Source organism: Benincasa hispida, chromosome 12, assembly GCF_027475165.1.
Source record: "Benincasa hispida cultivar pf3 chromosome 12, pf3_genome.v1.1, whole genome shotgun sequence".
Taxonomy (NCBI): Eukaryota; Viridiplantae; Streptophyta; class Magnoliopsida; order Cucurbitales; family Cucurbitaceae; genus Benincasa; species Benincasa hispida.
The window spans coordinates 31,270,150-31,342,238 of NC_143489.1; the positions used below are offsets into that span (position 1 = coordinate 31,270,150).

Sequence of the window (72,089 nt, forward strand, 5' to 3'; positions counted from 1 at the left end):
AATTTCAAATATATATCGTAATTATAATATTTTTTAAAAAAATAAACTTAAAAAAAACGAATGAAATATTTTTTTTTTAGTAAAAGTGGGAATAAAGGAATTTGAACCACAGACCTCGTCGCTTCTAACCCAATATCAATTGAGTTATGCTCAGTATACTCTTAAATGATTTTAAAATAAAGGAAAAACATTATTTTTTTTTTGTAGTGTGAATATATTAAATGAAGAAATAATAATAAATACTTCCATGGTTGCTTGTTGATAGTTTAGTGACCTAAAGTTAACATTTGGAAAGTGTACATAATAATTTTTTTAAAATATTTTTGTAAGATTTAAAAACTAAAATAAACTTGTGAAAATTTTATGAATCAAAATGAAATAAATATTAAATAACATTAATGTCAGTGATTAAATTAAAGAATTAGATGTCGAAAGAAGTATAGCTCATCTGACATTAAGTATATACTATTAATCTTGAGGTCAAATATCGATTTTCAAGTTCTACCCCACATATTAAAATAATAATAATAATAAATAAAGAGTTAGATATATCCACCCAAAAATTTTAAAAACAATCACAACTTCACGTGAGTTTTACTCATAAAAACTTAGTTAGAAATGAAATGTAGTTACAACAGAGTATTTTATTTTTTTTAATATTAAAGGTTAAATTACATTTTAGTCCATGAATTTTAAGAGTTTGTATTTTCTTTTCTAAACTTTTAAAATAATAAATTTAGTTATTGAACTTTTATTTATTTTTTTATTTTTAAATTCAAGTATCTACTAGACACAAAATTGAAAATTTAGGATCATGTCAAACCCTCTTAAAAGTTTAAAGAGCAAATAAACGCAAAATTCAATTTTTAAAAACTAATTGAGCTTATAATTTAATCATTTAACTCTAAGTGAATTTAATCCTAAACTTCATAGAATCTCATATTAAATGCTAATGGTAGACAATAACTTATGTACTTCTTCATACACTTCTTAATTTCTAGTTGAGTTATCCTAAAGTTGGTGTACTCTCCTAATAATGCATTTACTCCTCCCCATTACAAAATACATAACTAATTAATTTATTAGGTAGATATCCTACACTGTTCTTAAATGAAGAGTTCTAATCTAACTCATTGGGCATGCCACATGATGAACATTATTGATGCATGATTCTAGACTCTTAGTCAGATGGTTTTGCTTGGATTGAACATGATTAATAGTATGAATAAGATATTTCCTAATCATATTCACTTTGAGCTCACATGCATTAAAAAAATCTCACATCGGTATGGTGTTATGCCCAACATACTTCGATGCTTAAGTTAGCGTTAGGTAAAGTAGTGTCAAGCTAAGCGCGTATATATATTACTACTCTTTCCTATACCTTCTTAGTCCTCACATTTGAAGGCACTACAGGTGTTAGGAGGGCGGTCAAGGCAGGTTTAGTAATTTATTAGTTGGTTCGAGATTTTTGTATCATTTTAGTATAGATGTGGTCACCTCGGTTAGGTAGGTGCTCATTTCTCGTTTAAAAAAATGTAGATGTGATGGATCTTTTGAACTTTAATCCACAACTTCGTATTGGATTTGCCCTTTAACTAACCTAAACCCTAAAAATTAAATAGAGGAATAATAATATAAATTCAGAAATATAGTTGAAACATATTTCAAATAGATTGTCTGCCCTTTCTTGCAAGAAATTGATTGTCTCTTTCCTTAATTTCACGAGGAAGAGTAAGTGATAAGAAAATAATTCAAATGTACAATAAATTAGAAAATAGATATATAACTTAGAAAAATAAAGAAATTATATAAGAAAATAGAAATTCATTTGGCGCCGCATTTTAACATTTAATAATAGTAGAATAAAAGAGCAAAAAATAAATAAACAATAAATTGAAGACTAAGATTAAGTGCAATGCAAGCAATATTAAACTATAAATTTATTGGCCGTCATATTCGCCATGGCAGCAGGATGTTGATTATTGGGCAATAAATCATACGTCCGACATTCACATATGACATATACTGCTACACATATTTTTTTAGGGAAGAACACAAACTTTGGGTAGTTAATATTATTTAAATGTAAAATTTTATTAATTTAAGTCAAAGTCAACCTAACTCAATTAACATATAAATGTATTAACGACGATTTGAATCCCTTTATTCTTATTTTACTAAAATATTTATCAATTTAATTTAAATAGAATTCAATTAATTAAAAGTCGAGCTGAATTAATTAATATTTTATTTTTTTCAAAATTTATAATATTACTTCTTAATATTTCATAAACCATTCAAAACTATTCATGGAATAGAAATCATATAAAATTATATTTAGGATAAACATTGAGATCGAAAATATTTATGTTACTATCGCATCTTTTCAAATCATAATTTTCATTTGAAACTTTAAAATAGTTTTATTTAGGTCATAATTTTGAATGGTTATTAAATGTTACGTATAATAAACTCTTCATTTATTATATTTTAAACAAATTGAAGTGTCCAAAAGATAATTTTTTTTATATAATTTAATAATATTAAATTATTATTATTATTATTATTATGAATATTGTCAATATTTTGTTGGCATTTTAATTTCTTATTCGATATGTTTGAACACTTTTTTGGTACTCTACCGTGTTTAAGAACCATTATAATCGATCCTATACAGGCTTTTCTAAAAATTAAAAAAAAAAAAAAAAAAAAAATCTAACTCAATCCTTTTGAGTTTTTTATACATTTTTTTTAGTTAAATTGAGAGTAAGGGGGTTCAAACCATAAACCTTATTGTTACTAGCACACTTGTATGTCAATTAGATTATGTTTGCTTTAGCAGTTTTTAGGCAACCTTTACTACTTGCAATTATAAATAATCAATAGTAACATGAAAAGTGGGGCTTAATTAACTACAACGGTTGATGTTCACCAACATTATGTAATCACATGGTGGAACTTACCAAGAAATCTACAATCTCGGTTTCTAATCCCATTCCAGATGAGAGGATGACCAACTCTGATTACCATTATTCATTACGTGGTATCCATTCCTCTTTTGATGTAAATCTTTCAAAATTTTCCATATTTTGCTTTCATGTGTCATCCATCTCATTCAGTTATCATCCATTTAGTTTTTGTTGCACTTAAGATCAATATTAGTACATGTATATAAATAACTATATATTTGTATCAATCGATGAAAATCAATTATGGATGCCAATGATGTCGATGCTAATCTAAAATACGAACAAAATTGATACATTTTCTATTATTTTTAATCACGTAATGCCACTTTTCTTGGTCACACATTGATTATGAATACTAATACCAATATTGATATCTGTATTGAATAACAATATTGATACTTATATCATTCGAATACCATATTGTATACGATATACAAATGGAAAACTGATATATATCAATCAAGTATAAGCAAAATATCGATACTGACACAGACTATCTATATAAATACAGGTTAGGTAATCGGTATCTAAGAAGCATAGACACGGATATGATAGGATATGATAATACGTCAATTCCTAAAAAACTAAGACACGGATAGGTTGAAGACATGTTTTATACATACATACATACATACATACATACATACATACATATATATACATATACAGTATATACATATATATACATATATATATATATGTATATACTTATTATGATAATCTCAATTAATTGTTATAATACTCATTTTAGGTTACATAAAGTAGATTTAAGAAGAGTGAGAAAAAATCCAACAACGCAAAGTGGTAGTTGAGCGACTAGAGTAAACAACAAGAAAGAAGTAGGAGATGGAGATTGAAAAATGAAGCTGAAGGGGAAGGGTGTGAATCATGATCTAGATAGTGAGAAAGAAAAGAAGATCTAATAAAGATTTAATCACCGTTAGACTTTTTTTTTTAACTTTTTTGTTTTTATTATTTTATTTTTAATCTATTTTGTTTCAGATTGCTAGATTTAAGTGGACTTTTAAATGAAATAGGTTTTGGATGGGATTTTTTAAGTGGTTGGACTTAAATTTGAGGGAAAAAAAACCAGCATATCTCCGTCACGTATCTAGAAGGGGATACTGTATTTGAAAATTATTTTTTTTTTTTAAAAAAAAAATAGATACTTCAAATCACATATCGGATACGTATCTGCCATATATCTAAATGTATCTGTATTAAAAAAGTATCTAATACCGATTCTCTTTGCAATTAATGCTCATTATGATTGACACAGGAATGATTGAGCCAATTTTAATGATGACTGTGTGGCCTTACTGCAATTGTAAGAAAGTACCTATAATAGAATAGGAAAAAATAGCGAGTTGTACTATTTGCTCTAATCTCGATCCTAATTACTATTTTCATTCTTATTTGGATATATTTATAATTAAAACACACGGTTCATTTGAAAAACTAGATCTACCGATGAATATATATTAACTCGTTAGATATATATTTTAAGTAATAAATGAGAAAATAGTTTCAAGTTGTTAGATAATATTCAGTTATATTTGTTTAGAAAAAAAAAAAGGGGGGGTTCTATTGTTAGATAGTCATGGTCTTAATTTCTAAGGAAAACATGATGGGGATGTGATTAGAATTTATATTATTTTGCCATAAATCGACTTTAATTACTATTCGTATCGTTATATGAATAGTTTTGATCCATCTATATAAAGCTAGACTGATTGATAACTAAGAAAATATTAATTATGAAGCTTCATTTTCTTATTATTCTTTAATAAATAAATAGAAAAATAATTTTGAGACGTTTGATGGTCATAATATCTTGGAAGACGTTCAAAGGAGAGTGATAAATAATTGAGTTTGAACCTCTAACCTCATGAGAATTAAATACATTTCGAACTATATGTTAATGTCTATAATGATAAAGAAATAATAGTTATATTATATATTTATATAATGTAATCTATCAAGTCTTAATACCAATTTAAATATTGAATGTTATAACAATGTTATGACATTTTGATTTCGGTGACCAACATATCATTAATATTAATACCATATAATGTTGAAAGGTTATTTTAATAAATGAGCTAATTAAGTACCTACTTCTATGGACCTCGATTAGATTGAGAGATGTTCATTTTTATTGTAAGGACCACCCTCTAATGGGATGGAGAATGTGAAGGGAGTGGGGGAAAAGAATTATCCACCTCTTCCTGTGTATGTGTCTCTGTCTTTGCTCTTATTTTTTAATTTATTATAATAATTATTGTTATGTTGTTGTTATTATACTTAAATTTCAAATTTTATTATTTAATAATCAAAATAATGGATATGTTTGAATTGAATACTTAAATTTTAGATTATATATATGAATAATTAGATAGGTAATTACTTCATGCTATAAGAAAATTTGAGTAATTTCTAGCTAAATTCTTGTCCATGTGAAATTAATTATATAAAAAAATAAAAATTAACTTTTTAATTAAAACTTTTAAATAGTGGTTATTTAAGTTAATTGACTTTAATTTTTTTTTAAAAAAAGCACACATTAAAAAAAATTCCTTACAAAGAACTCGATCTGATGAATTTTCATGGAGGATTCTCGCAAAATTAAATGAGAAATTTACCTGACTCCACCCGTAAATATCTCTAATTAGATTTGAGTTGTGAACTATTTGGAATATTAGGACTAGACCATTGTTAAACAACCCATTGGACATAAAAGAAAAATGAATTCCAACAACTAGATGAATGCTTTGACTAAAACCAACTCTCAAACTTACCAAAGCCAACAGATTAATTTTACATTTTATGAAGCCAATTTGACAATATTCATTGACTAAACCAATTGAATAAACTCAATTTGGTTGATTTGATCAAATTTTACCTTGTTTTTTTTCCTTTTCTTTTCCTTTTGAACAAACTTTCCTAAAACAAGAATAGCATCACCAACCGTCCTCTTTGAGGGCAGAGGACAACCAACTAGAAAACGAAATCCCAAAAAATACTACTCTCCCCCAAATAGGGAGAGAGGGATCAGAGTTCACCAAAATAGCGCCCTAGCAAGAGAATGGGCAACAAAATTGCACACACAGTGACATTTACTAAAAGAGCATATATGGAGCAGTTTGTGAATTTGTTTGTTCTCTAATAAGAATTAAAATTCTTCCAACATCATAACATATTAGCTTGATGTAAATATTTAGCCAAAATGACAGCCTAATTCAACCAACTATCAAGATATTTAGAAGTCTTAAAATAGGAGAATTTACAATTTAGTTCCTTCCCCTTACAACCCTTTATACATCCATTTGGGGATGGATATTTCTGTTGTAGTATACAGGTAGGTACTCACATTCTAAACAAAATAAATACTTCGTTGGTCAGATACGCCAACAGCTTAAACCTGAATCTCAATTCCAGTCAAGAATTCCCGACGCTCTCGTTCAAGCAAGAAGACAGTTAGCACCAGCAATGGTGTCAAAACTTGCTGGTACTTCCAACCTACCAAAAGATGATCTGCAATGGAGATTTTGCCTCTGCTTCTTTTCAGCAGTCATTCATGAAGCCTTTGATGGACTATGATTTTTTGAAAAACTTAGCAACTTCCTTGTATAGATTTTCTTCCTCAAAGGGTTTCGAGACGTAGCCGTCCATTCCACATTTCAGGCATTCGTCATACGTAGCATGAATCACGTCTGCAGTCATTGCTAATATCGGCATATGCCACTTGCCTTCCACTGCAGATGATCCTCCTTTGTTTGCCTTGTTCTCCATCATCCTGATTAGACGAGTCGCCTCAAACCTGCAGTTTCAACAAACTAGACTCAAAACTTTTGGACTAACTCGGTTTGAGTTAATGTTTCATGAAATGAAGAACTTTGCTATTCTAATTAACGACCTGCAAGATTCGTGGGGGAGGGGGGGGGGGGGGGGGGGGGATGGGTGGATAAAGGAAGCTAGTCAGAACATACCCATCCATTTCAGGCATTTGAATATCCATGAAGCAAGCATCGAAATTGTGTGGTAGCTGAAGCAACTTCAGGGCAGCTTTCCCGCTGTCTGCACACTCAACATCTGCACCAAATTTCTTCAGAGCGCCTGCAGCGACCCTACGGTTTACTCTGTTGTCATCAACAATCAAGATTCTCTTGCCACAGAGAAGGCTCTGGAGGAAAGCAGAACCATTTGGTAGGCCCCTTCCCCGTCTCTGATTCTTAACCCCGAGTACTTGTTGAAGACAGGCAGCCACCATACTCGCCCTCAATGGTTTCATGATCACAGTGTCTGCAAACCCTGCTGCTCTTGCCTTGTCTAGCTCTGCAGTGGTAATATTTGTAGCAAGAAGGATCAGCTTCGGTAACTTAAACGAACTCCCATTCAGTTTCCAGCTCAGTTGATGAATGATCCCACATTCCTCATCGGACTTTAATGTATCTTTTTCAACTAAGATCATGTCTGGAAGAATTGCGTTTCTGCAACATTGAGCAAAATAGTTACTCTAAGAAAGTTGCAACAGAAATCATCTGCAGAAAGGTCCACTAAACAAGCAGACTATAATACTTGGTGAATCTAAGGTTAAAAGAAATTTAATATATATATATATATATATATATATAACATTCAACAACACTTTGATGAAATATTTCCAAGACTTTGAGTTCTCATTTGATAACGGTTTCATTTTATTTTTTATTTATTAATCTTGGACAATGGAACCTTTACCTATTTACACAATGGTATGATATTAACCACTTTGAGCATAAACACTCATGACTTAACTTTTGGAATCATCCAAAAGGCCTCATACTTTTAAATCACTAATTAACCCAAAAGCTTAAACTAATGGATGAAGGTAAATTTAATTATATATCATCTAACACATACCATCGGAGATAATTGTCCATACTTATATACCATGGATCTCTCCCTTCTCTAACCAATGTGACACTTTGTTTGCACCTAACGACTGAAAATTAACTTATGAAAATGAGGTGTTTACTTATGTTCTCTTTGTTTAGCTCATCACTTTTTGAAAACACTGAGCTAAATTTTAAAACAAAAAATGGTTTTGTAAGAATGTTATAAGTGCACTTTATAAAGACAGAAAACTAATAAAATGATGATGATGATGATAAAAGGACCTCACAGTTTTTAAGTGTTCAAAGTTACAACTGAGCGAACTGAACTGAACTCCTCTCCCCCTTATGTTATCTAAAAATCTCAAATTCTTACGGGAAAAATATTAGCAAATGAAAATGTGAGCACAAAATATTATGGCTGACGTTAATCAAAGCAGCAATAATGAAGTAGCAGAGATACTCCTTGAAAATTAGGAAGTTCAAAATCACAATAAATGTTTAAATCCAATTTTCTTACTTTCATGCTTATTCTATTTTAGTTGTAGAACTTTCAAATAGTTTCTTTTAGTTCCTAAACTTTGCATAACCATATTGTCGATAATTTTCTTGAAAAAGAATTACTTGACATAAACTTTGGGCCTTTGGCATAGTCACATTTTTTGTTCTTCACTTGCTGAATAGATATGTAGTTAAAGCCGGATGTAGTAGGTTTAATATTGGGTTCTTGAACATATACAATTTTTGTTTTCAAAGTGATTTAATGGAAAATCAACAGAAAAGGCTAAAATATAACAAACAAAAATTTAAGGACTAAAAGAAAAAAGTATGAGAGTATCAAGGATGAAAATGACTTATTCAACAAAAGTAATTCCACTCTTTTCAAAATTTCTATCTCATGTTAAAACAAAAAAAGAATAAAAGAAAAGGCCTTACCCTGGTACTGTGGATCCATTTTCTCTGCATAAAGAAGCTGCCATGTTGATGCTACTGGTGACTTCAACTATAATACCAAGTCTCTTCAAATGATATCTGGTTACAGAAGCTCTAACATGTTTCCTGTCAACTATTATTGCTTTCATTCCTCTAAAACTGGGGGGAAGTTCTTCAGAGTTGGGTTTTTTCATATCATTGATTGAGTTTTTCTTACATTTTCCTAAAACAGCAGTGAAGGAAAACGTGCTTCCAATCTGAGGCCGGCTTATGAAGTTGATCTGACCACCCATTAGTTCAACTAAACATTTGCTGATACTCAAGCCAATACCAGTCCCCCCATAATTTCGGGAGGTTGAGCTATCTGCTTGCATGAAGGGCATGAAAACTCGATTTTGGGCATGTAAGAGGATCCCAATTCCAGTATCCTCCACGCTTACCATCAAAGTAACATGACCACAACCCTCGTTGGTAACTACCATGTTGTTTGGAGTGGCATTCAACTGGAAGTTCTCATCAGCAATTAGATGTTTAAAGTTATCCCAGCTGTTCTGATCATCAGCTGCCTCATATCCGCTCAAAGTTTGAAATTCACGACCACCCGATATGAATAAGTCACTGTCAGACATTCCATTGACATATTTTGAGTCAATGGAGCCTTTTGAGTGCTCAGCTAGGTGCACTTTAACAAATATATGTCCCCTTTCAGTGAACTGGAAAAAAGAATGGAAAGGCTCTTTTCATGCTGTCTCCAACCATTTAGACAATAATACACTTTTAAAACACACACACACACACTGCAATGGTCAAAAGAAAACTCAAACAATCCCAACTTGTCCATAGAAGATGCACTAAGATTAAGTGTTTATATTCGGGAAAACTCCCCTCACCTTAACAGAGTTACCCACAAGATTGGTTATAATTTGTCTGAATCTTCCAGGATCCCCAATAACAATTTCTGGAACTTTATCAGAAACAAAAACTGCCAGCTTCATTTCCAAACAGATGATCAATTGCGGTTGAGATAACCATGCCAAAAAACAAGGAAATTATCAATTAATGCGAAATGTATCGGATAGCCAGCATTAACCAAACGTGTTTATTTGAAAAACAAATTACGTTCATACAGCTTACCTCCAGGCCCTTTTGTCTGGACTTCTCGGAAAATAAAGATAGCACATCATCGAGTATTGATCGAATGTCGAATGGAACTGCTTCCAGTTCTAACTTTCCAGCTTCAATTTTTGCCCGGTCAAGAACCTCATTTATTAATGCTATCAGTGCCTTTCCACAAGCCTGAGCAGTTTGAGCATAATCCTTCTGAGTAGAACTTAAATCTGTATCCAGAAGCAGAGCAAGCATTCCTGAAATTGATTGATGCAAACAAAGGTATAGAAATCTGAGTATCGTTTGCATATATAAAACCAGCCAATTTGGTAAAAGCAAAGCTTGACAGGAATATACGCACCGAGGATGCCATTCATTGGTGTCCTAATTTCATGAGAAACAGTAGCAAGAAACTGAAACCAAAATAAAAGAGAGTTTAATCAAGAGAAGCAGCATCATATAGATGGGTCAACATGTTTAAAACATACAGAAAATTCAACGCAGAATACCATATGAACTAACAGATAATCTGAGTGTCTTCTGAGTTTTTTCTCACAGATAATCACGGGTGACTTCCAACTAACATGCAACTCAACCAATCTCACATGACATTGGCATCCGAAAACTATTTCCAAAAGGATTTTTATGAAAGAATTCAACTATTATCGGTAACATAGAAGTACATATCCAACGGAGACCGTGCTCTCCACATTCCAAGCTTGAATCAAAAGCCAAAAGATGCCACTCCTAAATAACTTCCATGTCTTTATACTCTCTAAGTATTACCCGTGCTAACATCATAGCTAACAAAATACATTAGTCACACACTTGAATTCACCATTGTAATTTAAATCCATTATCTTAAAGATAATTGAATTTACCATTTATCCTTTTGACTACTAAGTCAAAATGCAGTGATCTGGAAAAGAAATAACGGGTCCATAATCAACATATATATTTGTTTATGTTCCTGTATAATGTAGAGATTTAGTTTTGGCTATTCCATTCATTTAACCATCACTACAATATGCATACCTTGAACGTAAAGAATCTGATTCATTTTGAACTTTCATCCCAACTATCCTTTTCTATCCCCCTAATTCCATTCGTTTTCTTCTTTCTTCAAGTCTCTAATTTTTTAATTACTATAGGACCTAATTGATGGTACCTGGGATTTTGCTACATCAGCAGCCTCTGCCCGAACTTTCAGTACTTGCATCTCATGAAAATCATCTTCAACCTTCACAATGTGAGTTGCTGCACCATACAAAATATATCCGACTAACAACCCGATCACGAAGAATAAGAATGCAGTAGTAAGGGCAGTCCAGGATGTGGGAGCCCTCTGCTGATATCTGCTCCATATCCACATGAGGAAAGCCATAAGTGACCGAGGCAAACAATCCACATTAGAGAAGTAACTAAAATGGCAGAATCCTTTACCTACAAATCATCAAATGCTTCCTGAATGGATCTCCAAAATCAAGGCTACTCTCATGCAAAAGAGACAAGTCACCATCTTGATATTGATGACCATACATGACGAGGGGATCAGAAGAGTTTGTGACATCATATACATTTACTAAAATGGCCTGATTCCCTGCAAGCTGCCCAAGCAAGTTCTCCACGAGGGACTCAACATCAAAGGCTCCGCCAACGTAGCTGCTTTAAGATAAGAAACAATTTAAGATATCTAGGATATATAATTTCTCTCACATGATGCTAAAGCTCAAGAGATTTGAAAATTAAGGTATATGCCGATGAGAGCCAATGATAATACTTGACAGATAATTCTACATGTTCTATATTTAATGATAAACAAACTAATCACAGACGAATTTATTAAGAACCAAGGTAGTATGAGATGCCTTAGTTCCACATTGGTTAAAATAGGATGACCAATGTGGTACTCAAGTGACTTGGCTCTCTCACCCCAATAGCTAGCTTTTGGGGTGTGGTTCTCCAAGGTGCTGCCTAACAGAATTCACATTCCTAATTAAACTACATCACACCAAGACTGACCCTGCTGTTGCTTCAACCCGATCTTCTTCAGTTGGTTTAGATGGCAATTTGGATTTGTAAACGGGAAATGTCAAAACAACTCCAAGATGATGAGAACCCAGCAGCCTGAAGGGGCTTGTTAAAACAGCCTTTCCTGTTGCTCTAGCCCTCAAAATATTTTCACGGTCCTCCTGCATCACATCAGGCAGAAGAAATCTACCAAATGAGAAAGGAAACGACTTACCACTTTTATCCAGTGTATAAGCTAGAATGGCAAGCACGTTTTACTCTACCTCTCCTGACATCATATCCAGTGATTCAATATAAGAGACTGTTTCTTGAGAAAATATTACTGGTGCATATTCATCTCGAATTGGCGAGGGTTCTCTTTTCATTGTTTTTATCATCCACCCGTGTTGCTTTTCGAAGATATCCCTCTCTGAATGAATCACTCTTTGTGCATACGCCACACCACTGAGTAGAGGCCGTTCAAAAGCAGTTCTGGCTGTGTATTCTGCAAAAGTTTCCTGCATTGTTATGTTTCGGGCTCATTAAACAACCATGTCGTAGAAAGAAAAAACAGTAAAATGCCAGTTTCCTCAAGAAAATGCAAAGAATGAACTTGTGCATCTTGCAAGGTTCAGATTTCCCAGAACTATAAGAACAAACCAATGTACATAAATGAAGCACAAACCTGATCAATAGCAGAAGGGTTTTTGAAGTAATGAAAGGTGGAAACAAGGACAGCCAACGCATGAACATGGTTAACACTAACACTGAATTGATCCTGCAACATCCTTGCCCTCTGCTCACACATGCTCCCCAACACTTCATTCCTCCTTACTTTATTATCAGCATCCATGCCATTATAGATTAACATGCTGATAAACGCCATCCCCATAACCCAGAACAGAAGATACTTTCTAAGCCAAGCCCTGTTAGCTTGAACAAATGTGTAACCCTTCTTTGTTGTTCCCATTTGCTCATTCCACTTCATAGCCACAGAGTTGCCCAGCTGCATTTTCATACCCATCTTCCACAAATCTCTGCTTCGTCTTTCTCTTCCCCTTTCACTTCCTGTTCTTCATTCCCTTACCAAAACTAGGCCAACCTGAAGAAGACCCTGCAACATTCTTGAGCTCACTTTCTTTCTGAAATTTCCTCCGACAATTTCTTCTGCAATTGAACAGAAAAGCAAAATGTTGACAAGAGGAAGATTGTCACAACAGCATTTGAGCTGTTAGATTTAAAGTTCTGAAAGAAGAAAAAAAAAACCCAAAAAAACCCTCCCAAAAAAAAGAAAAAGAAAAAGAAAAAAACCCATTTCCTTTTATATAGCGCTCACCAAAACCCATTTCTAGAGTAGGAAGGAATGACGATGAGCTGAGCTGACTCAGTATCAATAAAGAGAGCCTTTCGATTCCCAGAGACAAGCCTGACTCTCAAAAGATGGGGTGTTTCTTTTTTTTTTTTTTTCTTTTATAAATAAAATAACATCAAAGGGAGAGAGAAAAGCCCACATTCCAAAGAATTCCTCGCTTCATATACTTTCTGGTCAAGAAGGTCTTTGCGTAACAAAAAAGGAAACAAACAATAAAAAATACAGAGCAGAAAGTTAATCATTCCCCTCCATTCCTCCTCCTCCAAGCGTGAAGTTCAGTGACCCGTTTCATTTCCATTAAACAATCAAATTCACTACTAAACCCAAGAAAAACCACACACGCGTAGCGAAGAACACAAGAAGAAACACAGAAACAAACACAAACTGAGACAGAGCAATAAGAAAACAAAAAGAAAAAAGAAAAGGGGAAAGTGGGTTATCGAAAGAAACAATGCTTTTGCAGTTTTTCTCACCTGGGAATTAAAAAAAAATGCAAAATGTAACCAATGATTTGCAGAGATAATGGAGGAAGAAGAAAACTCCTCCACAGGTTGATCTGAAGTGGCTTTTACTGTAGAAATTTCACATGGGGTTTCTTTAATTCTTCTCTTTCTTCTTTGTTCTTTGTAGCTCAAGAAATTGAAATCAAAATATTAAGGATTATGAAGGATTTTCTCAGATACTGTCCTGACTTTCCTGTCTCCCTAATCGCTCACCTTCTCTATACTCTTTCACTATTTCACACTCCCATTATGTCGTCTTCTTTCTCTCTGGCTTTGTCTCCCTTTTCCTTTTATATATATATTTTATTCTCTTCTTCTTCACCAAATTGTTGCAATTCTCTCTCTCCTCTGCTGTGAACTCGCTTTTTATACTGAATACAGGTATGGCCTCAGAGAAACTCCATTAACAAAACAAAAAAGAATGGAAATAGCTTCAACCTGAATGGACCCAGAACCAGAAAACTCAAAAGTTAACAAAATTTTTCTTTTGGGTTCTTAATTTTTATTATTTGCTTTTTCTGTTCACTGTGTGAGAGAGAATCGAATTGGTGGGAAGAGGAAGACGAAAATCTCCATCGCAAATCTGTGTGATAATGACATGGCGACATTGCTCGGATCTCATTCCCTTTGAATTTACCTCTAGCCCCCTCCATCATCTATCTTATGTTAAATTAATTTTAGCATATATTTCAATTATGTAAATCTTCTTACCATTTATTTCCGATAAAATTATTTTTCTAACTAAGATTTACTCATAAATGTTAATCTCAGTTTACATTAATGATATAATAAATGTGTCTCCTAATTTTTATACCGCAATTATTGTCTCAACGTAACTCAATTGACATACAAGTGTGTTAAAATATTTCCACTCAAGTGTATTAAACAAAATTACAGTGTTAAATTTTAATTTATTTTAACAAATAAATTCTATAAGGGTATTTAGGAACAAATTGTATAGTTTGAGAATAAAAATGAAATATTTCAAAAGTTGAGATATAAAGGATACATACGTATTCTTATTTTTTGACCAATTAAGTTAAATTTCAAATTTTAATCTATGAATTTTGTGGTGGTAGCTTTATAGTTTATAGATTTAAAGAGTTTTGATTTTGTTTTAGAATATTATGTCACGTGATTTAGAGAACTCGAATATATTCCTTTTAGGAGAAGTAGAAATGTGTGGACTAAACCTTGTATTGTTCTAAAAAAGTTTCAATGAAGATTTTATGAACTTTTGATTTTGGTTTTATCAATACTTTTCTATCGTACAAAATATAATTTGGAAATATATGACACACGAGAATAAGTTTACTTGATAAAAAACAAAGACATGTAGGCTAAAACATTTCATTTAAAATATCATTCATATTCTATGTTATATGTTATTAATTGAACCTTCGTCCATATGCCTTGTTTTTTAACGAATTATTCTACTTTGTTTTATTATGTTAAATTGTTGTTTATTAGTTTCATCGAGTATCAAGTAGATATTTAAAATAGTTGTCGTGATAATATTGAGATATGAACTTTTAAAGTTCATAAATTAAATAAAATGCATTGACTAGATCTGTTATTCTTTATTTCTTATAGATTAGATAGTCAAATCATTTCATCTGACTCTTTTAGAATATTTTTAAAAAAATAATAAACAAATTAATGAAAAGCTTACTCAAATAGTCAAAGATATAAGTTTTGTAAGGGAAAAAATTATTAAATTGGATTTTTTTCATCTTTTTGAGTTTGTTAGGATAACAAGTTTTCTTTTCCTCTTTAGTCTTTAATTTGTGATTTAGGTTAGTTTCATTTGAAAAAAAAAATTGGTCCTTTCACATCTTCATGTTGGGACCCACGTTTTGATTGTTCCAAATCATGACCGTCCAAAATCATCAATAGGCCACGTGTACAGCTGGAGATTATTCCATCAATTAAAGCATTAGAGTGTCCACATTTTTTAATTTATTGTTGATTAAAGTTATGGCAAAGTCAAGAATTGATTTTTCATTAATGGGAAAGAAATCTTCCTTTTTGTGCAAGAAAAAGAAAAATCAGAGAGGATCTTGACTAATTACATAAAAATTCTCTTAATTAGATGATTTTCCTTTTTTTTTTTCCATTTTCAAATGAATTGACTTAATCGAATCCCATTAAAATCAACTGCAATCTAATCAAATGAAGTGAAACTTGATTAATTCCAATTATTTGAACTCTAAAGAATCTAATGCTAAAAATTTGATAGATAACCAACATCAAAAGACAGTTTATACTCCACTAATTAGTTCTTTGGATAAATATTATTTTAACATATAATTTTCTTAATACTATTTAAAAAATTGGAATGGGCACTTTGAAAAACAGATATGACTTTGAAATTAATAATTATAAATATAAATATTAAATGAGGTTGTTGTATCTTGTAGATTTTTTTTTTTGTTGCCTACAATTACAAATCACCAATTAAAAATAAATAAATTATTGTTTTTTTCCCTTTCAAATCTAAACCAATATTACAGACACTCAATTATTTTATATATCGATTATTAATACATATTTTAGTTTATCTAAAATTTATCTTTTCTTTCCGTAAATCTTAAATTCATTCTTTTAAAGTTATTTTTTTTATCAAAATTGATTGAATAATTATTATTATCATACAAATAAAAACAGCACGTATGAATAATAAACTAATGGTACAAATTAAATTTAAGATTTATGGAAAGTCCAAACTTTTAATTTAGATATTTGAAAATATAAAAAGTAAAAAAAAAACACACACATAAAAATATATGAACCAAATACAATATTTTAACCTACAAATTTACAAGTTATTAGTGTAAACAAAAAATATGTACTTGTTTGGAATTTGCTTTAAAATACTTTTTTGTTTTCTTTTTCTTAGAATAAAATTCTACTGAAAATATACTCAAATAAATGGATTTCAAAGTAAAAATGAAGGACATGAATTGAAAATTAATTTTAGAATGTCATTTCAGTTTCCTAACTTGAAAACAGTAACTATTTTCATTTTCATTTTTATTTTTTTTACTTCTACGTGTGACATGTGTTCATTTCAATATATTTTTCATCAAACAACTTTTATGACTCCAATATAATACATATATTCACATCACACACATTTAATATATAAGTTAGGAGTTGGACTAAGATATCCATACATCAAATAATCGATCACAAAATATTGAAAATTTGAAAACTAAATTAGACATTTTAAAAGTTTACAAAATCAAAGTGTAAGCCTAAAATTTTAGAAATTAAAATAGACGAGTTGAAGTAGATAAAGATAGGGAATAATTTTCCGTATTAACCTTTATTTATGCTAGATTTTGCCTATAATCACAACACAAAAACAACCTAATAGGCTAAATTGGGTATGGTTGATTTAGGGGGCAAATCTTTGTAAAACATTGCATAAATGGTAGAGAGAGTTTGGTCTTATTTGAAAGAAAGAAAAAAAAAAGAGAATATCTTAGTGGAAGATTGCATGGGGCCATGAAATATTAATATTCATTTTCACTAATAAAGATACACAAAAAGATAGCCAACCACCACAAGAATAATTTTCTTGTGCTTTCTTCTTTTGTATACATATACATAAGTTTCAACTATTTACCACCATGCTCTTATAATTGAATATATTGGACAATATTCTTTCTTTCTTGTCCTTTTTCTTTTTTTTTCTCCCTTTTTGTTAAATTATAGGAGATACTCTTTAATTTTTTATTTTAATTTTAAAATTCAATCTATATTGTTTAATGTTTTTTTTTAAAAAAAAATATTAAATAAAAAGACGATCATAGTTAGTTTTTGGATAGAAATTGTTGGTACTTTGTCTAAAAAATTCAACATGAATTGTAACATCCTAAGTGTTTGTAAATTAGATTTAGTATTTTCGTAATATTTGAGGACATTTTTTTTGTTAATTTTGAAATTTAGTTTGTTTAAAGGAAAAATTTAGATTTTATGTCGCATTAATTTAATCTTAAGCTACTATTAAAAATTAAGTTTTTATTGGGAGAAGTAGTTTAATTTTGAAATTTGGTTTTAAAGAGAAAAGAAAAGAATCATATATATATGTATGGTTATTTGGGTTTGATAGAATAGAATAAAATAAAATAAAATTTAAAACTAATATTTTATTTTATTTTATTTATCATTATTATTTTGTTTAACTTTTCAGCTTGTTTAATTTGTTGTGCAAACCCCTCCCCCTCCTCCCCCTCAAAAAAAAAAAAATTGTCCTCTCTCGCTGTTGGACCCGCGCCATCCCCTCTCCCTTGTCGTCGAAGGCGCACGACGGCTGGAGGCTAAATGGCGGTGGTGGACTCATGCTCCAACGACGGTTGGCAAAATGCGGATGGCAAGTGGAATCCATGATTGAACTACTTGGACCAGTCATATGCTTCCACTCATGTTTTCAAGATTTTTCATATATTTTAGTTTCTTGTCTTGACATTTAAAACTCACAATTTTGTTATTTGTATTTTTTAGTTTTAAGGAAGTTTTCTAGTTTTTATTTATGGCTTTATGGGTACCTTGCTATTTGAATTTAAGTTATTTAGTTTTCAATGAAATTAATTATTTTTCATCATTTATTTGGTTTTTACCAAATTACTTGGATTCCATGCATGTATGCTTATAGTAACGACCTAACTTGACTTCTAGGGTGTCTGGTCGTTACATAAACTTTCACAAATTTCATTAACACTTTTAAACCTTAAAAAAAACTTTATTGCTAGTATATGAACGAAAATGATGAATGTCTTACTTAAAAAATATGTTTGAACTTTCATAATACTCTTAACCTTAAAAAAAAAAAAAAAAGTTAAAAATATGTTGTTCTTGTTAATATATAGACGATAAAGCGTTATGTACCTCACCACTTCCTCATTTATTTTCTCTCTCTTCTTTACATCAAATAGGGAATTACTTTCTAATTTTTAAGCATGCCCAAACATAAATATAATATTCTCATTTTTTCCAACTTATCCAATTCATATACTCATTTTTTTTTTCAGCAACCAAACATGACCAAAAACTGCAAGTTCAAGAATAAGATCCAACAAAATTTCACAAAATCTCAAAATCAAAATTTTCTCCCAAAACTTCGATAAATCACCAAATATATATAAAAAAAAGTTGACAAAAGAATATTATCTTTGAACACTGGATACTCTTCTTAACTAACCATTACAAATAAACTAATGTGAACAACAAAAGTATGATCAACAAATTAATCTTCATCACTACAAATTTGATAATGAATATTTTTTCCTTTCCACTTGCTGTCCTCAAAATTATGACCCATTTTTTAAACATGTTTCCCTTTTTTATTAATTAAATCTAAATGTATTAACTCATACTCAACTATGAATAATGTACAACAATATTGTTAAAATATTTAAGTCCTAAGGTTCATCGATGGTTCTATTTTTCCTTGTCTTTTTGCCATAACCTATTACCTTGATTGAAAATGGTAATTTTAGAGATTGAGGAATGAAAAAAAAAATTAATTGGGAGGGTATTGAAGAATATATGATAAAAAAATGAGAAAAATAAGAAAGTGTTAAACCACCGATTGAAGCGAATGAGAAAGAGGAAGTAGAAGAGGGAGATGTGATGAGGTATAAATAAACAATTTTCATCCATATACTAACAATAAAAATATTTCTTCAACTTTTATTTTGAAATGTTAAGGGTATCAATGAAACTCTTAAAAGTTCAAGGGTATTTTTTAAATAGGATAGCATTAACGGTTTTTCGTCTATAAAATGGGAAAGTTTTACATATAGAAAAATTGTCAAACTATTTACAGAAATAACAAAAAAATACTGATGGACACTGATAGATTTCTATAAGCTCTTCACATAGTATCAATGATAAACTTCTATTTGTTTCTATCATTAATAGACAATGATAGACTTCTATCGGCCTCTACCAAAGAAGATTAAATTTTGCTATTTTGTGTAAATAGTTTCTCTTATTATTTTATTTTTATTTTTTCAAAATCTTCCTATACTAATATAGCAAGGGTATATTTAATTTGGAACTTTTCTTTAAAAAGAAAAATTAAGAATATTAATAAAACTTTTGAAAGCTTATGGATATTTTTAAAATAAATTAGAAACAGTTCTTATCCAAAAACTAATAAAAATGGTATATTTCAAAACTTAAGAATATGTACTAATGAAACTCTTGAACGCTCAGGGGTATTTTTTTAAATAAAGTATAAAATTCAAGAATATTTTCTATAATTTAGCATTTTTTCACTTAACAAATTTTTCAATAAAGTAAGAAATAAATTTTAGGTTAAAATACCCCTAAATTTTGGAATATGTTTCAATTATGCCCCTAAACTTTACAAACTATTATTTTACTCTTGAACTTTGAAATTTTGTACTTGGTTAAAACTAATTTTATTACTTATAAAAATTAGAAGGCATGCAAACTATTATTTACAATTTCATTTACATAAATGGATCTTAAATCTTCTGCATAATATATCAAGTCAATTTTCATAATTTATTTTAATGAAATATATTCTTTTAGAACAATTACAAAGTTTTAAGGGTTCTTTGTTGGAACAAAGTTACTATCCTTACCTATCAAAAGTTGATGAATATTGTCTTAAAATGCCACAATCTACAAATAAAATTTTTGGATAAGTTGCTTCAAACAAAAAGTCATATTACTTGGGAAAAAAGAACACAAAACAAATAACAAACAAAACAAACAAAAAGTATATTGCACTTGGTAAGTTATTTTGTTCACTTGTCCCATTTTTTAGCCATTTCTTTGCTTCATTGTTCAAAACAAGTTTTGTGTCCACAATAGACATGCTTGTCATTGTTTAATTGTGCACCTTTCATAATCTTTTTATTTTTTGTTTGAATTTTTAGTCAAACTCAAAAAAAAAAAATGAATTTTTAAAAAACTACTTTTTTAGTTTTCAAATTTTTACTTGATTTTTTAAATAATTAGTAAAAAATAGATGATAAAAAAATAATTTGGAGGTGGAAGTAGTGTCTATAGGTTTATTTTAAAAAAAAAGTAAAAAAATAAAAAACTAAATGGTTACCAAATAGGTCAAATATTCATTACAAGAACCACATAGAATTATAATTTCAATTTAGGAACCTAAATAAACTTGTTTAATTATAGAGATTTAGAGTGCGTTTGGTTTAACTTTTCAAATATTTAATTTTGAAAAAAAATAAAATATTTGGCAACCACTCAAAACAATTTTATAATTATTTTCAAATTGCATTGTAAATAGTTTTTATCAAGAGAATTTAAATAAAAATGACTGTTTTAAAAACTTTTTTTTTTAAATCTAGGCGATCCAAAGATGCTTTAAATAAACACAATCCACAAAATCCATGCCTAAATTGAAATTTGATTAGAAAAATTAGGGAAAGATACATTTTTTGGTCTAGTTTATATTTAGTCCCTAAATTTCAAAATGCTACAATTTTACCTTTGACATTTGAATTTTGCTTCAATTTGGTTCTTATGACTTGAGATTTACACATTTAACCTCAATCTTTCATTAAATACTCACTTTCCATCTTTTGGAGTTAGTTTATGTTAATAAATTAAAAATAAATAAAAAATTATAATTAATTAAGTTTCACTATTTTAATCACTTTTAAAATTAAATTTAAGATTTTACTTCTAATTCTTTTTAATTAATTAATAAAAATTGATATCAATGATCGAATGTAAGTATTTAATAAAAAAAATTGAGGTTAAAAATGTAAAATCTTGAAATCTATGAACCAAATTGAAATAAAATTCAAATCTCAATAGTAAAATTGTTAGATTTTGAAATTTATGAACTAAATTGAAACAAAACTCAAAACTTAAATATTAAATATGTAATATTTTAAAATTTAGAGATCAAATAGAAATTGGAGCTAAAATCTAGGGATAAAAAAGATATTATTATAAAAAAAAAATTAAAATTAATATAGGTATCCACACAAATCTTTGTCCAGAGGTTTTTCGAAATGAGGGGATTGAAATTGATAATAAAAAGATAATTAACGATCAACAATTGTGATCAAATGGATATATAATTAATGCATGCACATAGGCTTCCTTTTTAGATGAAACCAATGCGCATAGGCTTCTTTAAATGCTCTAATTAATGTAATATTTCAGAGAAATGATAGAAATCAAAACAACTTTTTATTAAAGAAAATTATTTTAATGATAAAATCACTTAAAAATATTTAAAAATAATAGTAAATATTCTAATCTATTTGTGATAAATCATAATAAACTACTATCTTTATCTATCATTAGATATAAATAGTAGTGTATCGCAGTTTATCGTAGATAGACGGTGATATTTTGCTATATTTATAGATATTTTTTATTCATTTTCTTATATTTAAAAATAGTTGTTTTATTAATTTCTCCATAATTATGTGGTTATTTTTCTTGATACTCTTAAGAATTATTCCAGAAGAACAATAGAACAATTGTTATTGGGTGATTTTAAGTTGATCTTAAATGAAACTATAGTGAAAAATACTTACAAATAATCAACAAATTATTTAAAATAATTCATTTATAAAAGTTTAAGGGTGTGTTTGGGGCAATAATTATCTTAAGATTATAATAACTACCTTTTACTACAGTAGATACTATTTTGTATTTCTCAATTAACTATAATTAACGCCATTTCAAAATCTTTATTTGCTACCGTATTTATTATTTGCAACAATTGTTTACTATTTTACATTCATAATTTTTTTTATTCTTTACTAGAGTATTTATTTTTTCATCCTCAAATTAAAATAGTTTACACCCAAACATATATTATTATAACCCAAACTACAATAACCTACAACCCAAACCCAAACCCAAACTATTATAACTCAACTACAATAACCAATTCCTTGTCCAAACACCCTCAAAAATTTTAATTGATACAATCTAAGTGGGGCATTGAATGGTTATTCCCCCTCCCTGGATAATACTATATTACCTATCTCCTACATACTTAATATAATTATTTTAAAAAGAAAAATAATTAAGGGAGCGTTTAGAGCGTAGGCTCGAATAAAAAAATTTGAGAATCAAATATTTACGGTTTATTTTAAAGAGTTATGAAAATGTTGTAGTGCATTGTTTGAAAGCTTAGGTTTCTCAAGCCTGTGGTTGGTACGTAAGTTAATCTTGAATTTGTATAATATGTATTTTATTCCTATTTTTCTAGTGGTTGTTTTGTAAATTGAACAACTTCTCATATATCATTGGTCGATTTTTATGATTCAAAAAATGAAATTTATATTGGTAATGTTTTTTTACATCTAAATTAGTTTATTTGCTCTATTAATTTTCTTGAGAATAATGTAAGAATGATAATGATCTCTTTTTTATAACAAATTTATTTTTTGGTAACAGAGTAACAAAAGCTTTGAAATTTAATTTATAACACTTCATAACATATTCATTTTTATATAAAAATCTAAAAGTTGATAACAGAGTATAAAAGTTTGAAATTTAGTTTATTAACACATTTATAACAAATTTTGCTTTGAATTCTTAATCTCTCTCATTTTTTTGTTATAATGAAATGAATTTATTGAGATTTGTATTAATTAGCATTCTTAGTCCATTTATCAGTTTCTATTTCTTATTAAATTTCTTTTATGTGAAAATAAAAAAGAAGGAGAAAGCAAGGAGAAATTAAAGGGACGCGTGAGAAAGAAGGAGGAAGAAGGAAAAAAAATCAGAAGTTAGTGGACACCGAGCGGTGAAAAGATTCCAAATAATTTGTGCATTATAATAGTATGTTTCGAAGTGTAAACTATTTTAGTCTAGGTTATAATATTCTGTGTTTGGGACACAAATTAAAATAGTATGACTATAGTAGACTATGTTCGAGATGTAGAATATTATTGTATAAATTATAATAGTTTGTATTTGGGTGCAGGTTATTTTAGTTCGTGTCTACGTTTCATTTATACTATTTGTTTTATTTATTTGTAATTCGTTTATTTATAATTTAATTCAAGAAATTAATTTGATTACATTTTTTATGTTTCATTTTTTTATAACCATACTTACTAAAAAGAAAGTCAAAGTTTGAAACTTTTTCGATTGTTTTGTAATTACATTTCTTATACGGAATCTGAATACATTTCTTTCCTACTTCGTTTTTTATAGCTACACTAGGACTAAAAGAAAGTCAAAACTCAAAATTTTTCAATTTTTTGTAATTAAGTTTTTATACTTTAATTTAAGAAAACATTAATTTGTAATTTAGTGGTTCTATATATTTTATATTTAAGTGAAAATAGAACCACCATTCAAAATTATGTTAATATATTTCTATGTACGTGAATGTACAAAAACCAAACAAAAACTATACAAGTGATCATCATAGAAAAAATAATAATAATATATATTCACTCTAGCTAATCATAGGTTCAGTGTGTAGCTAAGTAGAGTCTTCAAATAGCATTTATTTTAGCTAAATAAAGTTCAAAATAGTTTTTACTGTAGCTAAATGTGGATTAAAACAATTTTAATCTTCAACTATATTAATAGAGGACCTCAAATGCTAAGTGCACTATAATAACAATTGTAATCTTCTCCTAATACACGTGTGAGTGTTTATATTATTTTAAAATGAGTAAGATACAAACCGTTTTAGCATAACTCAATCAACAAGACATCTAGATTACTACTCCAAATGTAAAAAATGATTGGATCTCTCACCTCACCGTCCATTTATCTTTCTTTTGCCAAAATTCATAAATTTTTACTTGAAAAACATAGAACATTTTTTCAAGATAAATTATGTTTTTGAAGAAAACTCAAAACCAAAATTCTCCTCCCAATAAAACCAAAAAGACATAGACATCACAATCTGAAATTGGAACCCACACATATATATATAACATAACATTGCATTTAAAAATCTTTAGAGAAAGAGAGAGAGAAGAATTAAGAGTGCGAAAGGAAGATAGCTAGAGAGAGTAGTATTTGTTGAACAATATTCTCTTTAGGGATGTTTGGTTTGTCGTTTATTGAGAGAAAATAAAAAAAAAAAAAAAAGAAAAAAAAAAGGAGAAAGAAATTTATGAGTGCCATTCAAAGTGTGAAGTGTTTTATTGTAAGAGATGTCGGCCATGTGCCTCTCTTCATTTCTTCCCAATATTCTTCCAAAATCAAATCTCTCTTCCCAATCAAATGGCCCCTATATGTTCTTTGTAGTAGTAATTCCTTTACTTTTGGGTCGTTGGTGGTTCAAATCTCAATCACTACTCTTACATGTAAGATTAGGATCGATACACTTTAATGTTTAAGCTAGTATTTAAATTGAAATGATGTCTGTTGAATCAAATTTTAAGGTAGTTTATATATCTCTATAGTGGGATAAGTTCATTCTTTCTCTATATATACCTTTTTCCAGATATGTATGTTAGAGTCATACGATGAGTCATCAACCCGATCGATTAATATTAAGTTAGGTAAGCATTGTTCGATCTTGTTTGTAATCACAAGGGGTCGGCCAAGGAGATTTTTCTTTCTCTTGGGTCTATGGCTCTAAGAGGAGGCCAAATGGTGCGGTTTATTGTTTTACCATACAAAAAGTATGGTATTGAGATTTAAATATGCATTTATGAATTTTTAAATTTATGTGAAATAGGTGTCTAATCTAAACTTCAAAAATACCTAATAAATTCTTTAACTTTTAGTTTTTTGTTCTTTAAGGGTGCGTTTGAAGCAAGGTCTATCATAAGACTATAATAACCACTTCTTGCTTCAGTAAATACTATTTTGTATTCTCTAATTAGCTACAGTCAACACTATATCAAAACTTTTATTTGCTATAATTTTTAATATTTTACATTCATAATTTTTTTTATTCTTTACTACAATGTTTACTCTTTTCTTCTCAAACTAAAATAATTTACACATCAAACACATATACTATTATAACCCAAACTAAAAAATCTACCCTCAAAACACAAACTATTATAATCCAACTATAATAATCTAGGACTGTAATAACTAATTTATTGTCCCAAACGTCCCGTAAGTTTCTAAACTTTTAAAAGTGTTTAATAGATTCTTAAATGTTCAATTTCAAGTATATAGTTCCCTCGAGTTTTCAATTATATTTCTAATAGGCGTTTGACCGATTTAACACACACACACACATATATATAATTTACGTAATCTACTAGACATAAAGTTGAAAATTGAGTCACCATTTGGTTTTTTTTTTTAAACTAAGCTTATAAACATTCTTCAACGTATAAGTTTATTTGTTTTGTTATCCATTTTCCACTGATGTTTTAAAAAATAAAGTTAAAATTTGAAAACTAAAAAAAATAGTTTAAAAAACCTTTTAAAAAAATTGACTAGTCTTCAAGAAATGTGAAAAAAAAAATCCCAATATAAAATTTAGGGAAAAACAAGCATAAAATAAAAAATAGCATTGTTTTATGGGCCTTAGTGTTTTATTAGATATAAAATTAGATTATATTATGATCTTGGTACATTATAAAAATTCAGAGATTAAACTTGTTATTTAACCCTAATTTAATTTATGTGCTCCATTGTAGATAACTTAATTGTTTGTTAAACTCATGCATCTCTTTTTTTAGGGTCATTGATTTTTTGGCCAAAATCTTTAGATGTCCAAAATTATAAATGTTCGAAATTACAAATCTCTAGTATCTTTAGATAACTGTGTTCATTTTGTAGTACTATTTTTGCATATATCTATAATACATGGATAATTGTGTTTGTTTGATAGCATTTCAACTTGAACATGTCTTAAATTTATATGTTGTTTCAAGAATGCTTTCATGATTATTTATTAATTTATAATTAATTTAATATAATTTGAACTTATATAACATACCTGTTTTTATCAATTTGAATTTCTTTTAAATTAATACAATTTATACTATTATTATATGTTATTTTTCTCGAACAAAATAACGTATAATTTAAGTTTTTTATAAAATAAATATTAATTTAGATTTAAATATAAATATCTTTTTTAGAAAAAATAATAATAACTACGATATAACCAAAAAAAGAGTGATACATACGGTTGGCAATATTTATTTTAATTATACAATGCAAATATATATATATATATAAGGAGGAAAAAAGAAGGAAAAAAAGTAAAATGAGGATGCTCTCAATATGAAAATTCGAAAAATCTATATTTCGGAGAGCATCCAAAACATACGAAATTCCTTTGTAAAAGCATCTTAGGATCTTCAGGAACCATCACATGTCAGGGATCTTATAATATTACAAAATTTGGTAATTCAAATGTCCATTATCTGAGAATCTAAGATGCTCGCATAACGTCACTTGATTTTTATTTTCTCAAAGTAATTTTTTTCCTTATAATATTTTCTTTAAATAAATTAATTCTAAAACAAACAAAAATGCAAATTTACCTTTTTCTTTTTCTCCCCTCCTTTCTAATATTCCTATCATAGCTTATATTCAATCTACCCTCATTGGCCACTTTTTTTCACTCTTTTATTGTCATTGTCCTCTTCTTTTCCTCTCCCTTGAAATGACATACAACAACTAAGGTTCCATATGCACTTCCTATCTTCCACTTAATAGAAATTTTTAACTTTCGAATTTTGAAAATTTATTGTTTAAAAGAAATTAAAATTTAAAATATAGCTTGAAAATTTTGAGATGTAATTGTAGTTTGCTTTTTTAAGTGCAATTTGGAGTAGGTGGTGAAGATTAAAGAGTCTTGGAAAAATCTTGAAAGAATCTTGGAATTGAAGTTTTTATTAATTAGTTAATTAAAATGAGGGATAAGTTCCCTTTAAATAGGCCCAAATGGGAAGGGCTTCCATACACTTAATAAACTAACCTAACCTAACCTCATTGTATAATTAAAATGAGGGATAACCTAACCTATTCTAAAATTAAAATTAAATTTAAAAAGAATACAATCTGTCATTTTAAAAGAAATACCCAAAATACCCTTTTTACAAGAAATGCCCAAAATACTCTTAATATCCCTACACAACTCGATCCCCTTAGAATTAATCTCGTCCTCGAATTTTAAGTTGAAAGCTTGAACTCATCCGGGGCTTGATAAGGGAAGATATCCGCAACATTGAAAGTACTACTTATGTTGAATGAAGATGGGAGGTCGATCTCATAAGCATTATCACTGAATTTCTCAAGGATAGCAAATGGTCCGAACTTTTTGTCATTAAGTTTGTTGTATGCTCCTTTTTGGCAAGCGGCCCTTCCAAAGATATATCATTACAAGGTCTCCTGGCTTGAATGAAACATGTCTTGTATGAATATCCGCTTGAGCTTTGCATGTGGAGATTGCTTTCTCTAGGTAGTCAATAACTTTCAAGTGTAGATCTTAAATACGTTTAGCAAGTTGTCCAACTTCTTCGCTAATATCTACATTAGAAGGAAGAGTTGTAAGATCAAAAGTCAAATAAGGGGGTCTAGTACATACAATCTCAAAAGGACACTTCCCTGTTGATTTATTTTGTATATTGTTGTAAGCAAACTCCACTTATGCAAGGTTAGTGTTCCGTTTTGGTTCATTTCCACTTAGACATCGAAGTATATTGCCCAATGTTCGATTTGTAACTTTTTTTCGACCATCTGTTTGTGGGTGGCTCGAAGAGCTAAATTTTGAGGTTAGTGCTAAAACGTTTTCACAAACTTTTTCAAAGAAAAAACTCATAAATTTGACATCTCTATTAGACAAAATTGTCTTTGAAATTCCATGAAACCTGACAATATCTCAAAAGAAATGATTGGCAATGTTCAAAGCACCATATGTTTTCTTATAAGGTACGAAATGAGCCATTTTGCTAAACTTATTCACGACAACAAATATAGAGTCAAACCCCCTTTATGTCCTTGGCAACCTTAATATAAAATCCATTGATAAGTCCTCCTAAATGTTAGTAGGGATTGGAAAAGGAGTATACAAACCGGTGTTTTGAGTGTGACCTTTAGAGATTTGGCAAGTAAAATACCTTTTGACTAAATTGTTAACATCTTTTTGAAGCTGAGGCCAGAAAAAACATGTGTCAAGGGTTTCTAGGTTTTGTCATGACCTAAATGAGCTGTTATGCCAATCGAATGGGCTTCCATGATGATAGCCTTGCATGGAGATCTTTGTGGGATGCATAACCTATTACCACAAAATAAGAAACCATCCAAAAGGTGGTAGTCCTTAGAATGAGAGTTAGAGAAACATGTTTGCAAAATATCATGGAAATCAGGGTCATTCTCATAACAAGTTGGTAGGTGATCAAAGACAATAATTTTACTCTAAAGCATGGTAAGAAATGATGACTTTCTACTAAAGGCATCAACCATTTTGTTAGTGATTATGGAGGTATGCTTGGTGATAAAATCAAATTTTTTGTATAAAAGAAATCCATTTAGCATGCATTGGGTTTATGTTTTTTTTTTTAGAATGAAGGAATTTTAAAGAATAATGATTGGTTATTAAAATAAATTCGTTGCCTATAAGATAATGTTCCCATTGATGGAGGGCTTTGACCAATGCATAAAGTTCTTATTCATAGGTGGACCACTTTTGTATAGCTTTGTTTAACTTTTCACTAAAAAACTCTAAAGGATGAGATTCTTGTGAGTAGAGATGTCTACGGGGCGGGGTAGGAACGGGGAAGACTTACCCGTCCCCATCCTTACCCCTTATTTCATTCTCCGTCGCCGCGAAATTCCCCACGGGGAACTCACGGGGATCGGGTTCCTCGGGGAAAAAATTCCACCCCCCCCCCTCTATTTTCTTTAATATATTCATTTTTAGCAATTTTGTTTATTCTCAACCAAATAAATTTATATATATTAAATGCGTTATTTCCAATAAATTTTTCATTCAAAGAAAGTAGTATAAAAATTCATTATAAAAATAATACTATTATATGCGTAAAAATATAATTTAATCCTATAAATTCTAAAAGTTAAAATTTAAACATTACAATATCATAGTCAAACTTTCCATTTAAATATTACAACATTTATGGCTTAAATTAGAAAGTCTTAAATGTTAAAACAATTTAGAAATATATTAAAGTAAGAAAGTGTTGAAATGAAAATTAGAAAATAATTAATTTTTTATACCACAATTTTTGTAAAAATTATATAGATAAAATAATAATAATTATTATTATAACTATTATAATAGCTATAATAATAATAGCTATTATTAACTCATATTCTGTTTATAATTATTATTATTATTTTATTATTATTATATAAATATAATTATATAATATATTCACCGGGGCGGAGACGGGGTCGGAAACAGCGACAGGGAATATAATCCCTGTCTCTAAACGGGGAAAAAATTATTCCCGCTCCCTCCCCCATTCTCCATTTAATCGGGGATTTCCCACCTCGTTTGGGGCGGGTCCCCGTGGGGTAAATGGACATCCCTACTTGTGAGCGGGCAACCCCTATGCTAATAGAACTTGCATCTATAGCTACTTGAAATACTTTAGTAAAAATCGAGAGGGCTAAAGCCAATGGGTTGACTAACTTTTCTTTTAAAGCATTAAAACTATCCAAAGTCTCTTTAGACCATGCAAATTTACCTTTCTTTAGACAATGAGTTAAAGAGGCAGCTATAGAGCTAAAATTCTTAATAAATTTGCAGCAAAATGATGCTAAACCAAGGAAAGACTACACCTCTTTGACCGATGTAGGTATTGACCATTCTTTGATGGTTGCAATTTTTTGAGGATTTGCTTGGACATTGATAGCTTGTAGAAATACAAGCTATTGTAGCCTTTTACTTAGAATTATGAGAATTGATGAGCAGAATATGCGTTAGTACTGCTAAGGATTCATGTGGAAAAATGAGCTTGTGTCGATTAGCGTTGAAAATCCCCGCTAACCCTATATCATGCGTTATTTTGTATCAAAATGTCTATTTTTGTAGCTGTAGCAGGAATCGATCGCTTGCGTTGATCCCAAATCATCGCAAAGTTAATCGCATACATTGATCTTCATGAAAACAAGTTGGTCGCATGCACTGCCGAACTACAGTGATAACCATGACAGAAGTATGATCGCAAATAGTGGGTGGAATGTGTTGATCCTTCATGAGAAACGAATTTGAACGCATGCCTCGGGATCTCTGAAATCGTACAACAGATATTCTGACTGTTGGGATTGGTGTCCTAATTCTCCCGGAGTCTCGTTGTTTTGTAAAGATACACATTGTTTAATGAATAAAATAAGTGTTATTTAATTCTGGCATTTACTCATATCCAATAAACAAAGCTCCTTGGTTATCCTATGTGAACTTAAGCATGTATATGTGATATACAACTAGATCGTGCCTTAAGTGATAACCTAAATAGGTTTGTAGTATAAGGATTAAGGTGGGATACCTGATCCTGGTGACACTACAGATACGACCTACTTTGTAGAGGTTTGCAAGTGTTATAAACTACTACAGATGGTAGATCTTGATCGTTCATGTGGAGATATGCGAGCGAGGGTGTCCTATACAAAGAGTTTGTATAAGACTTGGACCACGAGATGATTAGACTCTATATATAACGTCGTTGATACTATAGACTTACATCTCACCTAAACGACCATAGGAGACACACCTCAATCCTGAGTATTTTGGGAACTTCTGCCTCTGAGGGCGGTCCTTTGATTAGTATGGGTGAGAGTGGCCAGATTACCAACTCAACATGCCTACCTTTTGGGGGACTTGTTTGATCTGGGAGCTGGGAACTCAATTCACAAAATGAAATTCACTCATTTCCCGAAGCAGAGATAAGTAGAGAGATTGCTCCCTTAAAGGCTGATTCCAGGGCTTGAACATAGTGGCCACAACTTCTATTTGGAAGAGAAGACTCAGTCATAGTAGGTCATTTGAGGGATCAATGGTACTTAAGGATACAGATGTAACTACAAGGACATAACGATTATTGGCCCAACTATATTTACGAGCGATCTGTGAAGTGTTGTCGCACTACTGATTGGTTAAGATGAATACATAATATATTTGTGGTAAGGAAAGTTCAGTTTTCAGTCTTTAGTGGAGTGCCTGGCAGTTAACGGATGGTAGATCCCGTAGCTAAAAAGTTTAGTCAGTTATTCACGTACCGTTGGAGCTTCGAGCTACAGGTCCATAAGGTCCCCTTGGTAGCTCAATAGATTCAATTGAGGATCAGTTCTTGGTGTTGATTTGAAATGTTCAAATTGACAAAAGGTATTTTGATTATATATGATATAATCGGTATGATGTATGAGATACATCTAGTGGAGGATTAATGTAAATGAGATTTACATTAAGTACCATGGAATAGAAAAAGAACTATGATTTATATGTTTCATGAGATGAAATATTAAAACTATAGGTTATAAATATAGTATGATAAGTTGGTTATCATTTATATTTATAATAATATTAATTATTGGATAATTAATTCTTTTTCTTTAATAACCAATTGAGTGGGTTGTTATTGGATTTTTATGGTAACCGTGAGATAAAAGGAAAATAGTTTTCCTAATTTTAGTAAGTTTTTACAAACTGTTGAAAAGTTTTTCAAAAAAAGTTTTTTGAGATTTCTCTCGGTAAAAAAAAAAGGATCTCATGGAGTCGTCAAGTGTATATAGATTTACTAAACGAGAGCTTGGGCTAGCTAAACAATCGTGCAGTGGCGAGCTAAACGATCATACAGTATTTTCCAAACGATCGCATAGCTTTTGCTAGACGATTACTTGCCCTAAGTAAACGATAGTGTAGTGTTTGTAGGCGACAGACCGAGCTAAATGATCTCATAGCTTTTACTAGACGATCGCTTAGCTTTAGCTAAACGATTAGGCATCGACCTATGGATAGGTCTCCGCCATCTCCCACTGCCCAATGTGTACATGATCGATGTTTCCTCCTTCGTCTGCCTCATACCAAGTTCGAACAGAGTCCACCCTCTGGATTCTCACACTGAGAATACCAAGGTAGCCTTTTTGGTACTGTCATATTCAACTCGACACCGTCGAGGTTATGTGGAGGCTGTTCGTGTTGCTGAGGAGTTCGTGACCGAGGCGATCATTGAGGACGAGTGCGAAGAGTTCGTACTGTGTTGCGGTTGTGTAGATCAAGCGTTCGAGGTTGCTATTGTTCGAGTGGCCATGCACAAAGGAGCATGGAGACGCATTCTCAAATGTTCGTAAAGTTTGCTCTTTGTTCATTTGAGTTTTTTCATGTTGTAATTTCTCTAATGTATAACTGTTTGTTTTGAAGTCGACTGTAAATGTAATATTCCTTCATGATTGTGGTTCGGAATAATCTTATTTTCGCTGCTCATGGAAATCTCGAGTTCGATTTCCTTCACTGACGTGCTTCCTGATCGTTGACCATGATGCAACGCTAACATTCTCACCTACTGCATCAGTGATGGTGGCTAATCAGAGTGGGATTACTAATGCTATCGCCATTTGAGCTCTATAAATAGAGCTTCGGAGCCCAAATTCAAAGCGTCCAAGTCTCTGCCTTAGGCAGATTTTTATGATCACAGACGAGAGCATGAGTAGACAATTTTTTAGAGTTCTTCATTCCCACAACCCTTTCCGATTGACAACTAGAGCTTCGTCGGATATAGAGCTCAAGAGATATTACTCCACCACCCATCTATGGCACCATCGATAGTCTTGACATTCATCTGATGAAAGTAGGAGATTGCCTACAACTCGTCCTCCACCTCTCTTCTTACCACTGTATTGCATTACATTTTGGCTTAAGACATTAATACATTTTGTAATCAATACATTTTTTTTACTTCCTTCAACACCACTTTCATCATCTTCTTCTTCTACTTTATTATCTTTTACTTTCACTGCAATGAGTTAAGTGCAAATTGCAAGAGTTATTGCATACTTAATCATGCGGCATAGAGATATGACACATGTAGCAAACCACCGAGAGGTGTGCGTTGCACGAGTATAGTGAGTCAATCATCTTTGCTTAGTGCGAGGCTATCCCAATGCTTGTCTATCAGCTGAGTAGCTATAACCAACTGCCCGAGAGGGCAAGTAGTGGAACTCACTAAGCAAAGTAAACAATGTTTCTAGAGATAGGAATAATCTTATGCTTAACGCAACCATGCGTTATACAAATATAAGCATATGGCTGACCACCTAGAGATGTGCAATGCGTTAGTGTGGCAAGCTGGGATTACCCTTGCAATCAAGCTTAATGACTTGGTGAAATTTCCCCTCAACTCTACTTCTCCATGCATCTCATTACGCGTTAAACAGTTGCTACATCTCTATCAATTCTTATAGTCAAACTTCAATTGCTCAGTCTATTTAGCTAAGAGTAGGAGTAGCGCATAGTGATCAACTTCTTTCTTTTTATTTTTATTCACCACCTCAAACACATTATTTTACAAACATCATTTAGTTGCAAGTTCCTATGTTCGACCTCGGATCATCCTGAGAAACTTGCATTCTCGTTATACTTGGCGAGAGAGCAAGAAAACTTGTGACGGAAACGCATGATCAACAAAATAATTTTCCCTCAGCAATTTTTTGATATCATTGCTGGGGATTGGACATCTAATAGTTTGTTTAAGTTTTGTGTTTTTGCAGGAACCCTTTTGGTCTTAGGCGTATTGTGGCTTGTGCAACTAAGTTGTAAACGATATTTGAGTGAAGGTGATGCGCCAGAATTCAATGACCTTGAGATTGAAAGGTTATTTGTCGCATGAGCTGGAAGCGGTCTTAGAAGCATAGTAACAGTCATGTGGCCAACTGGAAGTTCTGGTGGTCGGGATAATGAGTCCCTTAACCTAAGCAGGCGAGTTCAATCCCCTACATGGAAGAGTCCTTACGTTGACTTCACTCCAATTTCTTCAGGGACGACTTCTTCTCTATCTTTACTTTGCTTTCCTAGTTAACTTCTTTAGTTTATTTATTTGATTATTGTCATTTTGGATTTGTGGCTGTTTTTCTTAGATGTGGTGTTTCGATTGCTCCTTTTTGGTGCGATAATAATTTCCTCTCGGTGTGTTGTTTTGAAAGAAGAATTCTCTCCCTCATTCAACGCATGACTATTTATTCCGCATGAATTCTAGTTATTGACACAATCGACATTCTGCTTGCATTTTTTTTTTTTGTTTTCTTTCATGCGTTATTCTTTTGAAATTCCCTTTTGCCTGCTTACCTTCTTTTGCGTTGATAAATTAGTATCCATGATGATATTTATGTAAATTCACTAAATCCACTAACTAAACGTCGCATGGCTCACCTTGCTTTAATAGTTTCTTCAAAGTTTGACAGTCGGTTTATTATGTGCAAACCTCTGCTCAAACCTCTTTTACCACATCTTGGAATAATTTTGTCTTTAGCTTTTTGCCAAGGACCTTGCCACTCTCCAAATTTGGGGGTGAGAGCGGTCCGAGCAAATGCGATCAATATAAACATTGCGATAATCCTTAAAAAAAAATACTCCAATATCAACGCAAGGGGAAAACCCAAGCCGACAAGATAAAATTGTGAAAGGTACTTACCTGTAGTTGGATATTTCACATGACACCCGTGTAGGTAAGTCGAAACGAAATAGGTGACCAGAATCAAGGCATAATAACAACTCATCTGTCGAATGAAAATTAAATTTAGCTAAGATAAGAGTTGAGTTGAATATGACATGTAACCGAAGTTGGATGCCCGCATGACACCCGTGGGGCAAGGCAAAACGAAGAGTGTAACCAGGTTCAACGCCTTATTCTAATAATGAATCACAAAGCTTTGAATCGTTTTGAACAATCGTGTTGTAAAAAGTTAAGAGCAAAGTTGTCTGTAATGAGTAAAAAGTTTTGAGCGGAGGCTTGCTAGAATTAAAACTTAGGAAATATTTCTAGGAAGAAATGTCTAAGATTAAGGGGAGTGTTGCTACCTAGGCTAGAAGTGCAAGTGACAGGAAATAGAAATTAGGTTCCTCTTGAAATAAGGAACTACATATACGTTATCTAATAACATATATTGTTTCTTGTCCAAAAATAACTTAAGCCTGCCAATAGCAATAGCTTAAACGACCTCACCAGTACTGACTCTAAGAGTCATCTCTCCAACTTCCAACTATTTTCAGGAACTAAATCTTTGATGGGAAGAACATACGTGGTTAGTAGCCCTGAATCAATTATCCAGGAAAAATCATCATTCTCTACTAAGTACGTCTCCAAGACAAATAAATAATATTTATCGTCTTTGAAGTTCTTCCTTTTCTGAAGAGTAGTGGGATCAGTACGAGAACCCATATCATAAACTCCAAGTTTCATTTCAGAGGACAATCCTCGTCGATGAACATCATCAGAGTTAGCAACAATTACTTTTCTATTAGTCCTTTGACATTCAATAAGGACTGGAGATTATCTTAGGAACTGACACTACTAGTTTCATTGTCATCAACCTCATTTTTCTTGAATAGTGAGAACTTTCGTTCAAATAATTCTCTCATTGATTCCATGATCTCATGTGCAATGATCATGTTCTTAAACTTTTTGGCCAATGCATCAGGTATACTTGCCAAAATGTGAACTCGGGCCCTCGAATTAGCCTTCATTCACACCTCATACGAACATTTCGTGGTGCATCAGGGGTTGAGACTTGAAAACAATCCTCATTCATGACAACTTTGAGGTCGTTTACCATGAAAAAAGTTTTAATGGATTCTTTCCACGTCATATAATTAAAGTCGGTCAAACTTAGAAAAGACAACTAACGGAAAATCACTATTTGACATTTTGCTGAAAAAAACAAACATATTGATCTACATTACATTTTTAGCATAACTCTTTTTAAAAAATCCAATCAATTTTAGCAAAATCTAAATGAACCCCATTTAATATCTAATTTTGCAATGACGCTTCAATGATTTAGGACAAAAGCCACCAAAGGGTAGTCAGTTTCTCCCTTCATTGAATTGAGACACTCTTAACTGATCATTAAACCAGAATAGCTCTTATTCCTATAATGATCAATCATTGTTTATTTGGTCAAGAAATCATTAACTTGCTTAATAATTTTTCGTAAGTGTGACCCTTCATTTTAGAACCTAGAGTTCCGCCCCAATAAGCCAACCGAAGGGAAAAATCGATTGGGGTAAAAATTAAAGCGACCCTATCCATTTATGGAGTTTGCCTTGATATTGATCAACTGTATAAACCATCTGATGGGGACGCTCCCAGGACACCTCGAGATCGTACAAGAAGGTCTCATGGTGCAAACCAATGAAAGAGACCGTAGGACATGTTGATACACATCCTTCTCCCACTTACTATAAATACTTTCTCCATTCACCTTGATATTGACCCATGTAAATACCATCCAAAGGGGGACGCTCCCAGGGCACCTCAAGGCGAAGGATGAGTCTCATGATGTGAATATTCAGGGAGAAACGTGAGTGGAAAAATGACATATCATATATATCTTTTCTTCCTAACAACCTAGGGTTTAATTTTCTTAGGGAAAAATACAGCTAATTATTTTTACTAAGTGAATGTTTAAGTTTGTCCAAAAGTAACACTTACTTTAGAAAGTTAAATAATTTTGATTAACATTCATTAAACACTTTAATAAATATTAATAAATAATTGCATGCTTGTAGCAAATCTATCTAATTCACCTTTCTAGGTAGGGGTGTTCTGTTTCCGTCAGCTTAAATACCTCAACTTAGCCAGAACCCGCCTTAGACAAAAGGTTCCTTATAGATATATTTACTACAAATTTAATCTTTTATTGAAATCAATTTAATCCTATTAAACCGATTTAAAAGATTCATCTAATTTCTAATCTTATTAGAAATTTGTGAACTTAGGTCTAACTCAATCATATTTTAAAACTATTTTAAAAAATGATGATACCTAAGTTTGCATGCAACTCTTGATCATTGATTTTAATTTCTAATTTCTTTTATTTATAACTCTTATAAGGTAAATGAAACAAATTAAAATTGACATTGAAAGCATTGACATACTTTATAAAATTATAATGTTTATAAGATTACCTAAAGTAATACCATGCATCATGCAATGTTCATTCATTACTAATATATAACATTTATATAACTAAGTAATGAACTATGCTATAACATACATTCCAACCAACCATTCAACCTTATATTATAACATTTATAATATAAATGATGCATGGATATGCTACAACACATGCATACATGTACTATAACACTTATATTATATGATGCATGAGCATGCTTTATGTAATTTAAATCATGCATTCTAGTATATTATTACACTTATAATATAAAATGATGCATGAAAATAAATGCATAATCTATGGTAGGTTTAAAGATATATGACATACATTATGGCATATAATATAACATACATCACATGTATATTAATATTAAAGTTGATGGGTCGGGATAGAAAATCTTTAAACAAGGAAATTAAAAGGCTAACTACTACAAAATTGAGTCTATCGGTTCGGAACAATTGAACCGGGTCTTGAACTGCTCGCCTCAAACTGCTCCACAAAGAACCCTTGCAGCTGATCGTGTAGCAAACGCTTGATCATCGAGCAACGAGGCGTCGAGTATAGACGATCGTTTATATGCGATCACATAGCGTAAGACTATGCAATGAGCATGAAAGTCTACGCGATTGTGTAGTAAACATCCATGCGTGAGTATCATATACTATGCGATTGTGTAACTAATGATTAGGCGATGAGCATGATAGTTTACATGATCGTGTAACAAAGATTCATACGTCGAATATCATATATTGCTTGATCATGTAGCTAATGACTGTGATGAGCATGATAGTTTACACGATCGTTTAGTACGCAAGGATGCATCGAGTATCCAATACTACACGATCGTCTAACAACCGAGTGCCTATGCGATCATGCAGCCAATGCAACACGATCAACGCATTAACTATGCGATTGTTTAGCAAAAGCTTCATGATATGTAGCAAACTCTACACGATCGCATAACAAAATCTAAATGATCGTTTAGCGCTTGCTACACGATGCGACATCCTCCGTTTCGTCTGCTTCATCAAAACGCACTGCAACCCTTCTTCTGAATCCTCACGAGCGACTAAAAAACTTAAACAAATATAGACTCGATTGCAAATTATTGCCAAAAAACGCAGGGATCCATACAAATTAACTTTGTAAAAAAAAAAAAAAATGAAAGCCATAAAACTGAGATTTCTATCCCGTAAACATCCATCAACAATACATCCACAAATATTTATCACATAAATGCAATGCAGGTCATAAAACCCACCAGTACTGTAAACGATTCAATACAAGAATGAAATTTAGAATCTGATACCAATTGAAGGAAACTCGACATGGGGAGATCCTTAAGCGGAAGCAGATCGTCTAAATTCCATTAATTATTGAATACAAAAATTTACAGTAAACAACAAGAGATATACATTCAAGGTTAAATTACAACATGTTTTTACAAAGAAAACAAGTTTCAAGAAACCTCACCTTTGAAGAACCTTTCTTCAAGTAATCCCTCGAACTAGCCACTAACAGAACTCATTCTTTATGGATCTCCTTCTTCACGCACGGACATTACCAACTGAGAACCTTCTGTATTCTCTTTTGGGATTCAAAGACTCAAACAGGAGTTGTGGGCTTTCTTGAGTCCTAGGAAAAGGGAAGGATCGAGAGGATGAGAGGGAAGAATTCTCAGAGAACTTTTTTCTATGTGAATTGTTTGAAGAAAATGATTCTCTCTCTCCTTTTTTTTTCCCACTTGAAACCCACGTTAGTTATTGAGAGTTTCCTTTTTCTTAATTTCAAATAAATTAGTAAAAAAGAATATATAATAACTACTTTACTATATGTTAAATCAAATATAAATATATATATTGCATCAAATACAACATAAATTATAGTTTTTATTCTCTCTCGACTATACATGACATTTAATATAAATCACATTTATATTAAATCCATTTATATGAATCTCATTCATATTAATGATATTTGGATCATATCCAAATATTTTATTCCTTTCAATATAAATCATATTTATATTTAATTACATGAATCGCATTCATATAATTGGTATTTGAATCATATTCAAATTCCTTTCATAATGTATCAAATATATTATAATTAATTATAGTATATATACTTAATTCCTTCAATTAATTTGAACACTTCAAATTAATCCAAAGATTAAATCCCTGTTGAGCTACAGTGGGGACCTTATGGATCTGTAAATTGAAGCTCCAACGGTATTCGGATAAATAATTAAACTCTTTAATTAAATTATCAAACATCCATTAACTATTGGTCACTCACTAAAGATCGACAGCTGTAATCTACAAACTATAGATAAATGTTTGTGTCCATTAGATATAACCAATCAACAGTACGATGACCCTTCACAAATTGCTCATAAGTACAGCTAGGCCAAAATACCGTTTTGCCCCTGTAGTTACATTTAACTCCTTAAGTATCACTGATTTCTCTAATGAACAATAAGTCATAGTCCCACTATGACTAAGTTCTCTCGGGCCAAGAAAGGGTGGCCACTATGTTCAAGACACGAAATCAGCCCTTAAGGGAGTAATATATCTACTTACCCCTGCATTGAGGAATGAGTGAATTCTGTCTTGTGTAGCTAAGTTTCCAGTTCCCCAATCAGACAAATCTCCAAAATGGTAGGCTTGTTGAGTTGGCAATCTGGCCACTCTCACCCATACAAATCAAATGACCGTCTTCATGAGCAGGAGTTCACAACTCACTCAGGATTCAAGTCATGTCACCTATGGCCATCCTAGTGAAATGTAAATCTCTATTATTAATGACGTTATATAAAGAGACTAATCATTTCGTGGTCCAGTCTTATACAAATTCTTTGTATAGGATACCCTCACTAGCATGGCTCCACATGAATGTTCAAGATTAGATCATTTGTAGCACTTTACAATACTTGTAACACCTACAAAGCGGGTCGTATCCGTAGTGTCACCATGATAAGGTACCTAACCTTATACATCTACTACAGACCATTTTGGTTATTATTTAAACAAGATCCACTTGTATGTCTCTATACACTTGTTTAAATTACATTTAATAACCTCAAATCTTAGTTTATTTGATTGAGTATATGCTTATAAAATAACATTTATTTTATTAACAATAATATGTTTATACAGAGTTTACAAACTACGAGATTATAAGGAGATCCAGGACACCATTCCCAATAGTTCCTAGCACTTAAACAATGAAATTCTTTTATATAGTCTCTAATTGATCGAGCTCTTTACTTGCAATGTTGAAATTGATTGTAGAGAAGCCTTTCATGGTTAGTCGGCAAGAAGCACTTCTTCATTAGTTTCAACATATGGGGCTAACTAGCTATATGCCTTTTACCACACAAATGTCGATTGTCCTAAATTTGATTGAATCCCAAACGAAAGCGTGTGACCGCCTTGCAATTTTGTTTTTGATTTTACAAAAATAAAATAAGGTATAAAAATAATAACATAATGGATAAACAATCAAGATTAGCATGCATTTAAGAGAAGAAAAGAGAGACGAGCTAAAACTTACCTTTGTAGATTCCCAAATTCTTCGTGATTTCTTCCACGTCTTCTTTGGAACGTCTCTTCAATGATCAAGGGACACCACCGTAAGTGAAACCTTGTTATTCTCTAGGATCCCAAGAATTGGATGTGTGGTCTCCAAAATTTGAAAGAGGATGAAGAAGTAGTAAAGAAAAGAAGAGAGATTTTTAGAGAAGTAGTAGGAGACTATGATTCCGAATTCCAATTCAATTGTGACACAAACATGACCTATGAAGACCTATTTATAGAGATGAGTGATGATCCCCTTCTCTTAGTATTTCCTATTCCTACTCGAAAATTTAATTAAATAACTTTTATTTAATTAATTAGTCAAATAATTAAATAACCATATATATTAAATTTAATTTAATATAATTAATTAATTAACTAATTAATAAACTTCACATGTTTATTTATCTCTACTTCTAAAAATTAATTAATCAATTAAACGACAATTTTAAATCATATTTAATATAGAATTAATCAACATATAATTATCACATATTTTTATGTATACATCTCTTTAATATTTGAATCTTATTCAAATATTTTTCTCTCTTAATTATAGATCACATCTATAATTAACTATATTATATTAATCTCATTAACATGCAATTGATTCGAACAATTCAAACAATCCCTCTTAAATATCCTTTAGTGAACTAACAAATAGACCTTATGGACCTATAAATTAGAAGTTTCAATGATATAAGATTAATTAATTATTTATTTCTGTGTCCACGGATATAACTAATCAATAGTGAGTTGACTCTTCACAAATCTAAAGAGTCTTGGAGAAATCTTGGAATAATCTTGGAGCTGAAGTTTTTATCAATGAATTAAAATGAGTAATAAGTTCCCTTTAGATAAGCCTAAAGGGAAAGAGTCTCTACAAACCTAATCAACTAACCTAACCTCCTTTAAATAGACCCAAAGCTAGAAAGGTTTGTCACAATTATTCTAAAATTAAAACCGAATTTAAAAAGAGAATACAATCTGTCATTTTACAAGAAATACCCAAAATTTCCTTAATATCCCTACATCAGTAAGAGATTCGAACCATAGACTTTGTGATTATTAATACACTCGTATACCAGCTATGCTCAGTTTGGCTCCAATTATGGTTTGCTTGTTTGGAGTATTTAGTTTAGTTTTTTTTAATTGTATTTAATAAAGTAGTTAATTCTCTAAAGGAAGCCTTATTGATTATATACATACCATTATTTATTTTTGGAATAAAAAATTATTTTGCACATCCCTAAAGTTAGAATATTAGTTACTCGTTAAAGTGAGTTTCGTGCAATGGTAATTGATATGATTTTTTACCTTGAAGTTACATGCTTGATCATCATCCCTTAATTGTTGTATTTAAAAAAAAAGGAAATTAGTATTTGATTGAAAAATGGAATATACTAAGATGCACTATAGAAATTTAATTATAGTAAAAATAGAAAGAGTAGAAAATAGGTAGAATAAGGGGGATTTTCAAAAATAGAAAAATAAGGAAAACTATTTATGTAAGATAACAAAATTTTAAGTCTGCTGGAAGTCTATCATGGATAGATATAGAAGTTTAGCACTGATAGATTTCTATCGATTTATATCACTGACAAACATTAACAGATTTCTATCCGTCTCTATCAAAGAATTAAAATTTTATTATTTTGTATAAATAAATTCACTTATTTTTTTATTTTTGAAAATCTCAGTAATTAAAATATTGTTATTAGTAGTAATAATGATACATATACACTTCCCTCCTACTCTCATTTCTTCCTCTCAATTTTGGAAGCACAGTTTTCTTTTATGGATCTCACATACATTTTTAGTGGAGCGGGGAATGAGGTGGCGACAAGAATATAATCCAAATTAGAATATAAGGTAATCTCTTCTAAACGTTGGTCATATATATTTTGATTATATTACATTTTTTTTGTCGTTCTTTCACTTACAATTTTACCTCTAGAGAAAAAAATGAGTGATATATATATATATATATATATTAGAATTTCATTTACAATTAATTAATTAATTACTTTGAAATCCAAATTATTTTAAAATTTCAACAAAATCTTAATCAAATCTTGAAAGCCATCTATGACTTATATATATATATTTTGAAAAACAAGGCTTCAATCTTAAAACAGGGTCAAACCCATGAATGCCCAAACTACCCCACATGTTTTTTTTTTCTTTTTTTAAAAAAAGAAAATTTCAAAATATGAGTGATATATTAATTAATCCTTCCAAATCCAATGGTTTTTATATAAAAAAGAATCTGATCATATTGGGTTCAATTTCTCCATTTTGCTTCAATCACCTTGGGCCACCCCCTTCAAGCAATTTCAACTATAAATCGAGTTCCATTAGGTGTCAATGTTGATAAAAATATAATTATGTGCCCTTTTGTTGTTGGACAAAAGGGAAAATGGAAATCTCATAAAGTTTCTTTTTCTTTTTTTAAATTGCAATCTTTAAATCAACTTAACTTTATCAGTTGACTCATATATACATAACATTTCTTCTTCTTCTTCTTCTTCTTCTTTTTTTCTAAGAGTGGAAATTGAAATTGAAAAATTAAAAATTATTTAAATGAATGGATAGATTATTAATAGTCAATTTTAGATTGCTTTGGTATCCTTCATCATCAACTAAATAAACATTTAATGTTAATTGTTGGCATCTAATTCTCTATCACGTAGATGGTGAAAAGGCTAGATAATATTTTGTTACACATATAGTGGAGAATTAAGATATAATTAAAAAAGCATTACTACTTTATAGATATAAAAGTAAAGTACACAATAAAAATCAAGATATTTTTATCGATAATTTTTTCTTTGTATAGTTTAATTTATTAAGATATATGCACTTCATTAAAAAAAAATTACAAAGTTAAATCCTTCTAAAAAATAAAAGAAAAGAAAAAACTTCCCCTTCAGTTCTCAATTTTCTTAATATTTTTAGTTTTTTCCCATTGTCTTCTTAGTTTTCTAAAAAATTTAATAAAAAATGTGGAGCTTTCATGAGCATTTTGCGATGATTTGTTTGAATTAAAAATATTTTAAGATATTTTTAAAATATTTGGTAACCATTTTATTTTTTATTTTTATTTTTAAAAATTAAACCTATATCATATACGATTTGTATCTTTTTTTTAAGTAGTTGAATTTTTAACCAAATTTAAAAAACAAAAATAGCTCCTTCAAAGTTACTTTTTTTTAGTTCTCAAAATTTGGTGAAGTAATGTCCATAGACTTAATTTTCAAAATCAAAATAGTTACCAAACGAGACCTAAATTATTGCTATATATTTGTTAAGATAAATAAATACATAAATATGATCAGATTGAAAATTATATAATAGAGAAATAGGTTTTTCATCCGGGAAATTCCTATAAATAAAAAAATCCCAAGAATATTTATACTCTATAGCAAAAAGTTTGAAAAGTGTTTTGTACTTTTGAAACTTTTTGTTATAAAGTATATATATATTTAAAAATGATCCTTTTCATAATTTTTTTTAAAGAATTAACAATAAAAAGGCTTTAACAATTCGTACAATTTTAACGCTTAACATTTGGTCTAGATTTAACACATATCTACTCTTTAAGTGGATATTCTTATTTTCTCTCGAGAAATAGTATTTTTTTTTTTTAATGAAATCATTTAGGGAAGTAAATGGGTTAGGTTAGGTTGGGGTTGGATTGAGTATTTTTTTTAACAAACTCGAAATTTCGGGTTGGTTAGGTTGGTAACCTAAAAGACCCGAATAAAGTTTCAAACTCAACTCAACCCAATCCAAGTCGGGTTATAATTTTTTTAAATTAAATATATGTAAATTTATTAATAATACATGACTAATAATTAAAACCTCATAAAATTCAAATGCTAAATACCAAATATATAATATTTATTACAAACTTTAAACAAAGAAAAACATCATAACAATTCTAAAATAAAAATATTAAAAATTCACAAATTAATTAATCCAAAGCAATCAAACTTTAAACAAATATAATTATATATGTATATATGTATGTAATTCGGGTTGAGTTAGGTCAACCCAAAATATTTGTTAGCTAACAGGTGACCAAATCCAACCCGAAAAAAATAGAAAAAGTTTACCCAATTGACTTTTACATTTTGGATAGGGTAGTCCGCATTGTTTGAATTATCGAATCATTTAAATACCCATAAAATCATTGAAATATTTATTTATGTATGTAATTCTGGTTGGGTTGAGTCAACTCAAAATATTTGTTAGTCACCCATGACCAAATCCAATCCGACAAAAATAAAAAAGGTTTAACCCAATCCAACCTAACTCAACACTAACATTTTGGATTGAATAGTCCGAATTATTTGAATTGTCGAGTCATTCGAACACCCTTAAAATCATCGAAGTACTTATTTTTTTTCTAAAATTTCTTTTCAATGTTTATTTTTCCGCAAGTCATTTTTTGTACTAGTAGGAGAGGAGGCCCTTCACACTTAAACTCAAATATTTACTCGTTTTGAAGTTAACTAGGGATCTGCTCAAGGACCTGCACATCTGTTTAGGTAAATATCTAATGCACTCCATGATGGGAGATTTTTTTTTTTTTTTTTCAAGAGAAACTATGTGCTTTTTAGAAATAGCCGGAAAAACAAGTTTCCAAATTAATTAAGGATCCATTTAGATTGACTTAAGAAAAAAATATTTTTCAAAAAACTCATTTTTATTTAAACACTTTTATAAAAACAGATTAGAATACACCTGAAAAGCTATTTTGAGTGGTTATCAAATACTCTAATTTTTTTTTCAAAATAACTTATTTTTTAAATTAAACACTTGAAAATATATTTCAAACACACCCTAATATTAATATATATTATCGGTTGGCTGGTTTTAATGAAAGTAAATAAATAAAATTTAGGAAATTTTCAGCTTGACCGAATAACGTATCATCACATCATAAAAGGTTTATATATTACTTGATAAAGAGAATTAGATTAGCTTGGTTTTAATTTATAGTAATGTCATTAATCAACCTTTGTGAATCATTAACGCCAGAAATATGCCTTTTTAAGTCTCATCATTGCTAATTTTATAATGGCTTGATTCCTTTAATTAGGGATAAAACACCATTAATTTAACATACAAAAGTCAAAATGGTATCCTTAGCTTTCCATTAAAAATACAAAAAGAGGCAATGCTGATGGATCTAATCTTTTGATTGGACTACTACTTTTTCTTTTCGAAAATGAAAGGGTTAATACTTCAAAGTCGCCAAAGAACATTTATTTATTGTCCGTTCTTTCTATTTAAAAGTATAACTCGACGTTATCAATACATTTGAGCATAGTGTGATTGCTTGTGAGATATTCTCGACTATTTTTAGATGTTGTTTAGCTCATATTAAATTAATAAGGTTATCGAATGTTAATTCTTTACTTAAAAGTGTAGATTTACATATTTTTCTATTATATGCTTAATCATTCTTTATTTATTAATCTACTTTTTAAATACATTCTTAAATTCTAGTTTTTTTTTTTTAATAATGTGAAAGTTTAAGTGGCCAAAGGTCATTTATTGTTTGTTTGTTTTTTAAAAATTAAAAATCGATTAAAGTAAACTTAACATTTAAAATAAATTCGAGAATTTGAGCCTAACTTAATTGTTTATTATATAATCTTAACCATTTAAAAAAGTTTAACTAATAAATAAATATATAAGGTTATGAGATGTTAGTGTCTCTACTTACAAGTGTAGATTCATATTTCTTTCTGTTATATACTTAACCAATTATTTTATTTTATCTACTATTTTTAAACACCATTTTAAATTCTAATTAACTTTTTAAAAGTGGAGTAAGTAAAAGAATATATAATCCTTAGTTAAGCTTGTCTAGTATTTGAAAAAATATTTTTACAAATTAGACTAAAGGTAAGACACAAGTAGCTTTTAGTGTCTTCCTTAGGAAATGGTAGGCCTGCCAATCAAGAAAATATTAACAGAAATGTTTACTATGAGAAAAGAATTTAAATCCTAATTTAGTTTGTATGATGTTAGTTTTAGTCGTTTTTTTTTTTTTTTTTTTTAATTTTTTTTTAAATTTTTCATAAATATGATTTCTAGATGAATGTTTGAGTCTCTTATATATATTTTAAAGGTGATTGCAATGAGTAACATTTTTAGGGATAATCAAGTGTATAACAATATTTTAAAAAAGAGATAAATATAACAAAGTCTATTGTGATAGATTTCTACCGTTAATAGACTCTTACTAGCGATATTGTCTATCCTTGATAGATTCCTACCAACAATATGGTCTATCACGGACTATCTAAATTTTTTCATATTTATTAATACTTTAGACCTAATTGCTATATTTACAATTCTTCCTTTAAGAAAATATAATTATGTTCGAATTCTCTTGTTTGAAGACTTCCTTCCTGCATGAGGTTATGAGAACAACTTCTCTTTTGATATGATATCTCACTACCTATTTATTTGAAAAGAATAATTCGTATTAGACCTCTCACTCCCCAATATTTAGAGAAATTTTTTTTCATTGATTAATAAATCGAATATCTAATTTTGAAGTTTATCATTCAAACACTATGTCAATTGGCCCATGTTTATTTTAGCTTCAATTGTTAGTTGTGTTTTGGGTTTATTTTTAAAATGATTGATTTGACATTCTTTAGGTGGACAAGCATATTAATTTCGTCATTGATTATAAAAAAAAGTGAATTGACTAAAGAAGAGTATTGTTCATACCGAAATCCGATCAAGAAGATGCATATGACTTTCATATTACACTGACTATGAAGTTGTTTGAAGGGGAAAAAAATATGGTATGCAAAATAAAAAACCCGTTTAAGTTAGAGAGTGAAAAAGTGTGGAAGCTAAGAGTTTGAGAGTTGGACTCAACCTGTAGGGACTAAGGGCGAGGGTTAGGAATGTCATAAAACAACTAACAAGTGCCATAGTTACTAATTTCACAACAACATCAAATACGCTTTTAATTTATTTAACATCCTCATGTTTTTTATTTTATTTTTTCTCCTTTTCGTTCAATGCTCGATGTAGACTCGTTTTATTTGATTCTCACAATTTATCTTCTCAGATTCGTATACTTCTTTTATTATATTGATTATATTATGATATATGCAGAAATGACTGATATCATTTTAAAAGAGATATATGAGTAAAAGAATTAAATATTTGAGCTCCAAGACAATAATACATTCGACTAGATTAAAATATAAAAGTGTGAATATAACATAAATAACAGCTAAAAAGTGAAAGTTTAAAAGAGAAGATATTTATAATTGAATTATTATCAATCAAGCCCATCAAGGCCCACTTAAAATACTCTTTAATTTTCTCATTGAGCCCATTTAAGCCCAAATTAAACGCCATCCATATGACGACTGCTGTTATGGCATCGGGCAAGCTCAATTGTGAAGTGTGAACCTAGAATAAAGAAGCCCATCGGTGATGAGGTGAATACAATCTTGAAAAAACATTTTTTCTAGAGCGAAGAACAATCTCGAGAGGATAACATAATTGACAACAACCAATAACAGAAGAGCTTAAGATCCCACCTTCTCATCACAAATGATTGGATGAATATAATATGGAAAAACATCTTTTCTTTAGAGGAAGAACAACCTTACGAGGAGGTTAAAGCTACCAAAGCATGAACAAATTTGTTTTACTCTCTCGAGATGTGACAAAAATTAACAAAATTAACAGAATTTCCAATAAAAATAATATCTTTGATGAGAACCTCAATACGAAAAATTTAGATAAATAAACTCTCATTAGACATATGAGAGGCCACATACATGCAGAACAGCTCTATTAAGAGATCAGGAGGATACGTGCCCCCTTCAAACTGTGACATTTTCCATTAATGTATATATATTTTTTTCATTAAATACAACCATCGTGGTATTAAGTTATGTACACTTGTTCTTTTCATAAAATCATGTAATGCAATGATGCTGCAATGGTAAGGGGACAATTTTTATGGCTTCTTTTTGTAAATCTTTATTTTTAATTTTGATTGTTTTACTACTAACCCTTATGCCAATTGAGATATATTCGATTTTCTTATGATAAATTTATAATTTTAATCTATATATTATATACACGTGCATTTGAAAATGTAGTTAATTTTTAACAAATTCAAATATGTTTGAGACGTATTAGATGTAAATTGATATTTTAAGAATCTATTAAACACAAAAATAAAAAATTCATAGTCCTATTAAACACTTTTAAAGTTTAAGAATTTGATGGAACGTACACATGCATAGCAAAAACAATAAAGGATCTTAAATACTATAATTAGGTTAATTTCATAAGAATAAACATTGATAAAACATAGATTAAAAAAGGGTTAGAACATACAACCTTTGTAGTCCAAATTTCTTCTTGGTTTTGATCAATTCTTCTCATGAATGGTTGGTAGACTACCACGAGAGTCTTCCCGACTATTCTCTAGCCCTAGAACGAGATAGTGAGATCCGGTGAATGACCAAATTGGAGAGAAAATGTATAAGAGTTTGAGAGATAATTAGGGTTAGAGTTCTTCAACAAAAAAAAAAAAAAAATCAAGAATTTCCACTTTGCCAAAAAGAATTAAACTTCATAGAATCATTCTATTTATAGGAAAAAGAAAAACATGCAAGTCATGCAAATTTGAGTTAATGAAACTTTGACATTCAAAATTCCACCAAATCGAAGTGAGATTAGTGTCTTCAAGTGGGATGAACACCTAACAACAATATTTTAATCAAATCCACAAAAAGTGGATTATTTCACTAAGTCAATCTTGGATTTTTCCACTAAGTTGGTCAAATGGTCAAACTTTGACTCTCAAAGTCCATAATCAACATTTTGACTTTTTGACTCTCAAAGTTTATAGTCAACATTTTGATTTTATCTCAATTTTGACATGGTCAACAATTCTGACTGTTATTCAAAATTTGACCTAGTCAACAATTTTGACTTTTGTTCCAATTTTGACCTAGTCAACAATTTTTACTTTAATTCAATTTTGACGTAGTCAATAATTTTGACTTTCAGCCTAATTTTGTCCTCTTTAATTTAAAATTAATTTAAACAATTAATTTTAATTTAAAAAATAATTAAACAATTTGATTAATTAAAACTATACTAATCTTGATCAATCTTAATTGATCATTTTGTAATCCATATTTTAAAAAAAATCAATATTCAAATCTTATTTAAATACCCTTTTTCTCTCTCTCTCTCTATGTTTAATTATAATTAAACATTAGGTTAAATATATCGGATATATTTAAAACTTTACTCCAAAAACCGAATTCGAAAACTTCAAACTCGTTCATCACACTGTTCCAAGGTTTAATGTGATAGGACCTAGCATGGGGACCTCATAGATCTACAGATCGGGCTCCAACAATTTGAGATTAACTAGCTAAACTCTTTAACTCAATTAACTAACATTCATTAACTATCCAATTTGAGATTAACTGTAGATATATTTCTATCCACTCGATATAACCATAATCAATAAGTCAATCCTTCACAGGTTTGTTTGTAATAATGGCCGGGTCAAAAGTTGTTTTACCCCCGAGATTACATCTTGCTTCTTAAGTTTCATTGATCCTCTAATGAACAATTGGTTTGCGATCCAATCACCAAATTGAGTCTTTTCAGGCCAATAAGAGGGTGGAGACCTTTGTTTAAGACTCGGAGTCAGCACTTAAGGGAACAACCTCTCTACTATCCCTAAAATTGGATATGAGTAAATTCCCTCTTGCATCCTATATCCCTAGCTATCTATCCGATCTTACCCTTGAAATGAATGGCTTATCGAGCTGGCGTTGATGAGCCAACCTTCACCCATGTAAATCTAAGGATGATCTCGAATAAACAGAAGTTCATAGTTAGCTTAAGATTAAGGTCAAGTTATCTAGGTCATCGCTTTGAAATAGTTAGTCTTAAACAATAAATAGCGTTATGAAGTACGAGTGGCTTGATCTGGTCTTATACAAACTCTTTGCACAGGACGCTCCCACTCATGTGTCTTCACATGAACGATTCAAGATCACATCATGTGTAGTACTTTACAACAATTGTAACAACTACAAAGTGGGTTGCATCTTATAGTGTCCTCAGGATAAGGTACCCAGTCTTATCCGTATACTATAGACCGTTTTGGCTATCTACTCAAACTCGATCCATTCTTATGTCACACATAAAGTCTAAGTACTCATGTAATAGTTATGGATCTTAGTTTATTGGATTTAGGTTCTTTCTAAAACAAAATGAGCAATTCAAACATTCAAGAATAATTTTATTGAATAAGCCTCAATAGCATCTTTATTGATAACAGAATAAGTTTATTATTTACAAACCACGAGTTTTAAGACATAAAACCCAACAAACTCCTACTTAGACTAAAACTCCAATGGTAACACATATATACACATAATGTTGAGTTGTTGAGTTTTAGAGAGAAAATCAATAAACTAGGGCATCATATACCCATTGTTTGTCTTCATCAGGCATCATTTACTCATGATTTTTTCTCTCACTTGCCCTAGATTATACAGATCGTAGTCCTACACTTACTAGGTGACCCCCACACGCTTTAGCCGTTGGGACCTTTGTAAACTGATCAACATACAGTAGACTTCTAACTTTCAACATATAAGGAATGCATCTTATATTCTCAATTCCTTGAGGTGTGTTAGGACATTGTTCTTTTATCATTCATTGCTTAATTGTAGGTCAATGAATTTTCGACGCCATCATCAAGTATTGATGACTTGAGTTTTTGCTAATCCCATGTTATGGTCAGGCTATCACACAACTCTCCCACTACGTCGAGGCACTCTCAACTTTTGAGAAAGATGCATCTGACTAATTCTAACAACTCTTGTTGTTGGACCAACTTAATTAACAACTCTTGTTGATTTTTTGTAACTTCTATGGAAACTTGATACAATACCAGTTGATCACAAGGTTGATGATTTCTCATGTGGTCTTCTTAAAGAAAAGTAGCATTTGTTGATACAAATACTTTATTTTCTTCTAGGTTGAAGAAGTATTCAGCTTTTGGGTAACATACTAATAGGCATACTTTTGAACGACGTTCCAATTCCTTAGGGTTTTTCACCAACATATGTGTCTGTCATCCCCAAATTCTGGAATAACATAAACAACCTTTGTCGTAAAAAACTTTTACGATCTCTCCATAACTCATATGAAGTTTCAAAAATCCTCTTAATGGAAACTATGTTCAAAAAGTATATAGCAGTCTCTACTGCGTATCCTCAAAACAAATTAGGCAACTGAGCATAGCTCATTTATCAACCGAATCATGTCTAACAGGGTTCTGTTTCTTCTTTTTGATACATCGTTATGTTGAGGCGCCAGATGCAGAGAGTTGTGGCTGGATTCCATATTCTATCAAATAGTCCTGAAATCTCAGGTCTATGTACTCTCCACCCCAATCTGATTAAAGTGTCTTAAACGTTTTACTTAACAAGTTCTCAACATCAACCTTATATACCTTGAACATTTCAAGTGCTTCAGACTTATGATGAATTAAGTAAACATAACCATACCTTGAATAATCATCTATAAAACTGATGAAATATTCATACCCTCCTTGTGCTTTAACACTCATTGGTCCATAGAGATTTGAATACATGAGTTCTAAGAGTTCCTTGGCTCTAAGACCTTTTCCAAAAAAAAAAAAAAAAAAAATCTTTCATTCATTTTACTCAAAAGACAAGACTCACATAGAGGTAAAGAGTTGTCTTCTAATTGGTTTCGATGACAACTTTTAACCAATCTTTCAATCCTATTGAGATCAATGTGGCCAAGTCTTAGGTGCCAAAGATATGTACTTGAAGAAACTTTTTGCCTTTTTTTTTTTTTTTGCGTCTCAGTTGTTTTAAACATCTCGATATTTAAAATAGCCTTCACATTTGGTTGGTTTAACATATAAGTTGTTTTCTATTTTTGCATAACAAACAAGAATACCTCTTAATAAACACTTCATTTATGTCAAAAGATACTTTGTACAATTGTTCTAACAAGAGATATATATAAGAATTCTTTTCTTTTCAGAAATAAAAAGTACATTATCTAATATAATGGATCTATCTCTGGATAACAATTTTAGAAACTCCAACTGATTTTGTTGATATAACCTCTCCTGTTCACAACCATGAGACTATCTCGCCTTTCACAAGTATTCTTCCAAAATTAGTTTCCTTGTTTTGTTTTTTTGACTTTCTTCTCCGCTAGGTACTTTGGGCAGTTTCTTTTCCAGTGCTCGTCCTTGTTGCAGTAGAAACATTTTCCTTTATCAGCAACTTTAGTCTTGCCTTTGCGGCCAGTAGAAGTCTTCCCTTTTCCCTTACCCCTTTTCATTGGAACACTTTTGTTCTTAGAAGAAGAAGGGCCGATGAAGGGCCAGACTTTGTCTTAGAGGACGATTCTGAGTTTGATACCCTAAATCTCGTAGGGTTCTAGTTTGTAAATGTTATGTACAAACTCATTATTTATTTAATAAAATATACGATATTTTATTCCAATTTTTGTTGTAGTAATCACAAACTAATAAACTAAGTTCCATGGTTATCGCGTAACTTAAATATGTAGGTAGAGACATACAGATGGATCATGTTTTAAGTGACAACCTAAATGATCTGTAGTAGATGGATAAGGCTAGATACCTTATCCTGGTGATACTATGAGTATTACCCACTTTGTAGATGTTACAATTGTTGTAAAGTGCTACAAGTGATCTAATCCTGATCACTCATGTGGAGACATGTGAGCGAGGATATTCTATACAAAGGAGTTTGTATAAGACCGGACCACGAAATGAGTAGTCTCATTATATAACACCGTTCTTAATAGAGACTTCCATTTCATCAGGATGACCATAGGTAACATGACCTGAATCTTGAGTGAGTTGTGAACTCCTGCCTATAAAGGTGATCATTTGATTTGTATGGGTGACAGTGGCTAGATTGCCGACTCAACATGCCTACCATTTTGGGGATTCTTTTGATTGGGGAGCTGGGAACACAGCTACACAAAACGAAAAACGGTAATTTGACCTAGCTGTACTTACAAGAAATTTGTGAAGGGTCATTGTACTGTAGATTAGTTATATTCAATGGACAAAGAAATATGTCTATAGTGCGAAGAGTGCAACTGTCGGTCTTTAGTGGAGTGCCTGATAGTTAACAGTTGGCGAATAATTTAATTAAAGAGTTTAATTAATTATTCACGAACCGTTGAAACTTCAAGCTATAGGTCCATGAGGTCCCTTCGGTAGCTCATCGGATTTTATGAGAATCAAGTTTTGGATTCTTTTGAATTGTTCAAATTAATTGCGGAAATTAATTATATATGATATAATTAAGTTTATGTAATTATATATGATATAATTACTATAATGTATTTGATACATTATAATATAAAGAACTTATGAGATGAATTAAATATTTGAATATGATTCAAATGTTAATTATATGAATTAGATTCATATAATTAAAATATATGATTTATTTTAAATACCATAAGAGAGAGAAAAGAAACTATATGTTATATGTTATATATGATATAATATATGATTTCATAATATATAATAAGTTGATTATTATATATATTTGTTATAATTTTTAATTGTGAATTAAAATTATTTATTAATTATTTTATTATTAAATAATTTTTCAATTATTTAATTTTAAAGTAATTAAAGGGAGGGAGTTACAACTTTTTCCCCATCTTTTTCTGTCCACCACTCACGTAAAAAGTGGTGGAGGGCCCTCTTTCATATACCTGCAAAAAGAAAAGAACCATACAGAAATAGGTTGCTCTTTGTAAAGTTTTTTTTTTTTTTTTTTTTTTTTTTTTTTTTTGTGGCTTCCCAAGGTTATTCTCTAAAAATTTTTCCTTCTCCCTCAATCCCAAAACACTCTAGAGCCTACACCTCCTAGATTCTCATCAGAGAATATTGACGACTCATTCGTGATAGTGTTCGAGGGATTCGATTGAATAATGTGTTCAAGGGTAAGATTTCCTAAACCTTTTTGGTTTGAATTTTTGGCTTTTAGCATTTTGTATGATTTATTTTTCCCCAAATGCATATGCTGTAAAAATTGTTTTTCTTTTAAAAAATGATTGGGAATTGGGAGATCCACTTCCGTTGCGGTCCCCTTCACAGTGGTTCCTTCATTTTAGACTTTATTCGTGGTGACAACATTTACCTCCGCTTCTCGTCCCTTAAATTTCAAGAGATACTGATAAATCTAAAACTTATTGAGAAAAGTAGTCAAGTTATATTCTATCTTGTTCATTATCGCATTTGTGCGGAACTGTAAGAAGCTCTTCGAAAGAGACTCTAGAATAAAACTAACTTGACTTTTCTCATCTATGACAACTCTGTTTACTTCTGCCACGTTGAAATGGACCATCATGTCCAGGACATGTTCTCTAACAGAGGTCCCTTCTTTCATACGACAATTATAAATGTACTTGATGGCATTAGGTCTAAGGGAGAAGGATAACTGTTCAAATATCCCCCCGCAGAGAATCCGTAATCTCTTCAGCGGTTCGCATACTATCATGTTTCTTAGCCAAGACACCAGATATGCTGGCAAGAATGTTGACTTTGGCTTTTTAATTCACCCTTATCCACTTGTCATATGTATCCCGAACAGTTTGGTTTGCGTTTGAGCTGGGGTTTGGATGACACTCAGTTAAAACAAACCTAAGGTCATCGATTACCAATATCGTATTTAAGTTTGATTTCCACGTAGCATAATTGTCTCAATTAAGTTTCTCGGAAGCAAGTAATTGTACTAATGAGCTAGTCATGCTAAAAATATAAACAAATTCTATTAATGAATTGCTATTGACCTTTTTAATATTATCCAATACGGTTTAGCAAAGATAATAATGTACTCATCATTATTCTTATTGCAACGATACTTAAAAGGTTTAGAACAACATCCACCGAGGGGCAGTTTGCTACTCCTCCTTTGGATTGAGACAATCTCAGATAATCACTATTATCAGAGTAACTTATACTCCAATAGATCTTTTAGCAATCAGTTATTTGGTCGAGAATATACTAACACTTAGTAATTCTCATGCGACCCGCCATTATCAGACCCCAGATGTCGGCCTCAACAATGCTATCGAATTAGAGAGTCAAAGTTGGGAATCGATCTAAGAGACCCTATTCATTTCTGGAGTTTGAGTTGTTACGAATCCCATGTTACAACCCTTCAAGGGGATAGTTGCTGAAAAAACAACTAGCTAAAGCCGACTAAAAATGACAACAAGCGCAACATGGGAATCTCACGGTCGAACCTAATGGAGGAGACCGTAGGATGTGTTGACTGTTGGAGTTTATATCCCAAATCTCATGTATCTTGTGTTTTGTAAAGACAAATTACATATCTAAAAAAATTAGAGGTATTTTATTGATGTTTAAACTACGTTAATTCAATAAAATAAATTAAGGTTCAAGGTTATTTGATGAAACTTATACATGTATGTGAAGATATACAAGTGGATCATGTTTAAGTGATAACTGAAATGGTTTGTAGTATATGGATAAGGCTGGGTACCTTATCCTGATGACACTACAAATACGACCCGCTTTGTAGATGTTATCATTGTTGTAAAGTGCTACAAATGATCTGGTCTTGATCATTCATATGGAGACATGCAAACGAGGGTGTTCTATACAAACAGTTTGTATAAGACCGGACCACGAAATGAATAAACTATCTATATAACACTATTGATAGAAGAGACTTACATTTCACTAGGATGACCATAGGTGACTTGACCTTAATCCTGAGTGAGTTGTAAACTCTTGGTTATGAGGGTAATCCTTTGATTTGTATGGGTGAGAATGTCCATATTTGCTGACTCAATAAGCCTACCATTTTATGAATATGTTCGAGTAGGGAGCTAGGAACATAGCTACACAAGATGGAACTCACTTCTTTTTGTCCTTAGGGGAAGTAGATAAATTGCCCCCTTAATAGCTGATTCCAGGTCTTGAACATTGAGGCTTAAACCTCTCACTGGCTTGAGAGGTATTAGTTTATAGTTGAACTATAAACTCTTTATTCATTAGAGGGATCAGTGGTACTTAAAGAGTTAGATATAACTATAGGGGTAAAACAGTAATTTGATCCAACTATAGTTACGAGTGATTTGTGAAAGGTTGACTGACTGTTGATGGGTTATATCCTTGGAAATAGAAATATATCTACTTTGTGAAGAGTGCAAATATCGGTATTTAGTGGAGTACCCGATAGTTATTGAATATTAATTAATTTAATTAATTAATCTCAAATCATTGGAGTCTCTAATTTGTAGGTCCACAAGATTCCATTGTTAGCTGACTAGAGGAAAAGAGAAATGATGTGAATTGTTCAAATCAATTGATGGAATAATATATTAGTGAGATTAATATGATATGGTTAATTATAGACCATATCTATAATTGAGAGAGATATTTGAATAGGATTCAAGTATTAAATTCTCACGAATTTGATTCATAAAAAATTAATTAATTAATTTTGAGAGGTGGAGATAGATAAACATATGATGTTTATTGATTAATTAAATATATATTAAATTAGATTTAATATGATTATTTAATTAATGGGATAATTAATTACATAATGGTTATTTAGTTCAATTAAGCCTAAGGGTAATTTATGAAAGCTATGGAGAAAGTCTCCGTATAAATTCATCATTTTGCCCAAATTAGGAAGAGGGTGATTTTCATTTGATGACACCCTAGCCTTCAAATCATTTTGCTCTCAAAATTTCTCTTCTCCATATTCTCTATTCTTCTTCCTCAACCAAGGTGTAAAAAACTACTCTTCTCCCCTTGATTCTTAGAGAATAACGAGGTCTCACTTATGGTGGTGTCTATTGTTCATTGGAGAATCGTTCCGGAGAAGACAACAAGGAAATCATGAAGAGTTCGGGAATCGACGAAGGTATGTGATATTCTTCTTCTCCTTTTCTTTTCTACTATTCAAATAACATGCTAGTTTATTAAATGTTTATTCCCTGTTTGGTTATGTTTCTGTGTTGATTTTGTTTCATTTAAACTAAAAGAACGAAATGCAAGGCGTTCACATGCTTTCGCTTGGGATTCGATCCCTTTATCGACATACTTCCTTCTCCCACTTACTATGAACAACTTTCCCTATCCACCTTGTTATTGACCCATACAAACACTTTTCGAGCGGAAGTCACTTCCAGGGTGACTCAAAGCCAAACATGGATCTCATAGTGTGAACTCTTAGAGATGTGAGAGTTATAATATATCGTATATATTGTTAATCTCCCATTGAACTGTTCTAAATGACTGGGTACACTTTTACTTAGGCATATATTTTGGCTAGTTAAACATACTCTAAGTTTAGGTGGTTTTTTTTAGTATAACGTTTATACTGGATTTAAACCTATGATGTCTAGGTGATAAACCTTTTAAAATCTCACATCGTTCATGCATGCTCATAAAACCGAGTTAACCTAACTCATACACCAACTCAATCCCCAGGTAGCAGGTATTTCGTCAACCATAAGTTTAAATACCTCCAACCTTAGATAGGATTTCACCGGATGAATTATTGTTGCAACCATTAGTTTTACAAGATATCGACCTATTTTAACTATTAAAGTAGAATTGCTTGCATTCCGTTAACCCTAAGTGAGCATGATTTTATCTTTGTTATAGATTTTAAAGTCTATCTCATTTTGTAACACTTATAACATAGACAAAAGACCTATAACATGCATCTAACATGCTTTATATAAAAATTATATAAACATCCATTCCAAGCATTAATATAACAACTTATATCATAGATCATAGAATCCTAAACATGCATACTATACATTATAACACTTATAATATACTTTCAATGCATGCTACATGCTTATTCTATGGTGGGATTTTAAATCTACATTGCATACAATATCCACACAGTAGATAAATTATTTAATTCATACATTCACAATGCATAATTAAATAAATCACACTAAAATGGACCGGTTTTGGCATCCTAATCTAGCTAAAAACTAAAATATTATAAAAAATAAACGACAAACTATCTCAAACCACCTTTAAAAACTTCGAACCAGCCCGAACCGCTTGAAAACCACCCGAACCGGCCTTCAAAACAACAAAATCGAGTTGAATTGACTGGAAACTGTCTGAACTGGTCCAACCAACCTCTAACCCGGGGAGCCAAGCTCAAATCACGGAGTCAGGTATGGATGTGGGTTGGTTGGAGTTTCAGACGCAGGCTCAGGTCGGGTGGAGCTGCGGATGCAGACATAGGCATGGGTGGAGCTACTATTGTTGGGGTTGATGCCCCAAAGTCTCTGTCATGTAGTTTGTAAACAGTTTGTACGAACGCTTGTGTTGTTAATATATGGTATTTACTTCACATATTGTATTTTTGCTCAGTTACTTGTTTTATTTACTTTACCACAAACCAATAAACATAAAATCCCTGGTTATTTATATGTGACTCAAGCATGTATGTGGTGACATACAAGTGGATCATGTATTGAGTGATAACCAAAATGGTCTGTAGTATATGGATATATGAGGGAAGCCTTATTCTGGTAACAACACTACGGATGCGGCCTGCTTTGTCAAATGGTCACAAGTGTTATGACTTGTCACAGATGGTCTGATCCTGATCATTCGTGTTGGGGACATGCGAGCGGGGGCGTCCTATACAAAGAGTTTGTATAAGACCTGACCACGAAGTGTTAACGTCTCGTTATATAATACCGTTCATGACAGAAACTTCACTTCCTAGGATGACTATAGGTAACATGACCTCAATCCTAAGTGAGTTGGGAACTCTTGCAATTGAGGGTCCTTTGATTTGTATGGGTGCGAGTGGCTAGATCGTCAACTCAAACCTACCATTTTGGAGATTCGTCTGATTTGTGAGCTGGGAACTCAGCTACACAAGATGTAGTTCACTCCTTCCCCAAGGCAGGGGCAAGTAGATAGATAGCTCCCTTAAGGGCTGATTCTTGAACGATGTGGTGTCACACACATTCTCTTGGCCCAAGGGGTGTTCACACATAGTTGGACTATGTTGTATTGTTCATTAGAAGGATCAATGGTACTTAAGGAGTGATATGTAACTATAGGGGCAACGCGGTAATTTGGCCCAGTTGTACTTACGAGCATCTGTGAAGGGTCATCGTACTCATGATTGGTTATATTCGATGGACACAGAAATATATCTGTGGTAAGAAGAGTTCAGTGTTGGTCTTTAGTGGAATGTCAGATAGTTAACGAATGGTGGATCTCGTGGCTAAAGAGTTTAGTCAGCTATTCGCGGACCATTGGAGCTTCGAGCCACAGGTTCATTAGGTTCTCTGGGTAGCTTGGATAAAGTCGAGAACCAATATTTGGGTTAATTTGAAATGTTTAAATTGACAAGAGGAAGTTCGATTATATACGATATAATTGAATTGGTTATATATATATGATATAATTGGCTAAATGTATGAGATACATTATTTTAGAGAAAATTAGATATAAATATGATTTATATCAAGTAGAGGAGAAAATACTATAGTAGATATGTGATATCAAACTATAGGATAAAAATATAATATGATTATATTTATTAATTAATTAGTTGATTAATTATATGATAATTAATCCAAAATTCACGTTCGGACGTGGGTTAGTGGGGCAACGTCGGTTATTGTAACCGATGAGTTAAAATGAAAATAGTTTTCATTTTGATGAATCGTCCAAAGAATTCGAGAGAGCGTGTTGTTGAGAATAAAAAATGATCACTTAAAGATAATTGAGAGGCTATGTGATAACACTCTCCGCCTAAACGATCGTCTTCCTCGCGCTTAAACGATCGCACATTATCGCCTACACGATCGCATAGCTTCTCTAAACGATCATACAGTGTGTCGTTTTTGCAAAACGATCGTATACCTTTTCCTAAACGATCGTTCAGTAAATCCTACATGATTATGTAGCTTCTCCTAAACGATAAGCATTTCTGCTATGCGATAGCGTCTTCTTCCCTCCCACTTGTTTATCGCCTATACGATTTGTGTTTCCTCCTTCCACTACTAAATTCATCAAAGACCACCCTTTGGGTTTTCACTCCGAGAATACCCGGGTCTTTTTAGTGGTGGTGTCGTCCCCGTTGCGGTTGTGAGTTTGCGGTTGTTCATGCTATTGTTGTGGACGTTCTTGCTGGACGTTGGTTGATCAGGTGGAGGGTTCCGCTGCTTAGAGTGTTGAAGTATGAAGAACGTCTTCAACTGGTATGACACTCTTTCCCTTGTTATTTTCTTGTTCAAAGCATGCCGATAATTAGTGTTTGTTTGCATAACTGTTTGTATGAATATATAATGTTGTATTTCGGTCATTGTGAGATCGGAGCGATCCGAACGCGTTCATGAAACTCTTCGGTAAGAGATCCTTCAATTGGTATCAGAGCCAGGTTCTGATACTCCGATTTCATCTGTTGCAACGAAATGAGATTTACATTCATGGTGGGTGCATTTCTACACTGTTTAATGGTTAAATTTGCTGTGGATGTGCAGATTAATAGATGTTTTCATGATGATTAGCCTCAATTTGATTTAGATCCTTTTACATTTGTGATTGTTTGTAAAGGCCCCTGCGTTTTTGGGCATTAATAATCGTTATCGAGTTTGTATTCAAATTTTTTTGAAGTTTTGAGTTGTTCATCGAAGTTCTGAATTAGCCTCGATACTTTGAAGAAGGAGGCAATCTAGGGTTGATTGCATCGTGCAGAAGATGTGCTACATGATCACTGTTGATCGCATCGTAAAGATGAAGGAGTACGCGATCGCTGTTGAACACATCGGTTAAACAATGGGGTATGCGATCAAGAGTTGATCGTATCGTTTTGACGATCGGGTACGCGATCGCTAAGTATCGTGTCGTATAAACAATGAGATGCTCGCGGATCGTTTAACACGTGCGCGCGCTAGACGATCATTTAGGTCAGTTATGTATAATAATAATAGCATGTTTGCTATAGTATAAGGGTGAATGATAGCTTGTTTGCTTGGTTGTTACGCATTATATAAAAGTTATGTATAGTAATGATCAGATATTGCATGAAACATGACACATAGGTTATTTTATAAATGTTATAAATGCCTCGTTGTGCACAATGGTTTTAGTTGTTTCTTTTTAAAAGTTAAAGAGAAATTAGAACTAGAAGAAATAAGAAAGACATGCATGCTCACTTAGATTTAATTCATGGTTTTAAAGTGTTTAAAACTTTGAGCACATAAACCTAAGATCACGTTTCTAATACGTTTAGCAACCCTAAGGCTTTAATCTTTTAATCAATTTAATAGGATTAAATTGACTAATAAAAGGTTAAAGTGTAGCAAATCTATCTATAAGGGACCTTTTGTCTAAGGCGGGTTCTGTCTAGGCTGGGGTATTTAAGTTGACGAAAATGTAACACCCCTACTTGGGAACTTACCTAGAAAGGTGAATTAGATAGATTTGATGCATGCATGCAAGTTAAGAACAGTCCATTAAAGTGTTTAAATATGACTACTTGAAGTTGTTCATATTTCATAGACAAACATTGTTTATGAGCAGAGTTTAAAAAGACGACTTAGACTAAAATAGTAGCCAGATTGTCTAGGTTAATAAATCCCTAGGTAGAACATTCATGGGAGGTACTTGGGGCATAAGATGCTTTATTTAAACCTTTCACGTTTCTTCTAAATAGTCCACACTGTGAGATCTACCCTCGTCCTTGCGGTACCTTTGGTGTGTCCCCCCAACGGATGGTGTTTGGGTAGATCAATATCAAGGTGAATGGAGAAAGTGTTCATAGTAAGTGGGAATGGGAAGTGCGACAACATATCCCTTGATCTTCCTCGTTAGGTTGAATAAATTTACTGCGCATCGCCTCGAGGCACCCTGGGAGTGTCCCCCCTAAAGGATGACAGTTTTGCGCGTTTTTTTTATTTGATCTCCTGTAAGAGGATAAGGTAACTTAGTCTCTTTTCCTAATCTGTTTCTTCCCTACGGTGGTCTCATTAAGGCAGGACTCTAGCACTGAAAGCGAGGGGTTACACTTATGCGGAATAGTTAAAGGTTAAAGATTCTGGACCGAAAAATGATGGTTGTTAGGTTCAGTTCCAAGAGTTGGTTCTGCCTAATGGTTGGGAATGTCTCATCCCAACGAAGAGGTAACTGATCACCCCACCGGTGGTGTTTGTCTTGCCTCACTGGGGCATCATTGCAAAATAAAAGTCTATAACTTAGGGTACTTGAAACTGTTTTGCAAAACAGATTGGTTTAAAAGTGGTTTAGCAAAATTCTAATAAAATTTTGTTTGTATTTTCAACAACATTTTCAAAATGGCAACAACCACATTGGTATTGCTAAGTGCCGAAAAACTTACTGGCGATAATTTTGCAACATGGAAACACACGATCACGACGATCTTGATCATCGAGGATCTCATGTTCGCTTTCACGGAGGCTTGTCCTCCTATTCCAACTCCTAATGCTGCACGAAATGTTCGGGAGGCATACGAACGATTGACAAAGGTGAATGAGAAGGCTTGAGCCTACATCTTGGCAAGTCTTTTTGAAGTCTTGGCCAAGAAACATGAGCCTATGGTTTCGGTGTGTGAGATCATGGACTCCCTGCGAGGGATGTTTGGACAGCCGTCTGAATAGCTTATGCATGAGACTCTTAAATACATATTCAACTCCAAAATAGAAGAAGACACCTCTGTTCGTGAACATGTGCTTAACATGATGGTCCACTTTTAGGTGGTGGAGTTGAATGGGTCTACCATCGATGAGGGCAGCCAGGTTAGCATAATTCTACATTCTTTGCTGGAGAGCTTCCTGCACTTTGTTAGCAATGTGATTCTTAACAAAGTGAAATACAACCTTATAACTCTCCTCAACTAGTTATAGATATACCAATCTTTACTGAAAAGTAAGGAGAGATAGAAGAGTGAGGCAAATGTTGTTTCATCCTCTAGGACGTTCCATAGAGGTTCAACCTCAGGAACAAAGTCTGCACCTTTTGTTTCTAACTCTGCAAAGGGGAAGAAGAAGAAGGGTGGTAAGGGAAAAGGGAAGGCACCTACTAACCCATCGCCTGTCGCCTCAAGTTGGTGTCCACAAGTTGCTAAGGAAAAGTGTTTCCACTGCAACCAAGATGGATACTGGAAGAGGAACTGTCCTTGGTATTTGAAAGAGAAGAAAGCAGCCAAGGCTAAGGCCAAGGTCGATAAAGGTAAATGTGATTTACTTGTGCTTGAAACTTGTTTAGTGGAGAATGATGATTTTGCCTGGATAGTTGATTCAGGCGCCACTAACCATGTTTGTTCTTCTTTACAGGGGATTAGATCTTGGTGACAGCTAGATGTTGATGAGTGTGATTTACACGATGTATATATATTTTGCTAAGGCCAAGGTCGATAAAGGTAAATTTGATTTACATGATGTATATATTGTTCCTAAACTAAAGAGGAACCTTATTTCTATAAAGTGTTTATTGCAATGTAAATATACTATCTCGTTTAATGTGGATAAAACATTTATTCATAAAGATGGTGTTTTATTTGCACAATAAATCTGGAATCAAATTTATATGTGCTAAGGTCGTTAGCCATTAATTCCCTCCATAATACTGAATTGTTTAGAACTGTCGTAACTCAATCAAAACGTCGACGAATTTCTCCAAAAGAAAATGCTCAACTTTGACATCTTCATTTATGGCACATCAATCTCAATACGATTGAGAGATTGGTGAAGAATGGACTTCTAAGTAAGTTAGAATAAAATTCTTTACCAGTGTGCGAATCTTGCCTTGAGAGTAAGATGAAAAAACGACCTTTTACTGGAAAAGGTTATAGAGCCAAGAAGCCTCTTGAGTTAGTACATTCTGACCTTTGTAGTCCTATGAATGTGCGAGCCCGAGGTGGCTGTGAGTATTTTATCAGTTTCATTGATGATTACTCAAGGTACGGGTATGTTTATCTTATGTAACGGAAGTCTGAATCCTTTGAAAAGTTTAAAGAGTTCAAGGCTGAAGTTGAAAACGTATTGGATAGATAGATTAAAACACTTCGATCGGATCGAGGTGGAGAGTTTTTGGACTTGGTATTCTAGGACTATTTGATAGAACATGGAATCGTTTCCCAACTCTCAACGTCGAGTACACCTCAGTAGAGTGGTGTAGTGGAGAGGAGAAATAGAACCTTGTTAGATATGGTCCGCTCGATGATGAGTTACGCTTTCTTACCGGACTCGTTTTGGGATTTCGCAGTGGGACTGTGGTATACATACTCAACTGTGTTCCCTCTAAGAGTGTTGCAAGAACACCTCTGGAGTTGTGGAACGGGCGTAAAGCTAGTTTACGTCACTTCCGCATTTGGGGTTGCCCTGCACATGTGCTTGAGGCTAATCCCAAGAAGTTGGAACCACTGTCGAGGTTATGCCTCTTTGTAGGCTACCCCAAAGGTACACGAGGGGGTTATTTTTATGATCCGACGGAAAATGGGGTGTTTGTTTCAACAAACGCTACTTTCCTTGAGGAGGATCATATAAGGGAGCACAGTCGACGAAGCAAAGTCGTGTTGCGTGAGCTTTCCAATGAAACTACTAAAACTTTAACAAGAGTTGTTGAAGAGCCTGCTACATCAACAAGAGTTTTTTATGGGAGTTCATCCAGTAGGTTGGTTCCACCTTTAGAGTTGAGGGAACCTCGATGTAGTGAGAGGGTTGCGAACCCACCCGTTCGCTATCTGGGTTTCACAGAAATCCTTGCTATGGTAGCAGATGATAACGTTGAGGATCCGTTGTCTTATAAGAAGGCAATGAAGGATGTTGACTGGGATGAATGGGTCAAGGCCATGGATTTCGAGATGGAGTCAATATACTTCAACTCAATATGGGATCTTGTAGATCAGCTAACTGAATCGGTTCATTTATGAACTGAAACAGACGTCTCGATCTTGGAACATATGGTTTGATACTGCGATTAAGTTGTATGGCTTTGACCAAAACGTTGATGAGACTTGTGTCTACAAGAAGATCATCAACGCTTCCGTAGTCTTTTTAGTCTTGTATGTAGACGATATCCTATTCATTGGGAATGATGTAGGTCTACTGACTGCAATTAAGAACTGACTAGCGACCCCATTCCAAATGAAAGATCTGGGAGAGGCTCAGTTTGTTCTAGGTATGTAGATCTTTTGGGATCGTAAGAACAAAGTACTAGCACTGTCTCAGGCATCGTACATTGACAAGATGTTGCTCAAGTACTCGATGCAGGACTCTAGGAGGGGCCTACTGCTGTTCAGATATGGAGTCACTTTATCTGTGGACATGTGTCCTAAGACACCTCAAGAGGTTGAGGAGATAAGATGGATCAGTCTAACTCAGGCCATTTTGATGTTGCTGACCCGTTTACGAAGGCTCTCACGGCTATAGTGTTTGAGGGTCACCTACAGAGCATGGGTTTACAGGATCGCCCGCGGTTGAACTAGGACAAGTGGGAGATTTTCTTGTACGGGCTTTTATGCCCTAGTTTATTGTTTTGTACTAGTTTTTTTGTACACCCCACTTCACTTTAGGACAAATGGGAGATTGTTGAGGTTGATGCCCTAAAGTCTCGTGTCCTGTAGTTTGTAAACAGTTTGTACAAACGCTTGTGTTGTTAATATAGGATATTTACTTCACATCTTGTATTTTTGCTCAATTACTTGTTTTATTTGCTTTACCACAAACCAATAAACATAAAATATCTGGTTATCTGTATGTGACTCAAGCATGTATGTGGTGACATACAAGTGGATCATGTCTTGAGTGATAACCAAAATGGTCTGTAGTATATGGATATAGGAGGAAAATCTTATCCTGGTAACGCTACGGATGCGACCCACTTTATAGAATGGTCACAAGTGTTGTGACTTGTCACAGATGGTCTAATTTTGATCATTCGTGTTGGGGACATACGAGCGGAGGCATCCTATACAAAGAGTTTGTATAAGACCTGACCACGAAGTGTTAACATCTCGTTATATAACACCATTCATGATAGAGACTTTACTTCACTAGGATGATCATAGGTAACATGACCTCAATTTAGAGTGAGTTGGGAGCTCCTGCCATTGAGGACGGTCCTTTGATTTGTATGAGTGCGAGTGGCTAAATCGCCGATTCAAACCTACCATTTTAGGAATTCATCTGATTTGGAAGCTGAGAACTCAACTACACAAGATGGAATTCATTCCTTACCCGAGGTAGGGGCAAGTAGATAGATAGCTCCCTTAAGGGCTGATTCTTGAACGATGTGGCGCCACACACCTTCTCTTGGCCCGAGAGGTGTTCACACATAGTTGGACTATGTTGTATTATTCATTAGAGGGATCAGTGGTACTTAAGGAGTGAGATGTAACTATGGAGGCAAAACGGTAATTTGACCTAGCTGTACTTACGAGCATCTGTGAAGGGTTATCGTACTCATGATTGGTTATATCCGATGGACACAAAAATATATCTGTGGTAAGAAGAGTTTAGCTATCGGTCTTTAATGGAATGCCAGATAGTTAACAGATGGTGGATCTCATGGCTAAAGTGTTTAGTCAGCTATTCACGTACCGTCGGAGCTTCGAGCCATAGATCCATAAGGTCCCTTTGGTATCTTGGATAAAAGTTGAGAATCAGTTTTTGGGTCAATTTGAAATATTCAAATTGACAAGAGGGAGTTCGATTATATATTATATAATTGAACTAGTTAATTATATATGATATGATTGACTAAATGTATAAGATACATTATTTTAGAGGAAATTAGATATAAATATGATTTATATCAAGTAGAGGAGAAAACACTGTAGTTATTATATGATATCAAACTATAGGTTAAGAATAAAATATGATTATATTCATTATTTTAATAATTAAGCGGTTATGAGATAATTGGCCGAAGTTTTCTCCGGATTCATGCGAAAGTGGGAAGTTGAATTCAGTTCTAGTAACTGAAGAATAAAATAAAAATTGTTTTCATTTTGAAAAAGACACGCTAAATCGCTCACGGTGTGAAAGCCTTGCATCACTTAGTGTTGAGAGCCTATACGATAGTGCCTGCCTTTCTAAACGATCACACACCCGCATTTACTAAACGATCGCTTGGCGAAGCATAACTAAACGATCGCTTACCTGTTGATAGACGATCGTTTAGCGATTATTACATGATCGTGTACCCTGACCTAAATGACCAAGCACTCGACTATATGATAGTCTTCCCGTTTCTCCCACTTGCTTGTTCGTAGTACACAATTGCTTTTCCTCCTCCCCTATACCAATTCCATCAAAGTCCACCATTTAGATTCTCACTTTGAGAATACTGAGGGCTTCGAGTGGTGGTGTCATCCCCGTCGTTTAGTATTCGTGGGCTGCTGTTCGTGTAGACGACCGTGGTGGTGCTAGGCAATTGCTTGCTGGACGAGTAGGAACGAGAGGAGTTTGTTTACGTTGGACCGAGTTCTATTGAAGAAAGTCTTCAACTGGTACGTTCTCTCGGTCTTTCGTATTTATCTTTTAAAGCATGCCGGTAATTAGTGTTTACAATGCATATCTGTATGTTAGAATATATGTATGGAAATTCTGTCACAATGAAATCGGAAAGATCTGCTTTCGCTCATAGGTACTCTTGTATAAGAGTTCCTTCAAGTGGGTGGTGGTTATTTTTGGTAAGTAGAAAAGAAAAAGTTTCTTCTTCTTCTTGCTAAGGCTTGTTGGACAAATTTGACAGTAAAAAAAAAATGACAGAAGAGTTCTTTGTATTTGAGTTTTTTTAGAGAGTTCTCAATCTTTCCTCATCTCCATTAAGTTTTCCCTCATAACCAAAATAGTCAGAGCCCACCACTCCTGAGTTCTCACCTTGAAAGTACCAAGGAAACATTGCATATACAAACGTACTTGCATATACATACATACAAAATTGCGTATACATACCCACTTTACATACATATAGACATACGCACCATGAGTTTTGAGTTTTTGGATGTATGTATGTAAACTTTTTGTAAAGTACATATGTTTGTGTTTTTGGATTCACCATTGCATATACATACGTATGTACGTACATACGTATGCACACACATACATACGTACGAACAATTTTTGGAGCAAATCGCTAGAGTTGTACTTTAGATTGCTTTAGAAAATGGTACTTTAGATGCCCTGTAAAGATGTGTTTCTAAAATTTGGCACCACTTTTTTGCCCTTTCTTTTTCTTATATATAAATACTTTTTCTTTAGTTTTTATTTTATAATTAAAATGATTCAGTATATTTTATATTTCATAATAAAAAAACTATTTGTTGAATCTCAAAGTTGGACTAATGACAAATCGTCATGTCATTTCTCAAATTAATAACAAAATTATAAATGATTGAGTTTGAGACTAATTAAAAATTGACATGTATCCCAATTGAAATTGAAAACATAAATTAGCAATCCCGATGATGTCACATATTTTCATCATGATCGTTGGATCAAGTAAAATAAGAAATATTTAGATGGATAGCCTAATCTACCATCTTTATTTAAAAAATATCCAGAATTTTAAATTATTTCAAACTTAAACTAGATTTCAACTTATTTTTTTGGACCAATTTAACTTTATGCCCATTTATAGGGGTGTTTGTCGGTTGGGTTGAAGTACTTTTTAACTCAACCCAATTGGGTTATAAGTTTCATCAACCCAAATAACCCTTATTAAATAATTAACCCAACCCAACCTAACCATGAAGCACTTGGATTGAGTTGGTTCGAGTTACTCAGATCATTTATTTAATTTTTTATTATAACAATAAGTAAAATGTTAATATGTGTAAAAATTTTATTTAATTATTTTCAAATATCGAATTATGATTAAGAACACAATTTCAATTTATATTAGGAATTTTTCTTTCCAAAATGCTAAAAATTATATTTAGCCGTTGTTGGAGAATGAATAATCTAAAATTATTCATGAAACTAAATAAAATTAAAATAAATATATACATATATAATTGTAAAAGACGTACTTTATAAAAATTAATAAGAAGTTTGAGTTGGGTTATTAGTTGAACTCATGAACTCACCCAACCGATAAAATTTTCATTTATTTGAACCCTACCAAACCCAAGTGAGTTTACAACCTAACCAAACCGGTTTGGGTTGGGTTGATAGAGTTTTTCAAGTCATCGGGTTTTTGAAGGATATTTGTAATAAATTGAATGATAAGGGAAAAAAAATCTAAAAATATAGAACTTCTTAAAAATATTTACAAATATGGAAGTGTTGACTTTTGAATTTTTTTCTAATTTTCAATTTTGTCCTCCCTTGTTTTGTTGCATGCTTTCTTCTTCCATTTTTTTTTAATTTTTTAATTTTCTTTCCTATTCTCTAGATTTTTTTCTTTCCTTTCTTCCCTTTTTCAATATATTTTTTTTAATCTTCTTTCATTTTTCTCATTTATTTTATTTTATTTTCTTTCTCCGAATTTTATTATTTTAATTTTCTTTTCTTTCTCCAATTTTCTTTTATTTTCTTTTCTTTCTCCAGCTTTTGCTTCCATCTCCCCAATCTCCTTTTCTCTCCAAACATTATATAATACATAAATACTATCAGTGATATTGTTTACATTGATAGCAATAGAAAATATCATCGACAGTAGTTATCAATGATATCCTTTACGACTATCAATATAGAAGGATATCATTCTATACCTATATGCATCAATGACGATATACTAACACGCTACATGAATCAACAAATTAATCAAAAGACCATGATTATTTACAAACAAGTATAACGTGATATCAAATTCAAACAACAAAAAGCATCAAAACATTACCATTGATGGAAACATATTAACAATAGTCACTATTTGGCTAAGATTGATTGAAACATATCATGATAGCAACTAGTATCCGATTTCTCAAATTGAAAACTATAACTAATAGCATTATCACTAATAACAGTTATCAATGATAGGAACCGATAGCACATTTTTCGAATTGAAAGATATTACTGATATAACTATTAGTTGCTATCACTAATAGCAGCTATTAGTGATATTCGTTGATAGCGGCATCATTGATAGCAACTGATAGCAGCTATTAGTCATAGCAACTGATAGTACATTTCTTAAATTGAAAGTTATCATTGCTTGCAGTAGCTATAATTGAAAGTTATAGTGATAGCTACTGATAGCAGCTATCAGTGATAGCCATTGATAACAAATTTCTCAAATTGAAAGCTATAACTGATAGCCTTCAATTTGAGAAAACTGGGAAGCAGCGCACAAAATGGTGACTGAATGTCGGTTTTTTGGTCTTTTACTATTTTTGTTCTATATATACAATTATTTTATCATTGTGCTACATATTCTATTATTTTGAACTTGAATTCTATTTATGCAACTAGCCATTTTTTGAACACCCCTACCAATTTATCTCTCCTCATTGAATACATTAATAAACATTTAGATCTTTCCTTCATTGAAATTATACTTTAACTTGATTCAATAATTAATGATAGATTTTCCATTATTGGCATCAATACCC

The 72,089-nt window shown here is 31.9% G+C and overlaps 1 protein-coding gene across 2 annotated transcripts; it reads right to left on the minus strand.

Moving 5' to 3' along the window:
* Nucleotides 1–6,210: 6,210 nt before the first annotated feature.
* Nucleotides 6,211–14,363, minus strand: LOC120067201 (histidine kinase CRE1-like). Of its 2 annotated transcripts, none has more exons than XM_039018689.2 (12): nt 13,742–14,363; nt 12,582–13,063; nt 12,181–12,414; nt 11,909–12,078; nt 11,330–11,548; nt 11,055–11,241; nt 10,248–10,299; nt 9,914–10,143; nt 9,670–9,768; nt 8,783–9,492; nt 6,962–7,462; nt 6,211–6,792 (listed from the first exon to the last, which is right to left on the minus strand). In XM_039018689.2, the coding sequence occupies exons 2-12, from the start codon at nt 12,918–12,920 to the stop codon at nt 6,567–6,569; spliced, it is 2,967 nt and encodes a 988-aa protein (XP_038874617.1). In that variant the 5' UTR covers nt 12,921–13,063; nt 13,742–14,363; the 3' UTR covers nt 6,211–6,566. The 2 variants fall into 2 exon arrangements, with proteins under 2 accessions (XP_038874617.1, XP_038874619.1); XM_039018691.2 differs by lacking the exon at nt 13,742–14,363 and adding an exon at nt 13,233–13,706.
* Between the last annotated feature and the right edge of the window lie 57,726 nt (nt 14,364–72,089).

Coding starts and splice junctions, on each gene's coding strand:
- LOC120067201 (XM_039018689.2), bottom strand. CDS start 12,920: ATGGGTATGAAAATGCAGCTGGGCAACTCTGTGGCTATGAAGTGGAAT. Junction 12,415..12,581: donor ACCCTTCTGCTATTGATCAG/GTTTGTGCTTCA, acceptor ATAACAATGCAG/GAAACTTTTGCAGAATACAC. Junction 7,463..8,782: donor AATGGATCCACAGTACCAGG/GTAAGGCCTTTT, acceptor TCAATGTTGCAG/AAACGCAATTCTTCCAGACA.